At 40.1% G+C, this 72,089-nt stretch overlaps 2 protein-coding genes across 2 annotated transcripts; one reads left to right on the top strand and one right to left on the bottom strand.

Moving 5' to 3' along the window:
* Window positions 1-27,708: 27,708 nt before the first annotated feature.
* Window positions 27,709-39,631, top strand: LOC123746271 (Vesicle-associated membrane protein 7). Its single transcript, XM_045727618.2, has 7 exons — window positions 27,709-27,864; window positions 29,638-29,846; window positions 31,144-31,263; window positions 31,437-31,545; window positions 33,474-33,541; window positions 34,026-34,118; window positions 37,042-39,631. The coding sequence occupies exons 2-7, from the start codon at window positions 29,640-29,642 to the stop codon at window positions 37,102-37,104; spliced, it is 660 nt and encodes a 219-aa protein (XP_045583574.1). The 5' UTR covers window positions 27,709-27,864; window positions 29,638-29,639; the 3' UTR covers window positions 37,105-39,631.
* Window positions 39,632-50,784: 11,153 nt separating this feature from the next.
* Window positions 50,785-61,036, bottom strand: PolD2 (DNA polymerase delta subunit 2). The gene is made up of 10 exons (XM_069314896.1): window positions 60,711-61,036; window positions 58,971-59,092; window positions 57,909-58,032; window positions 56,689-56,803; window positions 56,063-56,211; window positions 55,124-55,215; window positions 54,722-54,814; window positions 54,048-54,240; window positions 53,397-53,498; window positions 50,785-51,712 (listed from the first exon to the last, which is right to left on the bottom strand). Exons 1-10 carry the CDS (start codon window positions 60,934-60,936, stop codon window positions 51,552-51,554), a joined length of 1,377 nt encoding a protein of 458 aa, XP_069170997.1. The 5' UTR covers window positions 60,937-61,036; the 3' UTR covers window positions 50,785-51,551.
* Between the last annotated feature and the right edge of the window lie 11,053 nt (window positions 61,037-72,089).

The following is a 72,089-nucleotide window of genomic DNA, read 5'->3' as shown; positions in this document are numbered from 1 at the left end:
CATTAATGCTCAGTTGAGTTCCTTAATTGGGTCATTAACGCTCAGTTGAGTTCCTTAATTGGGTCATTAATGCTCAGTTGAGTTCCTTAATTGGGTCATTAATGCTCAGTTGAGTTCCTTAATTGGGTCATTAATGCTCAGTTTAAACCTTTGGGTGTCAAATCAAGAATTTTCCATTCAAATGAAAAATGTTAAAAGTGTTTAAAACCGTTTGACTTATTCCTTCAACTCTCAATAATGTTTCAATATCCCCCAAAAAGAGTTCGAATCTCCGAATTTAAAAAAAAAAGAAAATCATAATTCAAACCAATAAGTTATAGTGACAAGAAAGTTTTCTTGTGTTAATTAGTTTTAAGGTGAAAATTGGTAAGTATTTTCTTGTCCGGAAATATATTAAGATTTAAACTTAATATATTAAACGTAAACTCCCTTTACGTTTTCGTGTGTATGTGTGTGTATATATATATGCGAATGCCTGTCTGTCTGCTATCTGAAGTTAGAGGCCAGACGTTCATGGCAAGCATCACTCAATTTACATGAACCATGGGGAAAAGGGCGGAGGAGCGTGAGTGTCAAAGGCCATTTGGGGGTCGGCCCTAGTGCCCCACTTTAAGAAATATTTAACCGTGATCACACCCCCACCTCCCTGCGGTTTTCATGCAGTCAATTCTGAAATAGAGGGTGTGTTTACCGTAGAGTTATTTGACAGTTTGAAAAGATAGCGCTAGGTAGGGAAAAATAGAGAGGGGAAGAAAGAGGGGAAAGAGGGGGAAAAAAGGAGAAAAAGAGGGTAGAGAAAGGGGTAGAATGGGGAAGAAAGTGGTTTAACTGGGTGATACTGTGCTTTAATTTCCCCCTTAGACCCCCCTCCTTTCACCTCCTGATCTTCCTCCTCCTCCTAATCCTAATCCTAATCCTCTTCCTGATCTCCACTCCTCCCTCCCGTCTCTATCCCATCCCCTACTCATCTTACCTAGCCCTCGAGCCATCGCTGCATCATCCTGCTTTTACTATCCCTTCGTAAGTGGTCTGGCCCCTTACGACTTTGGCCTTCCCTCTTACGACTCTGGTTCTCTCTCTTACGATTCTGGGTCTCTCTCTTACGACTCTGCTTCTCCATCTTACGACTCTTAAACCTTGTGTCTGTCTTAAACACCTGTCGTCTGTCTTAAACACCTGAGGATTCCCAGAACGATGGATTTAACATTGATTAACACGCCTACGACAGTTTCGATCTTTGAATTGTGTCAAATACAAACTCCAGTCAAGAGTTGAAAGATTTCAACGACTTTTCAACATTGATTAACAAGCTTAAGACAGTTTCAAACTCTATCAATGACAAACTCCAGTCAAGAGTTGAAAGATTTCAACGACTTTTCAGCATTGATTAACAAGCTTAAGACAGTTTCAAACTCTATCAATGACAAACCTTCGAAATGGAACTATAATTTGAATGTTATTTTCAAAATTCACATAAATTATATAAAAAGATCATTAATTCAATCAAATACTTTCTGTCAAGAGTAACAAAAAATTCGGCCTTAATGTTAAATATATTTCATCTATTCTCCTCGGTTTTTTGTTTTTTGTTTTTTCTGATATTGAAATTGAAAAAAATTATATGATAATTGATTGTAAAATTATGAACAGAAAATTCGAGATCTTAAATGACGACAATATAATTTTGGCCAATGGAAAATATCTGGGGAAAATACCTGAGAAAATACCTGGGAAATAAACCTGGGAAAATACCTGAGAAAATAAATCTGGGAAAAATACCTGGGAAATAAACCTAGGAAAAAATACCTAGGAAAATAAACCTAGGACAATAAACCTGGGGAAAATACCTAGGAAAATATACCTAGGGAAAATACCTAGGAAAATAAACTAGGGAAAATACCTGGGAAAATAAACTAGGGAAAATACCTAGCAAATTTGCATTAAACAACAACAGTTATAAAAGTCTTGCCTTAGCCCTGTCAAGTCTGACACCTGGCGTGACAGGTGTGTGTGTGTGTGTGTGTACTCACCTAGTTGTACTCACCTAGTTGTGTTTGCGGGGGTTGAGCTCTGGCTCTTTGGTCCCGCCTCTCAACCGTCAATCAACAGGTGTACAGATTCCTGAGCCTATCGGGCTCTGTCATATCTACACTTGAAACTGTGTATGGAGTCAGCCTCCACCACATCACTGCCTAATGCATTCCATTTGTCAACCACTCTGACACTAAAAAAGTTCTTTCTAATATCTCTGTGGCTCATTTGGGCACTCAGTTTCCACCTGTGTCCCCTTGTGCGTGTTCCCCTTGTGTTAAATAGACTGTCTTTATCTACCCTATCAATCCCCTTCAGAATCTTGAATGTGGTGATCATGTCCCCCCTAACTCTTCTGTCTTCCAGCGAAGTGAGGTTTAATTCCCGTAGTCTCTCCTCGTAGCTCATACCTCTCAGCTCGGGTACTAGTCTGGTGGCAAACCTTTGAGCCTTTTCCAGTTTAGTCTTATCCTTGACTAGATATGGACTCCATGCTGGGGCTGCATACTCCAGGATTGGCCTGACATATGTGGTATACAAAGTTCTGAATGATTCTTTACACAAGTTTCTGAATGCCGTTCGTATGTTGGCCAGCCTGGCATATGCCGCTGATGTTATCCGCTTGATATGTGCTGCAGGAGACAGGTCTGGCGTGATATCAACCCCCAAGTCTTTTTCCTTCTCTGACTCCTGAAGAATTTCCTCTCCCAGATGATACCTTGTATCTGGCCTCCTGCTCCCTACACCTATCTTCATTACATTACATTTGGTTGGGTTAAACTCTAACAACCATTTGTTCGACCATTCCTTCAGCTTGTCTAGGTCTTCTTGAAGCCTCAAACAGTCCTCTTCTGTTTTAATCCTTCTCATAATTTTAGCATCGTCCGCAAACATTGAGAGACGTGTGTGTATGTGTGTGTGTGTGTGTGTGTGTGTGTGTGTGTGTGTGTGTGTGTGTGTGTGTGTGTGTGTGTGTGTGTGTGTGTGTGTGTGTGTGTGTGTGTGTGTGTGTGTGTGTGTGTGTGTGTATGTGTGTGTGTGTGTGTGTGTGTGTGTGTGTGTGTGCGCGCGCGCGCAGATATAGAGACCATTCCCCGGGTGTGGACAGGTTTGCCTATTTCACGATCTGCTCACCTGTCTAAGCTCATCAGGGCGTGGGGGGTCGGAAGCTGGAATGGATGAGGAGTGGAAGAAGGGAAAGGGTGAGAGAGAGAGAGAGAGAGAGAGAGAGAGAGAGAGAGAGAGAGAGAGAGAGAGAGAGAGAGAGAGAGAGAGAGAGAGAGAGAGAGAGAGAGAGAGAGAGGAAGTGAACGAGCGAGTGAGAGTGAGAGACATGATCAGATATCAGGTAGAAGTATTCATGGATCATGCAGAAGGGAACAGAAGCATCAGGGGGAAAGCGCCATGCCATTACGACTATATAGCACTGGGAAGGAGTCAGGATAAGGATTAGGGATGGGACGCCGAAAAGGAATAGTGCCCCAACCACTTCTGGCCGTCGGGGATTGAACACCGACCTGCATGAAGCGAGACCGTCGCTCTACCGTCCAACCCAAATAGTTGGACAAGGCTCAGGTAATATAACCCATCATCAAGTAAGACTAGAACACACATCAGGTACATATAGATAGACATCAGGTACATATGACTCCAATTTCTATCTACATATTCCATATCACACAAACCTTTTATGGGGGGAGGAAGGGAGAGAATGAAGGAGTTTTCGGAATTTTAAAACTCCCTCCAAAACTAAAAAACAAGATGGCGGCCCTAACACTCCTCCCCCCCCCCTCCACCCACAACAAACCATATAAACGAAGCTAAAACAATTGAGACAGAACCATAGATATTAGAAAATATTTTAGCTTCGTCACCCGATACTAAGGTTATGGTGGGGATTAGCTTAGTTTGTGGTGTAGAGGCAGGCACAGAGGAGGGCCAGTGCCAACCTCCCCCCCCCCCAGTGCCACCCCTAGAGAAAAACACATGACACCGTCCCCCAGATACTGCCAGTAATCCTCCTCATTCTACCATTCTTTTTTGCATTAAAATCCTTCAAACTATATTCTTAACTTATCCGAATCCATAATGAATGGATTAACAGGTGTAAAGTATAAAAAATTACAAACAGCGGTTAAATTCAGACATTTTGGGGGATAAATTGAGTAGAATTTAGCTGCTATACATCGGGATTGATTGAGTGTTCAGAAACTTCACAAGACATGATAAATTATTGAGTCACTATACTGGGATTGAACCTGCGGCCCTCGACTCCTCAGGTGCACATTGGCAGGTAGGTGTATTGAGGCCTATCAACTACTGGAGGGTTATTAAGGCCTATCAACCAGTGGAGGGTTATTAAGGCCTATCAACCAGTGGAGGGTTATTAAGGCCTATCAACCTCTGGAGGGTTATTAAGGCCTATCAACCTTTGGAGGGTTATTAAGGCTTATCAACCACTGGAGGGTTATTAAGGCCTATCAACCAGTGGAGGGTTATTAAGGCCTATTATCAATCATTGGAAGGTTATTAAGACCTATCAACCTCTGAAGGGTTTATTAAGGCCTATTAACCACTGGAGGGGTTATTAAAGCCTATTATCAACCATTGGAGGGTTATTAAGGACTATCAACCATCCTATTGAGAGTAATTAAGACCACCACAACAGCTTACTGACCAATCAGCAAGTATACTTCAGCCCATAACTTAGCCCAGGTTAATAACTTAGGTTAATTATCACCAATCAGCATGTGCAAGGCATTTCAATAGAGGTTCAATGTTAGTTTTATATTAAATAATTGAAATCTGATAGTTATATTTATAAGTTATGTATTAATGAGGAGCTCAGAACGGCGACGAGACACTTACGGGTTATTCATGCCCGTGCCACCTCTTGGGTGGCTTAATCTTTATCAATCAATCAATCAATTGGTGATGGGAGGGTAGTTGTTGTGGAACAGGAGACCTTCTTATATGCTATGGTTGCAACCTGCTCTCGCACAAGTCAGTACATATATGACTTGTTCCTTAGTCACTATTTGGCTGATTAATAAGTACATATGTGGAATATGCCAAGTACATATATAGGAATATGCTGTTGCCAACAACAGGCGACCTACGTCCAGGTGTGTATGTATGTGTGTGTGTGGGGGGGGGCGGGGTTACATTTGGCCCAGCATGAACCGGTTCCATTACATCAACCATCAGTGAACTCTGGTTCATCCGCCATCAATGAACCTTACAACACAAGGAACCGCGTGAAGGATTGCAGGAATTAGAGAGAGGAGAGGGGGAAGGAATTTAGCGATGCGCTTAACAGTGAGAAGAGCATTTACACTAACTTCTCTCTCGAGAGAGAGAAGGGCTCTCACACTAACTCCCCTTCAGAATAACTTCCCAGCCACGACTTCCTAGAAGCGACGTCCGCTACAAGAAGCAGTAGAAGACATCATGTAGGTGGGACTTAAGAATGTCTTAGAGGTGAGATTATCCTAATTATTATTATTGTTAGAAATTACTCGATTGATTGATTGATGAAGATTAAGCCACCCAAAAGGTGGCACGGGGATGAATAGCCCGTAAGTGGTGGCCCTTTTGAGCCATTACCAGTATCAAGAGCTGATACTGGAGATCTGTGGAGGTGCGACTGCACCCTGCGTGACGGGAGATGTCTCCCGTGGGATCCTCTCAGACGTAGGTTCGAATCCTCGTCACGGTCCTGGTGGATTTGTTCATATCAACCACGTATCACCTCACCTTCCCCTTCCGGGTTCTGAGAAAGAGGGTTTAAGAAGGCAGAAGAGGGCACAAACGCCTCTGTTCAAGATAGACCCTCGTATCGTTATACCAAATTGATAATAACTATACCCACCCCTCCTTCCTTTCTCCTTTGTCTTTACTTCCCTATTTTGTTCTTTATGTCTCTCTCTCTCTCTCTCTCTCTCTCTCTCTCTCTCTCTCTCTCTCTCTCTCTCTCTCTCTCTCTCTCTCCCTCTCTCGTGTCTCTACCAACCCGACCTTGCTGCTTCACTACCCCTCACTACACACACACACACACACACGTGGGACCAAAGAGCCAGAGCTCAACCCCCTGCAAGCACAACTAGGTGAGTACACACACACTATTCACCCATAATATAACCAGGTGAACTATTAACCTATTATAGCCACTCAAACCATTATTATCTACGATAAAATCCACAAGATCAAAATATTTCGTATTTTTACACCCACTCTTTATATTTTAGAAAACTTTTACACTTAAATACACAGATATACATAAAAATACGACGTGGAAATACAGTTGAGTTTATTAACACAATGTACACGATAACACTGTGTTTTAAGAGCTCCCTGGTCGATAACAGGTCGAAGGATAGCGCTGGTGTTACACCTGATCGGTCTCTGTATGTAAACATTAAACACGTGTATCAGCTGATCGGTCTCTGTATGTAAACATTAAACACGTGTATCAGCTGATCGGTCTCTGTATGTAAACATTAAACACGTGTATCAGCTGATCGGTCTCTGTATGTAAACATTACACACGTGTATCAGCTGATCGGTCTCTGTATGTAAACATTACACACGTGTATCAGCTGATCGGTCTCTTTATGTAAACATTAAACACGTGTATCAGCTGATCGGTCTCTGTATGTAAACATTACACACGTGTATCAGCTGATCGGTCTCTGTATGTAAACATTAAACACGTGTATCAGCTGATCGGTCTCTGTATGTAAACATTAAACACGTGTATCAGCTGATCGGTCTCTGTATGTAAACATTAAACACGTGTATCAGCTGATCGGTCTCTGTATGTAAACATTAAACACGTGTATCAGCTGATCGGTCTCTGTATGTAAACATTACACACGTGTATCAGCTGATCGGTCTCTGTATGTAAACATTACACACGTGTATCAGCTGATCGGTCTCTGTATGTAAACATTACACACGTGTATCAGCTGATCGGTCTCTGTATGTAAACATTAAACACGTGTATCAATCAGCTGATCGGTCTCTGTATGTAAACATTACACAGGTGTATCAGCTGATCGGTCTCTGCATGTAGACACTGCCTGATTGGCTCAAGGAGGAAAATTGCCAGTTGGTTCGAGGTTCTCCTCCGTCTCAGCTGGTTCCAGGCCCCCAGGGGGTATTCTTACGGCCAGCTGGTGCAAGATCGAGGCTCTTGGCCCAACTGGTTTGGTCCTGATGGAGTGTCCCGTCTACTCGGTACAATTGACGACAGATAACACACCAACTCTGGAATCTCGACGTCTGTGGAGAAGGCGTCAGTGGTGCTACTTTATGCAGCTCTTTAATAACTAAACCTCTTATCCACTATCTATGACAATCATCACTTCAATGATCAAAATTGCAGATATTTTACAGCACATGATGTAAACAATGTATTAACAGATAATCACAATATCTCTGTAATCAACTTGAACGTTAGATCCCTAGGTAAACACTTTGATGATGTTAGTGCCTTGATTGAAACTATTGACAACAAATTCTCTTTTATTATACTTACTGAAACGTGGTTGAAAGAGGATACTACTCAACTCTTTAACATGCCTAACTACTCGGCAATTCACAACTGTCGTCAAATGCAGAGAGGTGGTGGTACTGCTCTTTACTACCACCAAGAACTAACATGCTTAAAAATAATTAGAACTAGAGACTGCTGTGGGGAGTATATCTTCGCCAGTTTCAGAGTCAAGGGTGCCGAGTCTGTCCTGTCTGTGGGTGCAGTCTATAGAATTCCTAACACTGATGTGTCTGAATTCAATTCAAACCTTAGAAATCTAATACTAGATAACAGACTGAACAAAAACCATCTAATTATCGCAGGGGACTTTAATATTGACCTCTGCGAGCCTGAACACCCTAATGCTGTTAGCTTCCTCAACTGTATGAATTCCTGCTTCCTCATACCCTTAATCAATAGACCAACTAGAATCACTGATAGTACTGCCACGACTCTAGATCACATCTGGACCAACATAACCTCTCCGCTTACTTCAGGTATAATCACCGATAGCACTACAGACCACTACCCCACATTTCTCTTAACTAACATTATCAAACCACCTCTTGAGTCAAGGGAGTTAAGCTTTAGGCTGCACAATGAAACTGCTATAAACAATTTTATAACTGCTGCTAATAATGTCAACTGGGAGTCCGAGTTAGGTAACATAGGGGACATCAACCTAGCAGTGCAATCTTTTCTACAAACAACTCTTAGCCTTTATAACACCCACTGTCCTATGCTTACAAAACAAGTCACAAACAAAAGGCTTAACAATCCCTGGCTTACAAAGGGAATACTTAAATCCATTAACAAAAAACACGACCTTGAGAAGAAGTATAGGTTAGGAACCGTCTCCAAAGAATTCTCAAAGAATTACTCGTTATTGCTATCTAAAATAATTAGACGAGCCAAAACTAAATACTACGAAGATAAATTTACCCAAATAAAGAGCAACATTAAAAAAACTTGGAGCACAATTTCACTAATATTGGGATCAAAGAAGATTTTAAATAACAAACCAACACTCCTGTCCTACGTTGGTCAGCTTTCAGCCTCTGATTCTGCTATTGAGTTCAATAGGTTCTTCTCTTCCATTGGGTCATCCCTTGCAAATGATATTCCATCTTCCAGTACTGATGTTAAGGACTATGTTACAGGTAACTATCCACAGTCTCTGTACCTAAAGCCTACTAATTCCACTGATGTCAATGAGATAATCCTTTCCCTTAAAACCAAGTCTAGTGCCCTTGAGGAGATACCAACTTTAATTTACAAAAAAGCCTCCAGATCTTTAGCCCCTGCTATTGCTTTGCTCTTCAACAAGTCACTTGAACTCCAAACCTTTCCAGACATTCTAAAAAAAGCGAGAGTAACCCCTGTCCACAAATGTGGTGATCTCACTGATGTTAACAACTATAGACCTATATCAATCCTGCCTAACTTGTCAAAAATATTCGAAAAACTAATCTACAAGCAGCTTTACTCTTTTCTAGCCAAACACAATATACTTAGCTCTTGTCAATATGGCTTCAGACCCAAAAAAAGCACTAACGATGCACTTATTAGTATGATTAACTTGATTCACGCAGCTCTTGATAAAAAGGAGTTCCCTGTTGGGTTATTTGTGGACCTGCGTAAGGCTTTTGACACTGTCAACCACCAAAACCTTCTTCTTAAATTACATCATTATGGAGTCAGAGGACACTCCCTACAATACCTCAAATCTTATCTTACTGACAGGCTCCAGTATGTTTCTGTGAATAATACAATTTCTCCCACCCTACCCATCAACATTGGTGTTCCTCAGGGCAGCATACTTGGCCCTCTCCTCTTTCTCATCTACATTAATGACCTTCCAAATGCCTCCCAACACCTCAAACCAATTCTATTTGCTGACGACACAACCTTCATTTACTCCAGTCCTGACCCCCTTGCTCTAAATGTCACAGTAAATACTGAGCTAGAGAAAGTCCATCTTTGGCTAACTGCCAACAAACTCACCCTTAACATTGACAAAACGTTCTATATTCTGTTTGGCAATAAATCCTCCAATCAAATAAATCTCAAAATAAACAATACCCAAATTTGTAACAAATTAGATGGCAAATTCCTTGGCGTTCTCATCGACCACAAGCTGAATTTCCAGGGACACATTCTAAATATATAAAAAAAAAATTCAAAAACTGTTGGCATTCTTTCTAAGATCAGATATTATGTACCCCGCCCTGCCCTGGTGACTCTCTATTACTCCCTCATCTATCCATATCTCAACTATGGTATTTGTGCTTGGGGTTCTACTACCCAAAATCATTTACGTCCTCTAATTACTCAACACAAAGCTGCTATTAGGACAATATCCAACTCTAGCCCCAGACATCACTCGGTACCCCTACTCAAATCTCTGAATATGTTAGATATTAAGTCACTGCACATTCTCTCATGTGTATTATACATATATAAAACGCTGAACTGTAATGCCAATCCTGACCTCAAAAGATTTATTGAAGGTTGTAACAGAACCCATGAGCACCACACCAGAAATAAATACAGTTTTGATATTCCTAGAGTACGACTTAATCAAACTAGAAATGCTCTTCAAATCAAGGGACCCAGAATGTGGAATGATCTTCCCAACCATGTTAAAGACTGTACCTGTCTCAACCAGTTTAAGATAAAAACGAAGCACTACCTAATAAATTCCCTGTAACCTACCTTACCCCTCTATTGTCAACCCATGTATGTTTTTTTTTTCCAAAACAACGCTGTTTGAATGTAATTGTCTGTAATAATTTGTAATTGTATATGTGCTGCTTTTTCAGCCATGTTACCCCCTCTTTTACCTCTATTTTTATTTGTTCTCAACACATTTTATTCTTTTTACCCATTAGTATTAAGCTTTAGTCATTAATGTTTTTCCTGCCCGAAACGCTTTGCGTAATAGTGGCTTTAGGCATTGTATGTACTAGCTCTATCTATTAATCCAACAAACTTTGTAAAATCTCTTTATGTACCTTACCTAAATAAACATTTATTTATTTATTTATTTATAACTGCGGGCTCACCATAGCCCGTGCTACTTGGAACATTTTTGTTCCAGGTAGTGAATCTTAAACAACAACAACATCTTAACAGCTTTATATAACTCACACAGCATTATACACCTTTATAAAGCGCCATACAGCTTTAGATAAATGTATATATCATTACATGGTTATACACACATTTAAACAGTTCTATACATCTTTAAGCATTTATATATATCTCATATAGCATCATACGCTTTTTAGACAAGACTTATTCACTTTGATATAGCTTTATGCCCGAAACGCTTTGCGTAATAGTGGCTTTAGGCATTGTATGTACTAGCCCTATCTATAAATCCATCACTCTTTATAAAATCTCTTGTATGTATGTACCTTACCTAAATAAACATTTGATTTGATTTGATTTAAACACATTTTGACAGCTTTATTCATCCTTAACCTATAGGATTCGGTGGATGGGTTAATGAGTATTTGACCACTGTTGATGAGGCCAGGCTGTGTACGAGACGGAAGCTCTCGTACAGCGCTTGAGTCTATTCGTATCCCAGCCCGTCCTCCAAACAAAGACTCAAAAGTGATTCCATGCACCCGCCAAACCCCTTGTTTATAAATGAGAAACTGTTTACACACGACTCACAACTGATTTCGTTCGAACACTTCCGGAACAAGTGCTTCACTGACGAATTGTGTTCGAACCACAACGCTGTAAATGCACCCGCCAAACCCCTTGTTTATAAATGAGAAACTGTTTACACACGACTCACAACTGATTTCGTTCGAACACTTCCGGAACAAGTGCTTCACTGACGAATTGTGTTCGAACCACAACGCTGTAAATGCTTCACCCACGTACTACAAATACAAATAATCTCCAACAGATACTAAACACCTAACCTAACCTATGCCTATAAATGCCCAATATGCTAATATATTATACTATTAATTTATATTTACCATTTCTGTTTTGAATGAACAGCATGTTAAAATTGATGAATGCGTCTGTGGGGTCGACCGCTGGATGTATTGGACTTGAGTCGAGGACGGGTTGCGTATCCCGCCTTCTTAGCTCGTCTCTTCTCTAATTGGCTGCCGAAATTCCCGCGCTAACTGCTGATTCGTCGACGCTCTGTGCGCTGCATAATGATGATTGGCTGCTATGTTATGTTATGTTTGGTTCAGAACTCAATTAAATGGCGAAAGGAAACGCGGTAACTGTAGTTATTATATTTGGGAATTAATAGTGGGGTAATTAATGAGTGAATTGTTGTGAGGAATTAATAAGGAGACTGGTGGTGTGGAATTGTGTTCTCCGGCACGTCTCCCATTTCCCCTACAAGAACCGTTGCTTGTCGGGGGGGGGGGGGGACTCATGGGAGACATCTCCCGTCACGCAGGGTGCAGTCGCACCTCCACAGATCTCCAGTATCAGCTCTTGATACTGGTAATGGCTCAAAAGGGCCACCACTTACGGGCTATTCATGCCCGTGCCACCTTTCGGGTGGCTTAATCTTCATCAATCAATCAATCGGGCGGGGGGGACTGAAGTGCACTATACCTACCCCTGAGGACACTTGGCTGTGACTTTGGTTAGAAAAGTTCCTGCAGCAGGCGCCGGATCAACCCCCAGCGGAAGTGGAGCAAGTCCAGTCCAGGGAACGCGTGTTCGATCCCATTGAACTGCTTCGGCATTTTGCTTGTTGCTTTCTGCCATGTTCCAGTTATGATGCACTTGAAGTGAACCCGAGACTATATGCATGGGAATGTTTATATGCATAAGCCTCTGAATGTATACCCACCCATACGTACTCACACTCACCCAAACATACCAAAACAATGACCTCCAAAACACACTTAAAAGGACACATAACAGGAGTCACAAAAGCTAATCTGTGTAAACAAAGCTACGGAATAATGTCTTCCTTACCAGCGCCATCTGGTGGGCGGAGGCGGACCACCGCCGCCAGTCACAGTAATTACTGACGAAAAAAATTGGAATTGACTCTCCTGCCTTGTTAATATTAATAGTTGTGAGACCTAGATCAAAGTTCACACACACACACACACACACACACACGCACACGCACACGCACACACACACACACACACACACACACACACACACACACATACACACACACAGCCCAGTAGGCTCAGGAATCTGTACACCTGTTGATTGACGGTTAAGAGGCGGGACCAAAGAGCCAAAGCTCAACCCTCGCAAGCACAAATAGGTGAGTACACACACACACGCGCGTACTAAGTACGTACTCTAGAGGTGGTCAGACAAAAATGGATGCTCGAACTTAACTCCACCTAAATGCAAAGTTATGAGAAAACGCAGAATGAGAAGACCAGTACAGTAATATAGCATGAAGTGAAAATAAGAGTAATGCAACAAGAAACGAGATATAGCTGGAAATGCAACAAACTCCAAATCTGCCGCCAGAAAACACATTATCAGAACATCAGTAACATACACACGGGCTATGGTGAGCCCGTAACTTACCTGGCATAGGAGCGGGGCAAGTAGCACGGGCTATGGTGAGCCCGTATTGGACTTACCTGGCACAGGAGCGGGGCACCCAGCAACGGAGCCTTCCGGGGCCCCTATTTATGACATGTGAAATACTCCGGATGATATGGGGTGGAGTGGGTGAGTATGAGTGAATATGGGGTGGAGTGGGTGAGTATGAGTGAATATGGGGTGGAGTGGGCGAGTATGAGTGAATATGGGGTGGAGTGGGTGAGTATGAGTGAATATGGGGTGAGTATGAGTGAATATGGGGTGGAGTGGGTGAGTATGAGTGAATATGGGGTGAGTATGAGTGAATATGGGGTGGAGTGGGTGAGTATGAGTGAAAATGGGGTGAGTATGAGTGAATATGGGGTGGAGTGGGTGAGTATGAGTGAATATGGGGTGGAGTGGGTGAGTGTGAGTGAATATGCAGGTGGAATGGGCGGGTATGTACACTCAAAGACTGGTATCTTGAAGAACATTATGCAGTCTTGCTCCCTGAGTGAACCGTAGACTGTTTCTAAATGATTCTCGGCACACAGCAGAGGCGGGACCAAAGAACCAAAGCTCAACCCCCGCAAGCACAACTAGGTGAGTACAGAAGGACATCTTAAACCCTCCCCCCCCAGTTACCCCCTCTGTAAACAATAAAAATGAACTCTTTGCCTAGCTAGGAACATTCGAATCTAAGCAACCTTCCTATAGCCTATGGAGCCAGGTGTTAGAATAATGTTGATATTCGGGGTTTCTATTTAGGGTTTTCTCGAATGCGTTAAAAATACGATGCACCAGGTAATTCTAACGTTAAACAACGTTATAAGCAAATTCAAATTCAAAATTCAAATTTTTGAATTTGAATTCGAGCGCCAAACAACGTTACAAGCAAATTCAAATTCAAAATTCAAATTATTATTCGGGTAAAAGTACGGTACATAGAAGATAAGTTACAAACATAAAATAGTAAGCGTAGACTGATCTATTATTATATAATGTTCACAAAATACCTTCATCAATCAAAATAAACTGAAACTAAATTTTAGCCTCGTACAACTTGAAACAAAACATATAGTGAATATAAAAGAAATATTTACCTTTTCATTTCTCTTTCGCTATGATAGATAAATGTATTTTTATTTTTTTTTAGATTGGAACCGTTCGCATAGGTAGGATGAGCTGCTAATCCGTCTCATTGCATTCACCTCAGCCTGTCGTATGTGAACAACGAAGCGCATATAAAAACGATTTTGGTCAGAAACCAACCCCCAAAAAATTGTATGTAGGGTTAAACATATCGCAATTTTTCCTTCGTTTTAAAACGAAATAACTCGCTGTTGATAAATGAATGCATTTGCAATACGTTCGTCAATAAATGAAATACAAATAATGGGATACATGAGCAATAAAGGGATGAAGGTATGATACAAATAATGGGGGCAGTGATGTGGGATCGAACTTGCGTTCAGGGACACAATAGATAGATATGTATCTCGGTGAACCACAAATGTTTTGGACAAGTTCTCACGCAAGACGCAATGACAGACAAACTGCTTCAATTATCGCGTCAAATTTACAAAAATCCTGATTAGGCTTTAGTGTCAGCCTCAGGGACCTCCCCTAGTGGCTTCAGCTGAATCCCAGGTTACAATGCTTTTGACCATGATATGGTGAAGTGGTCTAGGGCATGTGCTTGGGAATACCAAATGTCCCGGTTCGAATCCTCATTATTCCTACTGATTTTCTCATTGATACACTACGTTATTGTGATATTATTCTGCATGATAATTATTATTATGCGTCAAGGTGGCAGTAGGAGGCAAGGGAGAGAGAGACATGCGCAGTTCTGCGGGCTCACCATAGCCCGTGCTGCTTGGAACTTTTTGTTCCAAGTAGCAAATCTTAAACAACAACAACAGCAGCTTGGTGTAAGTTTAGATGCGTTGTTACAGTGGATGTGACGCCGTGATGGACCTTCGACAAAGTTTGGGGGAAAAAGAGCAAATTCGTCAACATACAAAAAAGTGTACGATACGTCACCTGTGGTTTCCCAAGGAGCGTTGTACGAAGCGTTTATGGACGCTGCTTCTAGCTGGGTTGGTGGGGTTAAGCTCAAGCTCCTGGGTCCGCCTCTGAAGCTTCTGAATAGTTGTTATAGGGGGTCTTTCTTCCGTATCACTTCTCCATTTCTCCTCCTCAAAGATACTGAGAAAGTTCTTTTTTATGTATCTCTAACTCATCTATGTATCACCCTCCAGGAGATACTATGTGTTGGAGATGATATTCACTATCTTCTTGCTGTCTGTTCATTGTTCTCTCTCTAATGACTTATACTTTATTCGGACAAGTGGCTTGCTTTGTTCTTCAGTTCACTTCTTCAACACCTAGGGTGATATCCTGCCATATCTCATTCTTTGATATGTCCAGCTTTATCAGTAACCTTATTATCCCCTTCTTTCTTATTTAAATATGTGCTATCACTCCCTGATTTGAACTTCTTTCCATCTTGGTTCTGGAGACTTCCTTGAAATGTTGGCAAAGTTTCTTGAAAATTTTCTTGTCATGTGCGTATATGTGTGAATTCTTCTATATGTGAGCGACTAATGTTCCACAGTCACATCCATATCGATTTGATCTGCAATTTTCTCTTCAGATTGTCTGATAAAAAATGAATTCTATATGTAAGCACATAGGAATGCGCGCGCGTGTGTGTGTACTCACCTATTTGTGCTTGCGGGGGTTGAGCTTTGGCTCTTTGGTCCCGCCTCTCAACTGTCAATCAACTGGTGTACAGGTTCCTGAGCCTATTGGGTTCTATCATATCTACATTTAAAACTGTGTATGGAGTCAGCCTCCACCACGTCACTGCCTAATGCATTCCACCTGTTAACTACTCTGACACTGAAAAAGTTCCTTCTAACGTCTCTGTGGCTCATGTGGGTACTCAGTTTCCACCTGTGTCCCCTTGTTCGTGTGTGTGTGTGTGTACTCACCTAATTGTACTCACCTAATTGTGCTTGCGGGGGTTGAGCTCTGGCTCTTTGGTCCCGCCTCTCAACCGTCAATCAACTGGTGTACAGATTCCTGAGCCTATTGGGCTCTATCATATCTACATTTGAAACTGTGAATGGAGTCAGCCTCCACCACATCACTTCCTAATGCATTCCATTTGCTAACTACTCTGACACTGAAAAAGTTCTTTCTAACGTCTCTGTGGCTCATTTGGGTACTCAGCTTCCACCTGTGTCCCCTTGTTCGCGTCCCACCAGTGTTGAAAAGTTCATCCTTGTTTACCCGGTCGATTCCCCTGAGGATTTTGTAGGTTGTGATCATGTCCCCCCTTACTCTTCTGTCTTCCAGTGTCGTGAGGTGCATTTCCCTCAGCCTTTCCTCATAACTCATGCCTCTTAGTTCTGGGACTAGTCTAGTAGCATACCTTTGGACTTTTTCCAGCTTCGTCTTGTGCTTGACAAGGTACGGGCTCCATGCTGGGGCCGCATACTCCAGGATTGGTCTTACATATGTGGTGTACAAGATTCTGAATGATTCCTTACACAGGTTCCTGAACGCCGTTCTGATGTTAGCCAGCCTCGCATATGCCGCAGACGTTATTCTCTTTATGTGGGCTTCAGGAGACAGGTTTGGTGTGATATCAACTCCTAGATCTTTCTCTCTGTCTGTTTCATTAAGTACTTCATCTCCTATTCTGTATCCTGTGCCTGGCCTCCTGTTTCCACTGCCTAGTTTCATTACTTTGCATTTACTCGGGTTGAACTTCAACAGCCATTTGTTGGACCATTCACTCAGTCTATCCAGGTCATCTTGTAGCCTCCTACTATCATCCTCTGTTTCAATCCTCCTCATAATTTTTGCATCGTCGGCAAACATTGAGAGGAACGAATCTATACCCTCTGGGAGATCATTTACATATACCAGAAACAGTATAGGATCCAAGGACTGACCCCTGCGGGACTCCACTTGTGACGTCTCGCCAATCTGAGACCTCACCCCTCACACAGACTCGTTGTCTCCTGTTGCTTAGGTATTCCTCTATCCACCGGAGTACCTTCCCTCTCACTCCAGCCTGCATCTCCAACTTTCGCACTAGCCTCTTGTGTGGCACTGTATCAAAGGCTTTCTGACAATCCAAAAATATGCAGTCTGCCCACCCTTCTCTTTCTTGCCTTATTTTTGTTGCCTGGTCGTAGAATTCAAGTAACCCTGTGAGGCAGGACCTGCCATCCCTGAACCCATGTTGATGCTGTGTTACAAAGTTCCTTCGCTCCAGATGCTCCACTAGTTTTTTTCGCACAATCTTCTCCATCAGCTTGCATGGTATGCAGGTTAGGGACACTGGCCTGTAGTTCAGTGCCTCCTGTCTATCCCCTTTCTTGTATATCGGGACTACGTTAGCTGCTTTCCAAGTATCTGGCAGTTCCCCTGTTGCCAGTGATTTGTTATACACTATGGAGAGTGGTAGGCTCAGTTCTCTTGCTCCTTCCTTTAGAACCCAAGGGGAGATTCCAGATTGTGTGTGTGTGTGTGTGTGTGTGTGTGTGTGTGTGTGTGTGTGTGTGTGTGTGTGTGTGTGTGTGTGTGTGTGTGTGTGTGTGTGTGTGTGTGTGTGTGTGTGTACTTATCTAGTTGTACTTACTCGTTTTAACTTATGTATATTTAAAACTGCGTTGCATTGTCTTCGACAACTTCCTCATATAGTCCCATTTCTCTTATTAACAACTCAGACTGAAACAGTTATTTTTAATCTATCTGTGACTCGTCTGTATTTCCAGTTTCCAACTATGTTCTTCTGTTCTACTGTTCTTAAATTTGAACATCGTTTTATATCTACTTTGTCAATCAATTTTTCCCATTATGGCTAAAGTATAATAGGTAGAATTATTTTGGCGTGATCAGTGCCAAAAAATGTTTTACGATATGGCAAATTAAATAATAATTCAGAGGCGAGTCATAATGGTACCACGAGATATATCGTGGAAGGTGAGTTTAGTCCTCTATCATGCCACACTCTTTTCTCTAATGTCAATCGCGACCCAAACATGCTGGGCACGTACCCAACAGCAGTTACTGAGAAAAACGCAGCGTGTTATAGATGATGACATCAAGTGTCTTTGAGACCCGGAGTCGAGCTATACAAGAGGTTCCAGTTGTCACAGGTCACACACACACACCGCCTCCTTAGGCACTTACCGGGGGTGAGGGGCAGTACCAGAGTGGCACAGTGCCACTGACGCCTCCAGGAGATTGGCCCTTAGTGTGCCATTCATGAGCCGGACAGTCGACCTTCTCTACACGGTGAATTGGCGCCAAATGAAGTCGTTGTCACGGTTTGTCAAAACTTTATTTTTTACAGTTTTATCCTCCTGTGGAAGAGGATAAGGAAGGATAGGATAGGGGATAAGGATTGAGGAAGAGGATTTACCCTTATCCTCCCATAGCCCGTGCTACATGGACACTTCGTTCTGAGTAGATAAATCTAAAACAACAACGTTTCGATCTTGAGTTGGGGTGTGGTGGGGGGGGGGGGTGAGGAGACTCTTGGAGAGGAAGAGTACCTTATCTTGAGATGGTTATCTTGAGATGATTTCGGGGCTTTTAGTGTCCCCGCGGCCCGGTCCTCGACCAGGCCTCCACCCCCAGGAAGCAGCCCGTGACAGCTGACTAACACCCAGGTACCTATTTTACTGCTAGGTAACAGGGGCATAGGGTGAAAGAAACTCTGCCCATTGTTTCTCGCCGGCGCCCGGGATCGAAGCCGGGACCACAGGATCACAAGTCCAGTGTGCTGTCCGCTCGGCCGACCGGCTTCCAAATACCTTTAGAAGAGTATTGGTATCTTTCCACCAAATAGTTACTGTAAGTAATTTCATTTAACTATATACAACCATTAATGAATAGTTATTCACTTGCACAAAAAATAAGGTTGTTAATGGACTATCATTGAAATTTGAGATTTTTTTTGAGATCTTAACATGTTCACGTAAGGTATAAAATAAGTTTTATATAAAATAAGATGTATAAATATAATATATAATATATATTTATATAAATATAAAATAAGAGGTATAAATATAATATATATTTATATTATAAAATATAATATAATTATAATATATATTTATATAAATATAAATATATAATAAGAGGTATAAAATATTTAAGTTTGCCCTGAACATCAAAGTCCTCTTAACTAATTCCAAAGTTCTATACAAATTTTGCCCATGGAAATATAAACTAATATTGTGTGAACTTTTTAACAGTTGAGAATACACTTGACGGGTTAAGTTATATGGTAAAGGGCCCACCTGGAGGCTTTTTTAATTAGCCTGGCGTCTTGTAAATCAGTTTGGGCAGGTGGGAGGAGTAGGGGGGGGGGGGAGAGCTTGGAAGAAAGGTGTGGTGTGTGGTGAAAGTGTAGTGTGGTGTATGGTGTATGATGGTGTTCGATTCCCGATGGTTCAAGTGGTTCGGTACCAACATATCTCAGTATTAAGTCTGTCCTCGTATCCCAGCTCTTATAGTCTCTCTCATATCCCTAAATGTTCAATAAAGTAACCCATTATACTTGTAAACAGATAAATAAAAGTCCAACACAGGGGTCACAAATACAGGTAAATAAAAGTCCAACACAGGGGTCACAAATACAGGTAAATAAAAGTCCAACACAGGGGTCACAAATACAGGTAAATAAAAGTCCAACACAGGGGTCACAAATACAGGGATCTGACGTAACAAAAACAAGTGATAAAGCAAGCAAACAAAAGCAATAATCAACAAGAATAGGAGTGGAGGATAACCAGTAAGAATAGGGACGATAAGACTAGCGGAGACAGGAAGGTGAAAACTCCATTCTTCAAATCACAACTAAGAACATCCACTTCATCCCCCGCCACCACAACCAATCTCCCCCAACACCCCCCAATCTCCCCCAACACCCCCAATCTCCCCCCCCCCCCATTCACCTATTCATTATTTCCCCGCCAATCCTCTCACTCCATCCTTTTCCCCCGCCATCCCAGCATGGACAAATCCACTGGCGGAATAACCGAATCAAGGTGAGTAGAGGAATTGATTGGCAATATCAGGAGTAAGATTGGTTTAATCAAGACGGGTGTTTTCAGGTGAGGAATATTCCCATTTCTTCCCTGCCAGCGCCCTTGACCGTCTATGTCAACCTTATGCTGTAACTATGTTCAGAGAGGCGAGGAGGGGCTAAGATACAGCAATGGAGCCTAACTGTACCGGGGTTACAGATAGGATTCAAGCATTAGAACAGAAGGAATGCGAAAGGATGAGGAGGAGGCTATGCAAATTTAGGGTTACAGAATCAGGTGCTGTTTCATATTTAGGTAGACGAGGAGTCACAATAACGTGGCTGAAATATGTTGACCAGACCACATACTAGAAAGTGAAAGGACGACGACGTTTCGGTCCGTCCTGGACCATTCTCAAGTCGGAAGTGAAGGGACGACGAAATGTCGTCGTCCCTTCACTTTCTAGTGTATGGTTTGGTCAACTTATTTAGGGTTTTGTGATATTGTAACCGTCGAAAATTTTGGATTAGAGAAAGAGAAGTTTTTAAAATTTTCGGTTTTAGGAAAAGTCAGTTTGCGGTTTAAGAAAGACGTCCCCTCCCTATAGTGTTAAATTTTGTTCTCTACCGTCAAGCCTCTCTCTCTATCCTTCCATTTCCAAAAAAAAAACCTTTCTCATTCGCCCTCCCGCCCCTACTACCTCTATCCCACCACCACCACCCTCCCCCCCACCACCACTACCACAGTCCCCACCACCACCACCTTCCCCACTACCACAGTCCCCACCACCACCTCCACCACCACCACCCCCACCACCACCCCTACCACCCCCACCCCCACCACCCCCACCACCCCCACCACCCACACCACCCACACCACCCCCACCCCCACCACCACCACCACCACCACCCCCACCACCACCACCACCACCACCCCCACCACCACCACCACCACCACCCCCACCACCACCACCCCCACCACCACCACCCCCACCACCACCACCACCACCACCACCACCACCACCCCCACCACCACCACCCCCACCACCACCACCACCCCCACCACCACCACCCCCACCACCACCACCACCCCCACCACCACCACCCCCACCACCCCCACCACCACCACCCCCACCACCACCACCCCCACCACCACCACCACCACCACCACCCCCACCACCACCACCACCACCACCACCTTGCATCACCCCAGCACGTGTTCCCGCGCCATCACATACCAGCGCCTCAAAGCACCACTTATCAGGATTACCATATACGGCTCGTCTAACCCCACACTCCCCCCTCCTCCTTCCCCCCCTTCTACCATCTATACAGCCTCCTCCACTACCACCTCCTTGGCTGTAGTGGTGGTGGTGGTGGTGGTAGTACTAATAGCGGTGATATTAGTAGTGGTACCCCTAGTGACACTGGTGGTGATTGTGGTTGTGACAATAGTGGTGGCCTTATTATATGTTATATACTTATTATGCCCAGACCTACTGAACTTTGTAAATAATTTATTTATGTATTGCATAATTTTTTAAGCGACGTAAATACACAATCCTCTTCGTATAAGCACAGAATTCATCGTGACCTCCTCCGGGTTCGATCCCCGGCGGAGGCGGAAACATATGGGGCATAGTTTCTTTCGCCCTGATCCCCCTGTTCACCTAGCAGTAAATAGGTACCTGGGAGTTAAACAGCTGCTACGGGCTGCAGCTTCCTGGGGGTGTGTAAAAAAAAAAAGAGACCTGGTCGAGGACCGGGCCGCGGGGACGCTAAGCCTCGAAATCATCTCAAGATAACCTACAACTCTCCCCCCCCCCCTCCTCACGTCAAGAACAGCCTCCCCCCCCCCCCTCCTCCTCACCCTTCACGAGATAGCCAAAGAATCCTCTGCGTAGGCTGGACAAAAAAAGATATTTTTTTCTGGGAAAGCACACAGCCGGTGTGACTATCCAGGGCTTAGAAGAGTGCGAAAAGTATCTCTTGTCTTAAGATAACGTCTTTCACTGCTCTGGTAAATCTCTCATCTTGATATCGTAAATGCACCTTGATATCTTGCCCCTTTGTTGATATCTGTGTCACAGATGTCGCTATATTACAATAATAATAATTTGTATTTGAATACATTTATACATTGGATATATGATACAGTGTATTTACCTAGTTGTATTCACTTAGTTGTGCTTGCGGGGGCTGAGCTCTGGCTCTTTCGGCCCGCCTCTCAACTGTCAATCAACTTGTTTTTCACACACACACACACACACACACACACACACACACACACACACACACACACACACACACACACACACACACACACACAGGAAGCAGCCCGTAGCAGCTGTCTGACTCCCAGGTACCTATTTATTGCTAGGTAACAAATAGGTCCATAACAACTAACTAGGTGCATCAGGGTGAAAGAAACTCTGCCCATTTGTTTCCGCCATCGCCGAGATCGATCCCCGGGCCATAGGACTACGAATCCAGAGCGCTGACTACTCAGCCGCCGGCCTCGTGTATATATTATATCAAAGCAACAGCTGGCCTGTATAATGTACAATGCTGGCTAGCTAGCAAGCATTGTACATCATATATAACGAGAGATTTCTCCGAGGGGCCAATCACTTGGGCTGGACGGTAGAGCGACGGTCTCGCTTCATGCAGGTCGGCGTTCAATCCCCCAACCGTCCTCAAAGTGGTTGGGGGGCACCATTCCTTTCCTCTCGTCCCATCCCAAATCCTTATCCTGATGTTGTTGTTGTTATAGATTCAGCTGCTGGGAACAAAAAGTTCCAAGTAGCACGGGCTATGGTGATCCCGTGAGCCCTTTACAAGTTACCCGTCTTGGCGGTGTGGTTCCTTGAGTGGCTGTTCAACTATTTGCCAAGCTCCAGGGGCCAGATTCACGAAAGCACTTACGCAAGCACTTACGAACGTGTACATCTTTCCTCAATCTTTGACGGCTTTGGTTACATTTATTAAACAGTTTACAAACATGAAAACTTGCCAATCAACTGTTGTTATTGTTACAAACAGCCTCCTGGTGCTTCGGAGCTCATTAACTGTTTAATAATTGTAAACAAAGCCGCCAAAGATTGAGAAAAGATGTACAGGTTCGTAAGTGCTTGCGTAACTGCTTCGTGAATCTGGCCCCAGGTTCGTAAGTGCTTTCGTGAATCTGGCTCCTGGTTTAAATCAATCCAGTAGTATCTGATTCGTAATTATGTTCAGCAACATTCATGGATATCTTTGTTTCTCAATGATAAATCAAGATTATTCTTTAGTTATAATTGATATCTTAGTCTACAATATTTAATATTTGTTTACACTGTGTGTGTGTGTGTGTGTGTGTGTGTGTGTGTGTCTGTCTGTCTGTCTGTCTGTCTGTCTGTCTGTCTGTCTGTCTGTCTGTCTGTCTGTCTGTCTGTCTGTCTGTCTGTCTGTCTGTCTCTCCATTCCTCAGATACAAGATCCTGGAAGTGGCTTTGTTGGGTCGACATTACCCCTGACACCCGATGCTGTGTGTGTGTGTGTGTGTGTGTGTGTGTGTGTGTGTGTGTGTGTGTGTGTGTGTGTGTGTGTGTGTGTGTGTGTGTGTGTGTGTGTGTGTGTGTGTGTGTGTGTGTGTGTGTGTGTGTGTGTGTGTGTGTGTGTGTGTGTGTGTGAAAACATGCACACCCATCAGCCATTTGTCTGTATCCCCCCATTTCATTCTCAGCCCATTCCACTTGTTACCAGCCCCACCCATTAAGCATGTATAGGCCCTTAGGTCATTTGACTTCCTAATTTCTAATTACCTTTCCACTTGGTTAAAAGAAAACATTCTGTGCCTCGAACGAGCATTATGACAGTCCATTGTGTACTGTATGTGGTAGGGAGGGGTGAGGGTGGCGGTACCAGTATAGTGACCATGACTATAATGATTATATAAGAGTTGACATTATATAATCAAATATATGAACGTATATAGACAACCGGGGGAGTGTGGCCATCAGTCTAACTTAACCAAGGAAGAGCAGAGTGGTATATGATATATATTATATAGGTTCTAAATTCCATATGTGACCAGTTTAATGTTACGTCTATCTCAGTGTCTGTCTCTCTGTCTCTGTCTCTGTCTCTCTCTCTCTCTCTCTCTGTCTGTCTCTCTCTCTCTCTTTGTCTCTGTCTCTCTGTCCCTGTCTCTCTCTCTCTGTCTTTCTCTGTCTCTGTCTCTGTCTCTCTCTCTCTCTCTCTCTCTCTCTCTCTCTCTCTCTCTCTCTCTCTCTCTCTCTCTCTCTCTCTCTCTCTCTCTCTCTCTCTCTCTCTCTCTCTCTCTCTCTCTCTCTCACCTCACCTCAGGTCCTCACTCCCCGTATCTCCAACATACAGCCCACAGGGACCTGACCAAAGCTCTGGAGGAGAACACCATGAATGGTTAAGCAGCAGCAGCAGGGAGGAGGAGGAGGTAGCGAGCCAGCCCGTCAATGAGACTGGGAAGGTGAGAGAGAAAAAAATTATACGAATTTTGGAAACTGTAGAAAGTCCCTTACCCCCACACGAGACAGCTCCTATACCTATAGCTACCTCAAACTCACACACACACACACACACACACACAGTATAGCCCACGCTTGAGAGGCGGGACCAAAGAGCCAGAGTTCAACCCCCTCAAACACAACTAGGTGAGTACACACACACCCGCCTCTCAACTGATTAACAGTTGAGAGGCGGGACCAAAGAGCCAGAGTTCAACCCCCTCAAACACAACTAGGTTAGTACACACACACCCGCCTCTCAACTGATTAACAGTTGAGAGGCGGGACCAAAGAGCCAGAGCTCAACCCCCGCAAGCACAACTAGATAATTACACACACACACACACACACACACACATAAGATGGAGCCGAAAATTAAAAAAAAATAATGATCACTGGGGATACCAGCAATTTGCTCGCTTTCCTTTGAATATATATTTTTATGAGGCGACCCAAAGCCTCATAAAGAGTCTTCGTGGTGTAAGTTGTGGAGTGACGATGAGTCTCTGGCTTGGTGACGAGGCTGCTGGTGGTCTGGCTTGGGGACGAGGCTGCTGGTGGTCTGGCTTGGTGACGAGGCTGCTGGTGGTCTGGCTTGGGGACGAGGCTGCTGGTGGTCTGGCTTGGGGACGAGGCTGCTGGTGGTCTGGCTTGGTGACGAGGCTGCTGGTGGTCTGGCTTGGGGACGAGGCTCGGCGATTTAGTTAGCAACTAGGCTAGAATTTGAGTCAAGTTTCAGCAAGTATTTGCCTGAATTTATCTAAGGGGCCGCCATCTCTTTAGTCGCCTTGACGGAGTGGACAGGAAGCCAGCGGTTTGTGGCTTGTCAAAAGTCCCCCTCATTTTTCCTGATGTTCTTTTTTCCAACTATATTTTTTTTTCAACTGTAGCAAATGTCTTGGCATTTACGGCTTCGGCGGGTAGGCAGTTCCATAAATTTATAGCCCTGTGGGTGAAACAGCATTTCCTATTTTCTGTCCTACATTGAGGAGACCGTAGTGGACTTAATGAGGATGGTGTAGGCACCGCCCAAGGTAACGATGGCGGTATTAACCCCTCATAATATTCCTGTAGACTGCATTTTCTCCCTCAACCCCATCCCAAAATCCTTATCCTCGTTCTGTCCAAGTGTTACAAAGTCTTGTAATGGCTTAGCGCGTTCTCCTAATTTCTCCCAAGGATTCTCCTGAAACCCTTACACACCCAAACCCTTAGTGAGCCGCTCGGCCGAGCGGACAGCACACTGGACTTGTGATCCTGTGGTCCTGGGTTCGATCCCAGGCAACGGCAAGAAACAATGGGCAGAGTTTCTTTCACCCTATGCCCCTGTTACCTAGCAGTAAAATAGGTACCTGGGTGTTAGTCACGGGCTGCTTCCTGGGGGTAGAGACCGCGGAGACACTAAAAAAGCCCCGAAATCATCTCAAGATAACCTCAAGATAACCCAGGACTTTTCTCCCCCCTCCTCGTTCTCTCAGTATATCTCTCGCTCCTTCTCTACTTCCCTCACAAACTCCCAAACCTCCTGACCATCAATATCAGGAACCATTAACATTCCTGGGAGTGCCTTTTCGCGCGCCTCTCCTGGGAATCCGAGGCTGGCACTGATCTCAGGTCTAAAAACATGATCTGAAATTGACTACGTGTGACGCCATAACTTCAGATAAACAGAGTTGTCATGTGTATTTCTATTGCATCTTTCCTGTGAGAGAAAACAACCATTTTGATTTAATAGTTGAGTTTAAATATATTTAAACATCATAGCCTCATTCAACATGGGGCCTCGACTAGCTGTAACTATTTCTGTCTAGCCCGGGAATCGAACACGGGAGCTCTTATTGTGAGTCGAGAATAGAGCCAATTGTTCTTATATGAACTAGGAAAACACTTCGACGAAAGGAATTTTCAGTGTCATCATAGAAAACGTCCTCAAGATATCTACATTAATAAAAAGCTGAGGAGTCGGATAGAAGAAGCCTAGCGAATGAGGCTACAGCGATAGTGACAATTTTGGATAAAGCTGGGAGAATAAAAATTAGGACAAAATTAGGAAAAAAACAATAGAAATTAATAGGCCTCAGGGAAACTTAGTGCCTGTGGTGAACGCCAGTGGACCATAGTGCTGAAGAAGATAAAGCTTCCCAGTTATCAGTTCTATTGTGGCATCACAATCAACAACAAGATAAATTGATATCATTTTTTAATTAGATGTTGGAAGCTTTATATGTGATGGCGTAGCTGTTACTGTTTTTATGTTTGATATGTGCATTTTGAGGAAGGTCTAGTTCATGATGGAGATTGAGGTAGGTCTATAGCTCATGGTGCAGGTTGAGGTAGGCCTATAGTTCATGGTGGAATTCCATGTATTATAGAAATCCTAAAGTAAAATTCCCTAGAAGGCGTACGGCGTAGGATGACAAAGTTAATCCCGCAAATTAGAAACCTGTCATATGAAGAGAGAGATTAACATAGCTTAATGAACTGGTATGGTTTATGGCACGAATGAACCGCATTAACTAAAATATCCCGCCATTAAATTGTGTTGCATTTGCATCCATGACTTCAGCATGTGCGTGTCAAGGTCGCCATGCAGATACATTTACCTAACTGTTGCGGCAACAGGCGCATTAACCACGCGGTTGCTTTACCGTCTATCTCTTTATTACACAAAACTGAGGTATTTCATTATTGACATGAGGATTGGATTACACGTGTGATAATATTAAGTGAATCATGACAGGCTAATAATGCAGCTGCATTGCCCAGTTATGATTGGTGGATGCCGCCCTCCACTGACCAATCACTGACTCTTCATGTGACGTTGAGGAAGCCTCACTGCATTTCAATATGTTGATTAATTGCACGTAATTTCTAATCAAAATTATTGTCGTAGTAATATATTGCATAATACGCATTACCCGACGGTAATAGTTAGTGATCATTTAATTCTATTGTATTAGAATTCATAGCAGATACAGTGCTGGCATCGACCCATGAACAGAGAAGCTAGGCCGAAGCCGCAGCCACTTGGTTCTTTCGAAGGCGGGAACATATGATTCAGGCCTGCCAGTAAACAAAGTCGGGCGTGAGAGAGACTGCGACTTCTCTACTTCGCCTTACTTTACATTTCTCGGATCGGATACTTGCATTAATCAACGGCATTGCAGGTAATTCCTCGGCCCGTTGCCTTGGGAGGTGTCTCATGCTCTTGTAGCCCTGAGGAAATGTAAATAAGTTTGTTCCTTCAAGCATGACAAGCAAGGATTTTGATATGCTTGCGTTCCTCCATATTTACTTAGGCATTCTAATTCTTTCCCCCCTCATTATAATTCGGTTGTTAAAGGTCTGAGGGTCATATGTGCAAATTTAGCTTCTAATGGTAATGTTAATATCCCCAATGTGGAAGTGAGATGCTGAAATGAAAGTTAACTTATAAAAACATTATGACCAAGGTCTAATGTTTTCAGAGGATACAAGTAGTCGCCCAATCTCTGGCACCTGACCAACCCCCCAAACCAATTTGGCCTAAACTATCATAATATGGACTATACCTTTTAATAAATTTGGAAATGAACTGTGAGTGAAGGTCATGTGTATTTTGACCAGACCACACACTAGAAGGTGAAGGGACGATGACGTTTCGGTCCGTCCTGGACCACAATCTATTTGAGAATGGTCCAGGACGGACCGAAACGTCGTCGTCCCTTCACCTTCTAGTGTGTGGTCTGGTCAACATACTTTAGCCACGTTATTGTGACTCTTCGCCTGCATAAGGTCATGTGTGCAATTGGGAGGTTCTTGCCTCTGTAACCCTTTCCACTACTGCCCACAGATTAGGTATGGAATTGAAATTGAAATAAGTTTATTGAGGTAAAATACACACAAAGGGATGAGGTAACTCAAGCTATTTTCACCCCTTTCAGTACATCGTGTTAATACATACATAGACACACACACATCACAAGCAATAAACATATTACCGAACATTCTGAGAGATAAACATACATTTCCTCCTTTACACAAGATATTAAGTATGGGGTGCACAATCAACGAACTAAACTAAATTATCTTATTTTTAGCATAAATGTTATTGTAGGGTTCTGTATATTTTTAAATAAAAATTATGACAGTGTTATCAGATGCTGCACTATGGTAGTATTGCCAAATCTCAATGCAAAATACAGTAACATGTCATAATATATAATAGATAACAAAATCATTGTATAAATGTTTAAAATAAGGCAAATAGCATGCTGGGATTTGTAACAAGAAGTGTTAGGAATAAGTAATTATCAAAGATACTGTTAATTCTAAGAGGCTTTATAGCAATGTCTGTCATAAAATATTAAGAAGTTTCTACACTGCATTCAGGATGCTAATACAAGAGCAGAAAGACATGAGATGAAGGTTAAATAAATCTGGTTTCACCAAAGATTTTATCAGGGGGTCATGTGACTCAAAAAAGTGGTGGGAAAGCATAATTTCCAATCATGAAAATCAAGATTTGTTATTAATGTCAAATTGGGTCCCGATAGTACAGATGAACACGTTCTCGACTCGCAAATGGGAATTCCGGGTAGGACAGAAATGATTGGGCGCTTTTCCTATCACCTAATGCAGCTGTTCACCTAGCAATAAATAGGCACCCAGGGGTCAGCTTATTGTGCGTCAGTAGTTCGACCTGGGAGGAACCTTAATATAAGCCAAACATGTATACTCTATATACATTGGCTGTATTTCCTGACACAAAGAATTTTTTTTTGTCTCCACTAATTTTTGCACCCACTCTCCACATTTATTTTATATATGAATGACTTTGGGTGGGTATAAATAGGATTAGCCTCATATAGGCCAATAGACCCTCTGCAGCTTCCTTTATTATTATGCTCTTCGTGATGTTATCTGATAATTTGTAAAACTTAAATCCTTATGTATTCCAGAAATGCCTCTTCTGTATGGTGTGATTGCCAGGGGCACAACGGTCCTTGCACGATATGCAACGTGTGCCGGAAATTTTGCAGAGGTAACAGAGCAGATTTTGGCAAAGATCACTCCAGGAGAATCTGGACGCCTTACATATTCTCACGGGTCATATCTGTTCCACTATGTTGCTGAGGATGGCGTGGTGTTTTTGTGCATCACTGATGACGTAAGTTGGTGTTGTGGAGTAATTTTACTTGCATATCACGGATGATGTTATTCAGTATTGTGGAGTAATTTTGCTTGCATATCATGGATGATGTTATTCAGTATTGTGGAGTAGTTTTTAGTGTATTGGAGTATTTTTTAGTGTAGTGTACATTAGTGTACACTACACTACCTCTTTATCACAGATTGGGTTGTGTTAGTTGGTGTCAAGGTGCAAAAGAGGATGTAGTGTATCTGTGTATCACAAGTGGCGGGTGTAATTACCTAAGTGTAATTACCTAAGTGTAGTTACAGGATGAGAGCTACGCTCGTGGTGTCCCGTCTTCCCAGCACTCTTTGTCATATAACGCTTTGAAACTACTGACGGTCTTGGCCTCCACCACCTTCTCACTTAACTTGTTCCAACCGTCTACCACTCTATTTGCGAAGGTGAATTTTCTTATATTTCTTCGGCATCTGTGTTTAGCTAGTTTAAATCTATGACCTCTTGTTCTTGAAATTCCAGGTCTCAGGAAGTCTTCCCTGTCGATTTTATCAATTCCTGTAACTATTTTGTATGTAGTGATCATATCACCTCTTTTTCTTCTGTCTTCTAGTTTTGGCATATTTAATGCTTCTAACCTCTCCTCGTAGCTCTTGCCCTTCAGTTCTGGGAGCCACTTAGTAGCATGTCTTTGCACCTTTTCCAGTTTGTTGATGTGCTTCTTAAGATATGGGCACCACACAACAGCTGCATATTCTAGCTTTGGCCTAACAAAAGTCATGAACAATTTCTTTAGTATATCGCCATCCATGTATTTAAATGCAATTCTGAAGTTAGAAAGCATAGCATAGGCTCCTTGCACAATATTCTTTATGTGGTCCTCAGGTGATAGTTTTCTATCTAGAACCACTCCTAGATCTCTTTCTTTATCAGAATTCTTTAAAGATTTCTCACATAATATATAGGTTGTGTGGGGTCTATGTTCTCCTATTCCACATTCCATAACATGACATTTATTAACATTAAATTCCATTTGCCAAGTGGTGCTCCATATACATGTGTTGAGGTGGTGTAGTGTGTGTGGGCATCACATATAACAAAGGTGCATACAGCAGCTATATTTACATTGTACTGTAGTACAAAAATTCCCATAAGCCTTAACAAAAATGTATACATTATAAGCCTACACTGGGCGTGGGTGTTCATATGTCCACATAAGTCCAGGAACAGAGCATACAGAGTTTAAAAATTAAATTCTGTGCGTGTACAGTGTCTTTCTTGTATCCAAATAGTATCAATAATTTCTTTTCAACAGGAGTTTGAGAGGCAAAGGGCGTTTTTGTTCCTGGAAGATGTGAAGCAGAGGTTCCAGGTCACATATGGAGCTCGTATCCACAATGCACTACCGTATGCTATGAACAGCGAGTTTGCTCAGGTAACTAAAAGAACCTAATTAGTGATGCTGATTTATGTTGGTGGTAAACTCGATTATTTTACTCATTATTTGATTGCCAGTGCTTTCTTACGGTGCTCAGTTAGGCCTACCCATTGCATTCACCTGCCCTTTGTTTATCCATCTCTCAGCCCTCGTTCACCTGTGTCTTTCAGGTTCTTGCAAGTCAGATGAAACACTACACTGAGTCACGAGACATTGACAAGATCTCTCGTCTACAAGGTGAAGTGAGTGACGTGAAGGACATCCTTGTTAAGAACATTGGTAAGACCTGTTCTGGGTTGAATTTTGGATACCGTGACAGTTGGAAACCTTAAATTGCATTTAAGTGTGATGAAATTAAAATTATTCAATAAAATTCACCTTCAGTTGGTGGCTTTAGACTCATCCTTGTTGTATGGGAATCCTGGAAGATGATGTTGGCATGAGTCTTGGTGGTTTATAAAGGCTTTAGCTATAACATCCACAGAGCCATATCTCAAAAACAAAATAATGACTTGTATAACAAATAATTCTCAACTAGATTCTCAACCTGTCTCTTGAATAATACAGTACATCATATATTGACGTAAAAATCCCCAACTTCAAAATATTGATGTACAGTACTTTAAATCATAAAGCTCACAAAATTGATGAGTTATCCCATTTTCTACAAGTGGGTCCTTTGTTAGGTTAGGTCCAGGCAATTTAGTACATCATTTTTTTATGATGTGACGGATCGAGAGCACAAGCTGCACTTGTTTCCATAGCAATGAATATTATCATAATTGCTGAGAAATTAACCATGGATAATGAATTTATAGTATTTTTAAGTAGAAAGATACAAGCAAAAATTCATTACTACTGTATGTTATTTCTGCAACAATGTATACCATCTTCTTGAGGTTATCTTGAGATGATTTCGGGGCTTTAGTGTCCCCGCGGCCCGGTCCTCGACCAGGCCTCCACCCCCAGGAAGCAGCCCGTGACAGCTGACTAACTCCCAGGTACCTATTTACTGCTAGGTAACAGGGGCATTCAGGGTGAAAGAAACTTTGCCCATTTGTTTCTGCCTCGTGCGGGAATCAAACCCGCGCCACAGAATCACGAGTCCTGCGCGCTATCCACCAGGCTACGAGGCCCCCCTCCTCGTAGTTTCAACTTTTATGGTTTACCATAAACAAATGTACAGTGGAACCTTGATTCAACGAACTTCAATTTGGCAAATCTCCAGTTGGAACACACACGCTTTCCATGCCAGATTTACTACTGTAACCCAATTTGACGAACAAGAGTTCACTGAAGCAGGGCATGTGTGGATTTGCTTAGGATATTGGGACTGAGTTCATAGATGGAGGCAACATTTCCCCAAAAATTTAGGGGCCTTGGGAAAGCCACTGACCATCTTTAAAACCAAATTCTGTGGTTCTTTTATACTTCCAGTTGCAGAAGTTTTTGTTCAGTAAAATTTGTGCCCCTTTTTCCTTTCACAATGAGATTTCAAGGCTTTGTGGTGGGGGAAATATGCTTAATGCGGTTAAATCTCTGTACAGACAGGTGCTCTTTGTTGTTGCCCTTCATATGACTTTTGAAATTGAGTTTGCTCAGTGAAATAGCCCCTAAAGGATGGGAAATGCATCCTGGAGGCCTCCCCACTTGCAACGAACTGAGGCTGGTCCCCATATTGTTCGTTGAATCGAGGTTACTGAATGGGCAATACTTTAAACCTCCAAGAAATCTGTAATATGGTTTACATTTTAATAAAAACAAGAATCTACAGCAAGAGGAAGCATCTAATTAGAAGAATCAATAAATAAGCCTATTTATCAAGCATGTAAATTGATTCCAGTATTCTTGTTTAGAATAGATTTCCATGTTACGTTACTGCACTCGATACACCATTACCTACATAATATTCTTTAGATATTTTCTATATATACAGTACAGGGGTACTGTAAAGTAATTCTATCTGCATCTATTCTATCTAATTGTCTGCAGAATAAGAGTTGGTGTCATTACGAGAGGAATAGGGTTTTGAAGTGGTTGTTGCCAAATGGCAGCATGTACTAAATTGTTTATTTTTAATTTTCAATGTCCTGATATAATTGTTAAAGGTTCAGTACACTAAAAGGCATTAGCAAGTATTGTAGGGCAAAGCTGGCAAGTTGATTTTACATCTTTATAAATGCTAACATACACCATTGATATTTCAGAGAACCTAGCATGTAGAGGGGAAAGACTTGAACTCTTGATAAACAAGACGGAGAACCTGAACACCTCGGTAAGAGCATTCAAAGTATGGTACTGTATACAGAGAATAAGGTACAGTAATGAGGCTGAAGTATATAACCCAACCGACACACGTGAAGTGAAATAACACGTGATATATCAATCCATTTTGGACCCGTATCAATTGGTGATAACGAAGAGCAAGTTTACCTTGTCACGACTTGATAAGGGTCTAAGACGAAAACTTTGTCACTCATTTTATTTCATGTGTGGCAGTTTGAGTGATAGGAAAACAAACAATATTATGGGAAGAGAAGGATGACATAAGGGGTGTAGAAGAGGCTAAAGGATCATGCTAAGAGGGCCTGAAAGTTTGTTTGAGCCTCAGCCTTGGAGGTGGATTTCTAGGGTAACAAAGAGTCTAGTGAAGTGCTCTGAATCTATGTTGCCATTATATCTTAAGGTTATAATAGTCACACTGGTTCTGAATCGTTTTGTTAGCCATTTGGGAAAATGTGCATTTTCATTATTTTCAGGCTGTCACGTTCAAGACTACAAGCCGCACATTAGCCAGAAGCCTTTGGTGGAAGAATGTTCGCATCATCATAGTCATTGTCTTGGGAATTGGGGTAAGTGGCATTTAATTAAAGCAGTCTCCTGACCTTGGTATGAAAGACAAGTTTACCTCTAGAATGTTGACAACTTTATAAAAATTAAGTGCATTAGCTTATATATTGGTAAATGAAAATTAATGTAGTGATCTCCCTCATGGGAAAGTATTCCCTTTTCATAAGTTTTTTTCAAAGTTGTGAGTATTTAAATAAATTATTCTGTGAAATAAATTGGAATGGTGAAGTGCTAGAAGTGAAGAAGAAGCTAGAAGATTAGTTTCAAAACCTGTTATGTGTAATTGCTAAAATAAGAAGTTGTGCAAACAAATTTAATATGGCAAGTTAGGGAGGGAAAGTAGCTGGATTGAAAAATCAAGATAGGAAGAGATTTAGCCAGAGGGTTATATGAAGAGGTGCAGTACTAGTACGAGACGACAGTGCAGTATTAAGGTGCAAAAACCAAGTGCAGTACAGCAGCAAATATGAACAATCTAAGAAGCATGTTTGTTGTAAAAAGAGCAGTCAGGAATGAAAGTGTCATGGAGTGATGTTAAGTACAAAAACTGATAACTGCAAGATTGAGGAAAGAATACCAAGTTAGTTTGGGCATGTTGACTTACGACATGAAAAGAAGGTATTCAAATGAAGAGTAGAGGAAGGCTGGGAAGAAGATATAGAAACATGAGGATTGTGTGTGTTTACATGGGGGATTATGTGTATGAGGAAGTGGGGGATGGAGTTCAGACACAAGGGATATAGCCAAGGACATTCAACTTGTCACGTTGTGTGTTAGGGGCAGGGTAGCCTCATCCCTCGGATGATTACTGCCTCAGGTGATTACATGGGTACTGCCTCTGTATAAAGCCACATCCTGGGAGGATGCTTATAACACTGGCTCAAATGCAGAATTGTGTGCTTAGATTTTAGCAATGAAGGCTGCAGTTCTTGGTTGATGCAGGTTGATGAACACGAAGGGTGCTACGTGTAGTGTAGTGTGATGCAGGTTCTTTGCAGGTTTCCACGAGTGTTACAGTGCCAGAATCAGAAGGGTGCTACTTGTTCCCTTTTTTGTGCATTTTGGTTGCTCCCATTACAGCTGGGAGGCACCCTACTCATTAAACTCTTCATGTTTGGTTCATGTGCTTCCAAGCTGTTTAGCAGGCAATCCATTATTTTCTGTGGGTAAACAATAAATGTAATGTAGCTCACCGGTGTTCGACTGGAATGAGGGTTTGCCTATCTTTGATGTGATGTTGAAGATGGGAAAACTTATTTCCTCAATTGGATCCTCTGTATTTGTTATTTTTATCTTGGACCTGTCAGGAAATTCTTCACCATGTCCAGGGTACCTCTGTCGCTATACAGTAATCTGGTAACAATGTGGCAGCCTTCAAGACATAAACTACCTTAACCAAGTTGTGTGTGCTAGAAGAATACAACTACAGTGTGTCGACCAGATACAGTATATAGATTTCAACACAGTTTTGGTAAAAAAAAAAAAGAATTGGCAGTAATTCAACACTTACGAGACATGCATGATAAAGTTCCCAAATCATTTGTAATGGAAATTCTAATAAATATAGGAAACGGGTATTTTACTTACCATACCTTGTAGAAATGAGACGTTACCATGTCACCCTGGAATGACCAAAGGAGGTATTGTCAATGATTTTGTGTACATTACGTACAGACGTAGATAAATTAATCTTCGATAATTTTGTTCTTCTCTCAGGTGGTAAGTAAGTACACAGTTGTGCACTTACCGGTTTTACTAGAGATCTTTTTAGTACAAATGGTATATTTATTCTTAAAGTAATTCAGCCACAGTTACACTTAAATTCCCATGGAACCAGCAAGCAAAATCTAGTCCCTCTTCCAATTGCTACACTCACAAACATTGCAGAATTAACTACTTGAAAACTGCAGCATTCAGATCATTATAACCAGATACCATTATAGACATGGGACTGTTGGATTATTTCTAGCTTAGGTTAGACGTCTATATGAATGATGGTTGGATATAAATAAGAGCTGCCTCACGTGAGCCAATAGGAGCTGCCGTGTGTGGACCAATAGGCCTTTTGCAGTTTCTGTTATTCTCTAGGTTCTTATACATTGCCTCTCTAGTTTTTCTGTAAGAATTACAGTAGACCAAATGTCAAAAGACTTATCCAATTTTTAAAGAAAATAAGTTAATAAAAAATAAAGTACTGTATAAAATGCAATTCAATCAGCATTCCTGCATAGGCAGCCTAGTGCCTTGATACTGAAGAGGGATATACATTACAACAGAGCTGCATATTCAAGGACTAGTCTTACATCAGTAATGTACAGAGATTTAATTTTTTTTGTATACTAAATGTATATTAGAGTATTTGACCCACAATATTAAGATAAAATAAATGCTATACAGCTGGGATGATACTTTTAGCTATAAAACTAAATGTGGTAATGATAACACCCATTTAGTGCTCGCATGCCAGAATGATTAGCAAGGCTTTCCTATACACGATATTATGTATGTGCTCAGTGCACCAGCCTGTGCTAATTATGCCAGTACAGGGTACGCATTACACTCCTCGAACTCATTATATTTAGCACAACACCTCATAATCATTGAATGCAGCTGAAGCATTCTGGTTTCATATAACAATATCTTAAACTTGTAAATATGCTGTTCAGTACTGTACATAGTTTTTATACATGTGTTCATTTTAAACCATGCCCATTGTTATTAATGTGCTTTTCCCTAAATTATTATATTTAATATTTACTATGCACTGTACATCTTCATTAGTTTCTTCAAGATTTTCTGTTGTATCAATTATCTTTTAATGCCTAGTCCTCAATGGTGACCTTGTCTCTTGAGGGTGTGGCTTCATTTAGAATAATTCACACACACATATTGTCAGCTAATACTGTATAATTGTTTATTTTTCAGGCGAGCATTTATATAATAGGTGCGATGGTGTGTGGCCTTGCATGGCAGCAGTGTACGAAGTAGGAGTTGTGCCTTTGACAAGTGATCATACTGCAGACAGATGCTTATACACATTTTATGTTCATGTTAGAGAGTTGGATGTTGACTACGATCTTCACTCTTCATGTTGGCGTTGTGAGGAATTACTTTATATTGGGTGCATGCTGTCACGCAAAATCATGTCACTTGTAATCATTCGGTAAGTGTTTAATGATTGATTAAGATCTGGTTGTTGAATTGTCTGATAAAACTATCCCCATTTTCTGTATTTAAGTTGAATTGTTAATCATAGCAATTATTAATATTTTCTGCTTTTTGAATCATTGAGTTTTGTCTTTTAAGTTCAATATCTTGTACGACCAAGTTATATTTTTAATTAAGTGACAAATGTAAATCTCAAATGACATGTTTCATAAAATTATTGTTTTAATTGTTATTGTAACATAAAACCATATTTAATAACAAATGTTTAATACATTTGATAATATCTAGTTACTGAAAGTTAAAAAAAAATATTAATATGGAAATAATGACATTTATAAGGTTAATTTTGTGATGGATAAAACTTGGTGCATAAAGGTAAATGATTGTGTTTGTAGTTTCTATATATAATCTCGTATTGAGATGTACTTATTTTCATTATTATTGTGATTATATCAAAAGATTACCAAATGGATGTTGTTGTAGTTTTCTGAATCATAGCAAGTAAATCTCTTGCCTACTCATAATAGACTGGCCAGTTACATAGGATTACATAATAATGTGTCACTGTACAGTTCTTTGCTGTACTTGCCTAATAGCCCCTAGAGATTTATTGCATGCTTCCTCTGTATGGGGAGACCATCTTTTACATACATATATATTTATGACAGTATCAGACCACGGAGGAAGAATTGAAACAGGAATTTCCTTAAGTACTTTCGTATATTATCCTTCCTTCTGAAGATGTATTAATATATGAAAGTACTTAAGGAAATTCCTGTTTCAATTCTTCCTCCGTGGTCTGACACTGTCACATTTTTCATCACGTGTTAATTTTTGTGATTTACACACATATATATATTTATATATAAATATTGTACACACACTCAAAAGTGGTTCAGTTATGCGTAATAAACTATAATACACTCGCAACGAAAACCCAATTGCTTGCATTCATATATAAAAATATTGAACTGTTGTATTTAAGATTTTTGTAAATTGTGATTAATAAATATAATTCAATAATCTTAAAGCTTTTACAAGACATACACACACATGCTGTATTTTAATTTTAGCACATACTGTATTGTTTTTTGGGTTATAAAACTGGGCTGAATACTCAAAGGAAAATAAATGTTTTTAAAGTAATTATTAATAACATCTGGCATCACACTTACTGTGATGCCAGATAGTGTCATCAAAAATATCATACAAGTACAGTACAAGGCTTTACGGCTGACGATGCCTTATTCTGGATGAGCTCATCCCAAGGGAACTGCCTACAGTATACTCTTGTATACTGTGCCTACAGTATACTCTTGTATACTGTGTATACAGTATACTCTTGTATACTGTGTGGTGTTTATCTGTATGTCAGCAGCTCTTATGTCAGGTCTTGCAAAGATCAGTGCAGGCGGTCTCATTGTATTGTTGATTTGTACAGTATTGGAAGAAATCTTAGGATGGTTAAATTGATGATGGACCTGAGACCCTGTGGGTATGATGTTCAAGTGTGGTGTTGGTTCAACATAAATTCAACGTTGAATCTGTGTTGAATTGACATTGCTTTTGGATCTTGGGCTCACTGGGAAGCTGCGTGTGTGAAGGAATATCATTATGTATACTTACTAGTCGTTTTCTAATACCCACTTAGTTATTGGCTGTAAAAAAAATTATTTATTTTGGAGTCGCTGGTTTTTTATTTTTATTTTTGCTTTGGTTATATAGGGAAAAGATGTTTTTGAATTCTTATATACTATTATCATTACCTGTTAGCGAGATGAAGAGTCCAGTTCTGGTATGAGTTAATTACTGTACTGGAATGATTATAATGAGTCCTTGTACATAGCTGTATTAAAAAAATAAATTTTTAGTTAGAAGCGTTAGATATGGACATGACGAAATCAGGTGAATGGTTTTAAGTGGTAAATACCTAGTCGGCACCCTCGGTGGAATACAACCGACCTGACATAAACGGTGCATCAACTCGGTCGCTTTAAACGAGCAGTGACCACTGGGTAGGTTTGTATATAATATACTGTACTGTGATAGTACCCTTTATTTAGTTCACCATAAATCTCTGTGCTTAGTATAGACAAGATGGGAACTTGCTGAGGAAGAGTTTAGGACAGCTGTATCTGCAGAGTATTTTCTTCCTTAATGAGTTCTTCATTAATTAGACTAATCTTGAAAGAAATTATTCTTTTAGGATAATAAAGATGCAGTGATATAGTTTAGTTAATAGTCAATATGTAACTAGTGTGTCAGGTTTGTGGCAGTTTAAGATTTTTTATTGCATGTAATATTTGAAATCATGAGAGATACTTTGAATAAAGTTTCTGAAGCAAAATTGGATTTTAATTTTTTCCCCCAGTTAATGTTGTCAAGGCATAAAAATATCATCAGCCAGAAACCTGTTGGCCACACGATAAAAAAAAAGTTTGCTCTGAAATTTGTGTCTTACAGTATCTTTGGTAGTCTTATCTCGATCTGTTTAAAAGTTCTGGGGCAAAATTGGAATACTTGGCACTGCCCAATAAACTCGCCCTTCGGGGCAAAATTGCAAAAAATATATAGTGAACAAAGTGGATATTATTCATATTCCTGATTTTGTATTACACACTGATTAGTGACTATTGCATTGCATAGTTTTTTTGTTCAATAGTTGGCATGGAAAGCTAAGTACAGTACATAACAATTCTATTAAATATGATTTAAGTTTTATACTCTTGATACCCAAACCTAAAGGAGTTGTGATATTACCAATAAAGTGATGGATCATGTTTTTCATTCATTAGTCCATCCTCCTGAAATGACTACATTTTGTAATTATTGGGTCGAAATGAAGTACTGTACAGGAACTCCAGTAAACCTCTTTGTACTACAGGTATTATTTTTAGTCTGGAAAATAAAGCTAAAAAGCAAACTTAAATATTCCTAGGGCTCGTATACCCTGTAGCACATATGTACTCTTATGAGACATAAGATAGCATGTATTAGGCATAGGATTGCTAGGAGAGGTTAGGTCTTATTTACATTGGTAATAAAAAAAAATGGGTTTCTCCAAATTTAATACTTCAAAAGTTGACTTTTCTATCCGTCCATCATGACATATTGATAATTTCAACCACATAGTTGCTGTAAGTACTGTGTAGTAGTCTGCTGTACCTGGGTGTCTTTCCCCCCCTACCCCACCTCCTCCTCTCTCATCTCTTCCTGTATCCCCACTCCTCTCCCTTCTCCCCCCCATCCTTTCCTGTCCATCCTCTCTCCTCCCCCTCATCCCCTTCTCATTCTCTCAGAAAATGCATCACTACGAAAAACTGAAAAACTACAGAAAACATTTGTGATTTCAGACTTAAGGAAATTGCCAGGGAGGGGGGGTCATTATAGATGCCATCATTTCTTAAAGTATGGCACTGGGACCCACATTGACAGGCCTATGGCACAAAAATACCCCTTCCCCCCTCTGCCTGCTTTAGACACTCACATTCACCTTTAGACGAATATAGATACATAAAGCTGACATATTATGATTGAATTATACCATCTTTATTAGAACTGGAAAATGCAGTTTACTTTTTTATTTATTTCGAAGCTTAGCCAAAATGCTTTAGGCTACGCTTAAAACCTGTCTAAAAAGGCGTAACAAGAAAAATAAAAGCTTACATGGAATTAAATCTCTTCAGGAACACTTGGGTTTGGGAATGGCCTTTTGACAAGCTGCCGGCTTTCTGTACCCGACGAGGCCAATGGAGATGGTGGTCCTCGGGTCAATTCACCCCAGAATTAATAAGAAAGGTAAAGTAATTGAGAAAGTGCCGAGTCAATATGACTTTTGGAGCATTTGGAAGGGTTACGAGGCCAGGACAAGCTGGAATATGAGGACAGGACGGAACAGGAACTGGGATATGAGGACAGGACGGGACAGGAGCTGGGATATGAGGACAGGACGGGACAGGAGCTGGGATATGAGGACAGGACGGGACAGGAGCTGGGATATGAGGACAGGACGGGACAGGAGCTGGGATATGAGGACAGGACGGGACAGGAACTGGGATATGAGGACAGGACGGGACAGGAACTGGGATATGAGGACAGGACGGGACAGGAGCTGGGATATGAGGACAGGACGGGACAGGAGCTGGGATATGAGGACAGGACGGGACAGGAACTGGGATATGAGGACAGGACGGGACAGGAACTGGGATATGAGGACAGGACGGGACAGGAGCTGGAATATGAGGACAGGACGGAACAGGAGCTGGGATATGAGGACAGGACGGGACAGAAACTGGGATATGAGGACAGGACGGGACAGGAGCTGGGATATGAGGACAGGAAGGAACAGGAATATGAGGACAGGACGGGACAGGAACTGGGATATGAGGACAGGAGCTGGGATATGAGGACAGGACGGGACAGGAACTGGGATATGAGGACAGGACGGGACAGGAACTGGGATATGAGGACAGGACGGGACAGGAGCTGGGATATGAGCGTGTAACTTAACCCATCGGAACTTGAATAAGGTCAAGGACGGAGCCTCAAGCAACAACATCCTCCCTCGTCGCCGGCTGGGTCACTACTGACAGGAGTCTTAGACACGGTTGCCAGATCTAAATTGCTGAAAGTAGCGAACTGACGACCTAAAAGTAGCGAATTTGTAATAAGAGTAGCCCAATCTTTTTTAGTGAATGATATGGGTTTCAAAGTAATATATTTTGATATATAGAGTACACTACACGATGTTAATTGTTTTATTAATATTATTTCTCCGATACACACACATATTATATATATATATATATATATATATATATATATATATATATATATATATATATATATATATATATATATATATATATATATATATATATATATATATATATATATATATATATATATCGCACTTGTTCCCTTGTAACTTGTAACTCACTTGAAACACTTATATGCTGTGCTTCCTATTTTAACCCACTATGTTAAATGGGATTCTTGTATTGTGATTTGTGTATTTGTACTCACTGAATTTGTGCGCCCCTTGAGGGACTTGAAGTAGAGGGGGGGGGGGTAGAAATAGCCTAAGCTACTCTATCCCTTTGAGATGTATTTTTTTATTGTCTCAATAAACATACCTGTACTGTACTTGAACATGAAGTGGACGTTAATGTTTTTTTCGGCAGCTTTATTTCCTTAGTTTCCGAGCTATTTTCTTTACCTTGTATGTTGTAATAAACTATGCCTCTGTATGCCCGCTTAACCACTTGGGCTGGACGGTAGAGCGACGCTCTTGTTTCCTACAGGTCCGCGTTCAATCCCCGACCGCCGAAGAGGTTGAGCACCATTCCTGTGGAACACCATCCCCCGTTCCATCCCAAATCCATATCCTGATCCCTTCCGAGTGCTATATAATCGTAATGGCTTGGCGCTTTCACTTGATAGTTCCCCCATCCCCCTGAATAATATTACGAGAGCAGTATTTACGGGCTATTCATGCCCGTGCCACCTCTTGGGTTGCTTAATCTTCATCAATCGAGAGCAGTACGTCCTAACCAGACATTATATGATGATATCTTCAACAGTTAATAAATAAAAGTAATTGCGGAACTCCAGTTATCTAATACTTATCATAAATGGTATAAAACCTTATCATAAGCCAAGGGATTTGTAGATCTGTGTTTAATGGGAATTCGGAAGTAATAATGATACAGCTGATGCCATCTGTTGGCAGAAGAGAACACTATCAACTGGCTGGTTAATAGTGGCCATAAGATACAGCTTACGCCATCTGTTGACATCAAATTACACTTATAACAAATTACCCCACAAAATACAACTAGCGCCATCTCTTTTTTTTCCAACGCACTATAAATAGCCAAACAGCAACCCATAAGGCGGGTTGTTGTGCTCGGGTAGGAGGTTCCAAGCTCTGCCCACAGATGGTATGGGGTGCATAATAAATGGCATATCATTGGTAGAAACTCTTTGTTGACATTCACACAACAGTTAATCACAGGAAGGAATCAGCTATAGGTGCCATCCACTTAGTAAATCATCTTAGTTCAGCCCACCAGTCCTGCTTATGGAATTCTGCTTTAACTTTAATTTACCAAAAAAAAGGCGAAGTGTTAATTATTTAAAGTGTTAATAAAGTGATAATTAAATATTGCAGGATATAACAGATGTTATATAAAAATGGGCTGGCTACCTAACTTGTGACGTTATTATTGGGGGTTGCCTCACACAAATAATGATACGCTGCTCGGCCCTCTTATTCGAGTAAATTATTCAGTTAGATGGAGATTTCTGTCAAGTGCAAAACAGAAATTGTTGTTCTTTTTCACAACAACCTTGTTGTTGTGCACAAGGACCTATTTCTTAGTTAAAATTTTAATCATAAAAGAGTGTTGGTATTCCCCGCAACAGCCAATCACAGGAAGGTATTTCTGGAAGCTCGGCCTCCTTATTGACTCAGCACATCGCTCTAGCTCATGGCTCTCTGTTTCATCTCTTGTATATACAAACTATGACTTTTTTCGATTACTGTTATAATTAATAATATGAAATATAAAAGTTTTTACACAAAATCTCTAAATTCTGCCATTAAATGGACTTTGTCTGGTATACATACAAACATACACCAATTTATTACCATTCATCCATTATTAATTTAAAATGTAATGTATACTGTCTAGTTTTTTCCTCTCGCCATTACTTGGTGCAATATTTGAAAGTTGTCTATTTATTTATCGATCTATCTATTATCTTGTATTTATATTTACAAGTTTCTGTGCTTGGAAGAAAACTTTGCATTGAATTGAGACTAATTTATTAAATAATACAATTTAGTATTAATTAATATTTGCAATTATTATTAATTACAATTATTTATAGCTTAGTTACTTTCATATAACTCGCAATCGTACATTCTTAACATTAATAGCCCAAATTAGCACATCTTGCTTTTAAATTAGCCCAAAAAGTAGCAAGTAGCAAAATTAAAAATTTGGGAGTGCGGGGCTCTCAAAAGTAGCCCAATTCGCTATTTGTAGCCCAAGCTGGCAACACTGCTCAGACTCCAGCCTTAACATGCACTGATGCATCTGAATTATTTTCACTCATGCATCTGAATACTTCCTCTATTGCCATGTGTTTTGCGTCAATAGAAACAATATTTAAAACTTCCTTTTCTGCCCCGAAAATAGTTCTCATACATGCCTAAAGGGGAATTTCAAACTGCACAGTGTCGAGGGACCTCTTTGCATGGCGGAGGTATCGTTCCTGTATTGTAATACGCCACACTGGCGTAATAATAATAACATAATTTGTGTTATTTATTTATATATAGAAGAGTTTTTACACTTTTGTACAGCCACTATAGCACGCATAGCGTTTCGGGCAAGTCCTTAATCCTAATTTTCCTCCGGAATACGACATAAGAACAAAGGTAACTGCAGAAGGCCTATTGGCCCATACGAGGCAGCTCCTATCTATCTGAATTATTATAACGACCCGCCAAATCGTTTAACAACCAGGTACCTATTTTACTGTTGGGTAAACAGACGCATTAGGTGAAAACACACTTGGCCAGCTATTTGTCCCGCCCGGGAATGGAACCCGGGGCCCCTGACTGTGTGTCAAAAAGAAACCTAGGCTGCTACAAGACCTTGTAAGCGGAATGGGGGATGCGACTCATAATAGTCTTCATGGCAGGGTGGTAAAACACTCGCTCAGCTCTTCGCGAGCGCTTTGGCCTGGGTTCGTATCCGGGGAGGATTGACTGGGCGCCAATCCTTAACTGTAGCCTCTGTTCACCCAACAGTGAATGGGTACTTGGTTGTTAAACGATTTGGCGGGTCGTATTCCAGGGAACACAGGATTAAGGACCTGCCCGAAACGCAATGTGTGCTGGTGGCTATACAAGAGTGTAAGAACTCTTGTATACATTACTAAAAAAATAAGTTAATTAATCTATTTACTGCTATGTGTAAAGGGTGATGTCAGGAAATAGGTAATTTGCCCAAACGTCTCTGTCCTGTGAACATCTTCAACTGTCTGACCCCAGACATATAATATCTTCACATATATACATTATTATTATTAATTATGAATTACTATTATTAAATAATTATTATTAAATATTTGCGAGTGCATTGTATAAAATAATAGTTCACCCATTAAAATATTCCATTTTCTATCATTCACGTGGCAAAGAAATATTGCTGGTAAACTAATCAAAATCTTAAAAAAAATGAATTGGAATTACTTGAGTTTACCTTATAGACATTATATCTGTTGAGTTTAAGTTCAGGATCAATTATATTATACCTGTATGAAATTAAATATAAGTTCAACGAATTCGTTTTTACCTGCTTATTGGGGGGGAGGAGAGGGAGGAGGAATGAAGACAGTATTCTTACAAATTACTAAATATTTAGTATAAAAAATTTAAATCTAAAAAGTGAAGTATTTTATAAAAATTATTATTTTTTTTTAAAGTTCTATCAACATTAAATTAAAACTGTTTAAAGAATTTGAATATAATTTTAAAAGTTAACATAAAATCTTTATATCACGTAGAATTTTATGTTTTATTTTATAAAATCACTAAACACGAGGCGAACTTTGCTTTAAGTTTATGAAAAGTTCTTATATTTTTGTCGGATTATTATCCCTAATAATGTATATATATTCCATACGTTAGATATATATACATTAAGTTAGATATATATACACACACATACCAAAAGAATAGGGGTGATAGGAGAAGAAAATATCAAATTTTTCAATGAGAATCCACAAGGTCTTCTCTAAGTACTCTTTATTTTCTTCTCCGAGGCTATGGGTTAGGTTATCTTGAGATGATTTCGGGGCTTTAGTATCCCCGCGGCTCGGTCCTCGACCAGGCCTCCACCCCCAGGAAGCAGCCCGTGACAGCTGACTAACACCCAGGTACCTATTTTACTGCTAGGTAACAGGGACATAGGGTGAAAGAAACTTTGCCCATTGTTTCTCGCCGGCGCCTGGGATCGAACCCGGGACCACAGGATCACAAGTCTAGTGTGCTGTCCGCTCGGCCGACCGACTCCCTTTCTCCCTTGGGTCCCTACACTTGCACCAGAGGTGGTACCCCTTCTAGGTTCCATACTAGGTTGACTCCTTCTGAAGATGTATTGATGCTCCCAGACGCAGGTTCGAATCTTCGTCACGGCCCTTGTGGATTTGTTCATGTATTAATATACGAAAGTACTTAAGGAAATTCCTGTTTCAATTTTCCTCCGTGGTCTGACACTTATATATATTCCATATATAAATGTAAATAGTATAAAATAAGTTTCTTCAAATTATTTAGTTATGATCTTAATTAAATTTGAAATTCTCCAACTCACCAAGACGTATTACTAGTGACCACAACGGGGACAGAAAGCACGTGGCTTGTCAAAGATGATTTCGAACTACAATAACGCAGTAGGCAGCGTCGTCTAGTAGGCAGTAGTGGAAATAGGTTTATAAGGTGTCCGTTTTGCTTTTTTTTCCAGGACACGTTATGGGCCGAGTGTTTTTCATTACCCCGGTGAAGCTCTGCTGATTAAGGCAGCGTCTGGGATCCTCTCGGACGTAGGTTCGAGCCCTCGTCACGGCCCTTGTGGATTTGTTAACTACAGTAATGTCCTGACATTTACAGCTTTGGCGGGTAAGCGGTTCCATGGGTTTATAAGCCTTGAGGATGAGGTACCTGGAAGGTGTATAAAACATAGTGTTCAATGATCTCTGAGCGCATGAGTCACTACCACTTACCTGAAGATAGTACCCATATTTAATATAATGATTTATATAAACATTTTAAATGTAAATAATGTACATTTAAAATGTGCCAAAAATAAAAGGTAATAGTAAACATTAAAACGTCTTCAGTAGCACATATACTTATTTGTTAACATATCCATTAAAATTTCACACGATATAAATCTTTTATGTAATATTTTAAATTTATAGATATACTTAATACTTTTAATTATCCAGTACAAAATGTAAATTTGTTTTAATATAAAACAAATTAAATTTTAATTTATTACAGAACTATATACATAATAATAATACTGATAGTATTAATATATATTGGTCATCCGAGTGATAAAAAACGGTAAATAATAATGGATAAACTATTGTTTTGCACAATATGCTGCAGTAATTATAACACGTATATATTTTAGGGATACCACCTCTGGTGCAATAGTGGGGACCCATAGCCTCGGAGAAGAGAATAAAGGGTATTCAGACAAGACTTTGTGGGTTCTCACTGAACACTTAAATATTTTTTTCGTACCACCCCTACATGTTTTCATGTATACGTGTATATAAGATTTTGAGTCGGGGACGTAGACCTCACAGCTAATGACGTTCGATTGCGTACAGTTAAGGATTAGCGCCTAGGTTATCCTCCCCACCTGGGATACGAACCCAGGCCAAATCGCTAGAGAAAGGCAGGGCGAGTGATTTATCACTGCTCCACGGAGACTGCGCATTCTTTATATATGTGAGGCTTCTGATCACCTAGTTTAGCTATACCCCATCCTATGGGGGGTAGTGGACCCCATACCCATCCTGTGGGTGGTAGTGGGCTCCATACCCATCCTGTGGGTGGTAGTGGACCCCATGCCCATCCTGTGGGTGGTAGTGGGCTCCATACCCATCCTGTGAGTGGTAGTGGTCCCCATACCCATCCTGTGGATGGGAGTGACAAACTGTATAAAGGTATGTGGGGATACACCCAGAAGTCCGTCAACTTCTTGTGGTTGGCATCTTGGAGGTGGGCCTAGGAACGACCTGGAAAAGCCTAGTAGGCTTCTTATCTCCTATAAAGGGAAGCCAAATTAAATTAGTTAAATAATGATTTTCAACCATTTAAAAAAAAGCATTTAAGCTACTGTAGTTAGTCCTGTTTTAGGTTTTCTTATTTTCTTCTTTGTTATTACTAAGCATGTCTTAACCTTGACATTTATTATTTGTTATTATCTCTTTAAATATATTATTTTTGATCGAGAATTATTTTACCTAAAATTATATTATTTATTAAAAGTTATCGTAAATGTAATTATTAATCACATAAAATCTTTTCAGAGTAATAACTGAAAATATATATTTTAGTAAAGGGATTTATTTATTTGTTTCTTTTATTCACAATCTTATATATACTTATTAATGTACATAAAGATTTATTTTGCAATTAATTTAACTATATATAAGTATGTACAGCATATATTTCTTCTTTTTTAAATATATATATAAGTATTTAACAAACATTGTGTTGCATTCTCGTATTAACATGGCACAGACATACTTTGCTAGTTCATGTAAAGGGCATTTAATTGAGGAAGGGAGGGAACAACACTAATTAAGATCAATTAATTCTAATTCGTTTGAGATTAGAAAACACTTAATGCCATCTCCAATGGTAAAGACCGCTGATGCGTCACGTTAAAACTACAATAGTCTATCCAATACTTTCATTCGTTTTCTAATTTTTGAGAAACTGCAAAAATTTATGATTTAAAATATAATTGTAACTTGATTTAATACTTTTTTCAGAGCGTGAAATTTCCGTATTTTAATTTGCTTATTTCCCATCCTAAATATTAGTTATATAAAACCATTATTTTTATTTTAATAATCGCATAAAAATTTTGCAAAGTCATGGTTAAAAAGTTATTTTTCATAAATGGCTAAAGCAATTTAAAAGTATTTACAGTATATGACGTTAAAATTACTCTAACGCATTTTTTTGGGGAGACCCGGAAGGGTTTTGTGCGAGCATAATTATCAGAACCTCCTAACACCACTATTGGAAGTTCTTTTATTATAATTATTAACAAGCTCAGGTATACGTGAAGACTTGTACTGAATTTTGTAACTAGCTCATCAAGATTGTAACTTGCTTAGCTAAATGAATTGTGGGGTTCAGTCCCTGAGCCCATATGTGCCTCTGTAACCCTTTCCGGGGTACATAATAAATGAACTACACTAACTCAGGTATACACAGCAATGTGCTGCTATGCTATTCTGTATTTTTTTTATTTATATATACAAGAGTTCTTACATTCTTGTACAGCCACTAGCACGCATAGCGTTTCTGGCAAGCCCTTAATCCTAATTTTCCTTGGAATACGACCCCGCCAAATCGTTTAACAACCAGGTACCCATTTTACTGTTGGGTAAACTGAGGCTAGTTAAGGATTGGCGCCCAGTCAATTCTACCTGGCCAGGATCCGAACCCAGAGCAAAGAGTTCGCGAAACGCCAGGCGAGTGTACTACCACTACACCGCAGTAACTGTGCAGGGTACACACCTCTGAATATATCCTAATCATCCTAGTTAGTCGACTTCTACCTTTTATCAGTGGAGTCAAGCAATTACGGTTTGTTGCCACAAGCATCCAGTAGTTTAATGGTACCCTATACTATACTCTTCCCCATGTTCAACAGCTTCCTCAGTGATAAAATCCTCCATAGATGTTTCCTATCACCCTGGTGGCCTCGATTGGAACAGTAAGCCAGCAGTTTGTCAAAAGTCCACCCTGTTATTCCAGAGGTTTTTCCTATATGCTTATTGAATTGAAGTACAGTAATTTATGTGCACATAATGCTTCGGCAGGTAAGTGGTTCCAAGAGTTTATAATCCAATGGGTGAAAAAGCATCTGCCGTTTTTACTCATACATTGTAGCATTGGTGAACTTTCTCCAAAGCAGACATGTCTTTTTAATCACCTCTTCCACTGTTAAATAACTTTCCTTCCCTGTATTTAACATTCCCATTTTTTCCTTCACCAGTCTCTTTGCTGGATTTAATCCTTTCCAAACGAACCTACCATTTTCCGAATCATTTTTCTATCACCTCAGTCGCCGTTCTTTCTGCTCGACAACTAAATATCAAAAGATACAAGCTTAAAAAGCTATGGCACAGTATGCTAAAGCATTTCTAGTTATCACTCAGAATGTCAATACATGAGCAGTGACAAGACAGATTATGTCAGAGGAGTCACGTTCACCGAGGATTTTATCAAGGGATTTATGGCTTAAGGAACAGTGGGAAAGCAAAACTTACAATTCTGAAAATTAGGACATTCTATGAGGTGTGAATCTTAGCTAAATTTTTACAAACCATTTTTTTTTTATTTGTCATACGCCTCATGCGGCTTTTTTTGTCTTTGGTGGGAAGAAAGTTTGAGAAATATGCACTATTGAATGGTAACATCTAAGATATAAGCATGATTAAATATCTTAATGCATTAAAAATAAATGTAAAAACTTGGTATAGACCGAGGATTCATTTTATAAACCGAGCTCCAAATATTTCAAAATTCCATTAAACCTTTTAATTGATTTTCAAAAAATACAGTCCCCTCCAATTCTTCCATAGCATATAAAAAAAAATTCAACATTAATATAAAATTTTATAATCCAGACAGACTGACAAATAACAAGAAACAATAAAATTACCAGAATTCGATCACAATATATTTTCGATGGAAAAAAAAACAAAATTACACTTTAATTGAATATTCATATTTAAATAGTTTCATTTGTTTATATATAAAAAAAAAAACTACCACAAAGTCTGGAAACATTCTAGCAAATCCAAGAATTACAAACTTGAAGTAAAATGACAATACATATAAAATAAAAGTAGACAAACATTGCATCTTCACGACAAAAAGAAGTGAAAGATGACCATGTTTGAATGATCACAACACTATGACAAAGTGAGGTAGGGCCGCCATGCTCAAAGGAACAACATCAGACACACAAGCTGATGTAATATACAAGCACAGTACAGGGAGAGACAAGGTAAGGTAATTATCAGGAGAGAGCACAAAGTCAGCAAGACTTGGAAGGAAGGAAGGAAGGAAGACTTGCACTTGGAAGGACTATGAGCACAAGGTGCTGGGATAGAACAGGGGGGAGGAATGGTACCCAGCCACGCTGACGGTCAGGGATTGACCATCAATCTGCAAGAGAGAGAGAGACCACAATACAAGTTACTGCTTCGTCGTTGGAAATAATGCCCAACATGTGACAAAAGTTTCACTTTATAAGCTCATTCTTCTGCCATCAATAAAATCTGATGTACTCACCTTTGTAACTAGTATTACATCAGTAACAATTTTCTATAATTCCATAAAATTTCAAAACCATTTTAAGTCGCTAGTACTAGGACTGTACAAATTTTCTTCTTTGTAAGAAAGGTTTTCTAATACCATCAAGAATGGCTCATTTCTCTGCTTCTTGTTTGCATGAATCAATCAAATCTAAAGAGTCAGCAGAGAAGCACATTGGTTGGCACTGAAGTGTTCGGAGATTCACCAAGACGCAGGTGCTTGTACTACTGAACCGAGGAACGCTCACCAACGTAACTTTATGGCCACCTTCACCTAGGGACAAAGACATTTAATTAAATGGACAACATCAGAAGTTAAAGACAAATACAGAGCACAGCGTCACTCATGACAAGCACTACCCAACTCACCATTAGTTTACCAATGGCCTTGGAAAACATATCTGATTTATTGGAACAATGTTTAGTATAAGCCTCTTTACTGATAATGGTAAAAATATATACAAAATTAATATGGTGTTGATTTCAATTTAAGAGGAAATACAAATACTTGACAGAATAACAATACAGGGGGCCACAAAATAATGCAAGTGGCAATAATGGTCACATGAAGAAAATTTATGCCAAACACACACACATACACATTAAGAAATATAAGAAAATTCACTTTCACAGAGTGGTAGACGGTTGGAACAAGTTAGGTGAGAAGGTGGAGGAGGCCAAGACTGTTAGTAGTTTCAAAGTGCTATATGACAAAGAGTGTTGGGAAGATGGGACACCACGAGCGTAGCTCTCATCCTGTAACTACACTTAGGTAATTACATACATCTACCACATTCTTGTGAGAATCAGTTTAGAATACCAGACAAAAATAAAGTGATTATCAATGGAAGGCAACAAGACTGGGAGGCTATAATATAGTCGAGAGAAAGGTAATACAACCACCACAGACAAACACTTATTCAGCAAATGAGCGATTTGCTTTACAAATATTTGCCATTTTATTTTCAGGGCTGATGCACCATATCAGGCACAGGCCAGCCTAGAATAGGTTTGTTAGATAATGGTTAGTTCAGCAGAGCACGGGCAGTTGCTGCACATTTTATAAACATGTTCTATCCAAGTAACTCAAATGGCAATGGATGAGACTTATACCACCATTATTACGACCTAGGTACATTTTATGTGGGGCCGGTCGGCCGAGCGGACAGCACACTGGACTTGTGATCCTGTGGTCCCGGGTTCAATCCCAGGCGCCGGCAAGAAACAATGGGCAGAGTTTCTTTCACCCTATGCCCGTTACCTAGCAGTAAAATAGGTATCTGGGTGTTAATCAGCTGTCACGGGCTGCTTCCTGGGGGTGGAGGCCTGGTCGAGGACCGGGCCGCGGGGACACTAAAGCCCCGAAATCATCTCAAGATACCCTCAAGATACCCTTAAGATAGGTAGCGGTGCCTTCAACTATGCTAAAAATGTGCCAGCCATCCTTTTATATAAAACCATTTCAGAGAAGCGGTAGAGGCCTAAAGAATAAGAGTTGAGGAAAATTTATGTATTGGGACATATTTGAATTGCAAATAATGTACATGGAAAGTTAACAGATGACCATAAGAATAAAGGAAAGACTAGGAAAATAAGATTGCATAAATGTAAAGGGGTGAGAAAATCATTGGAGGAGGATGGAGATCAAACCAGCATTCTGGTTAACACCAGATGCACACCATAACCCCCATTCCCAAGACCACCACATGCTAACCAAGACACTGGTTCAATCGCCCTCGTCCGGCTCCAACAATTTCCTCATAGACATCACATCATTGTAATTTCCTGATATATTTCCTGAGATATATTTCCTGAGATAGATAGATATATATATAATATATATATATATATATATATATATATATATATATATATTTATGTATTCAAATGACTGACCAACAGCAGAGGCAAATGTCTGAAGACAAAAACAGAATAAAAACACAACACTTTCTCCCTACCTTTCATAATGCGACTGCCGAAAGATTCTTGATTCCCAGCAAACATAACGTCAGGACACAAATCCATCACAAATGGCTCTTCCTTGTAGTAGGGATATGCCGCTGGAGAAGAAAATAGACAATACAGTACAAGAGCGGTCACTGTTGAATTCAGTAATAAATTAATGAAAACTACCATCTTATCTTGGTATCAACCTGAGATTGTCCTGCCACTGAGTTTTGTATAACCCAAGCACAGTCCTAGGAATAAAACAGTACAGTACTGTATATAATATTCTGGATTACAGGTACTTGAAGCCAAACCATTTTTGAAACCATAACATCAGTTACCTTTAACATACTGCAATGCTTTACCATGTAAGCACAGTATAAGGTGTAATAAAACCAGCCTTTTTTATATATATATATATAAACATTGCTATTACAGAACTAAAGTATTATATTTTGTTTAAAATTTGATGTAGCTATTACAGAGGAATATTAACAGCCTTGACAAATTTATATTCCAAGAAATTGTAATTATATTAAACAATGCAAGCTGTATTAACCATTTTTACTAGCAAAACAATGCAGATTGAAATCTAGGCCAGGAAATAGGCTGGCACACTATTCCAGATAAGCAATTTCAATATAACTTACAACATAACTTACTAAGCGTGTCTGGTGCCGTGGGCGCCAGATGACCCCACTCACACAACCGCTCCAGTACGTCAAGAGGATCCTCAACTGTTGAACACTGGCTAATATTTTTCACATTCTGTCCCGACATTCCAATAAATGCTCGACCACCAATCTCACATTCGTATGGATTTGTTACACTCTTCATTGATGAATATACACTAGCCTGAAAAATTACATTTGCATAATATGGATTATTAGTCAAAATCCTAATGTCAGATAAGGTCATAGGTAACAGCTGTTGTTATTATGTTGCGGCACAATATAAACATTATTGGTGCCGTTTAAGGATTGAGGAGTGAGAATGTTTAAAAAGAAATTATCCTTAAGCAAAGCAAGCTTACTAGTATTCTTCCGCTGCACTAAACGTAGGACAACTGCATTTAACATCCTTGACCTACACTAAAGTAGACCTACCAGATATCCTCAAGCTGTACTAAAAGTAGTTTATTAAATACTGTGTCACACACACTACAGAAGGCTTACTACACAAGTTTAAGCAACACAAAACAGGCTTACTAGATATACCTGTCATGTGTTACTTGATATGCCTATACTCAAATGTAACTACTAGATATTAACATACAGTACATACACACACAAAAATTAATTAAAACTGCATGTAAATCACCATCACCAGGTCTCACCTTAGGAAACATACAACGATGAAGCGGTTGTTGTGGCATCACATTATTGGCCGGGTCAAATTCCCCAGGCATGATGTCCACCGGGCAAACACTCTACATCAGGAATTGACAAAAATATATCACCAAAAGTTGATTGTTTGTTTCTGCCAATGAACAACACTTGAACAAATGTTACGAGTGTCTTTTCATTATGTTTAAGAAATGACATCCATTATAAAATCTAAACTACTCAACTACAAACAAGTTATAAAATCAAACCAATGATATTTAAAGCCAATTCAAATACCAAATAATTCAAGAACAAAACATTTTAGAATTTATCCCACTTAATACACAAAAATATTGAGTGTCATTCGGATTAACAAACACCATCGCCCCCCCTCACTGAAAAAAAAAACCTACCGCAATCTGCGTGAGGATGTCGTCCAGCTCCTTCATCAGCTTTACCTTGTCTGGCTTCTCCTTTTCGCCCTTGGCACTACTTACTGAATTGCCTGAAACATCACCATCATTTATTCCGCACATCCCAAAAATTACATATTTAAAAACAAAACTAGGGAGCTAGCAATAAATATAAGCTCGAGTTGGTTTTAACATTATTGTTCATAATAAAAGGCTTTTCATTATTATGCAATACATGAACCCCTGAAGCGTATTATAATGTTATGGGTATTATTCATTTACCGAGCAGCAAAAGTTCGTGTATTATCTAGGGCAAACCACACGAAAAATTTAAGGAAGCCGAACATCAGGACTGGACATACTAAAACAATTCTTAATGATATTCCTAAATGAGCACAATCTAAGAAAGAGAGAGGGAGAGGAAGGGGGGGTTGGTGTCATGAAAGAGCCATTGGAAACAGTCAAAACAAAATTGGTTGGATTTTGGTTTAAAGTTTCATGTAATTTCGTTCACCTGGAATCAAAGTGCTACCTTTGAAAAATAATGTTCAGGGACTTTAGCACAGCAAGTATTGGACATGCCAGTGAAAAATCTGTAGTCATGTTCTCCTGCTAGATATTCATATGATATTTAAATTAATATTTTGTTTAGACCAGTCTAGCATGGGGGAAAAAAAATGATGTAAATGGTATCTAATGTTGCTCTGATGAAGTTTTTATCAATTACTGTATATTCGATGGATGTACCATTAGAGGCAGTTGGTTTCTTCGGAAAACCACTGAGCATAATTAAGACAAAATTACATGGTTAGTTTTCATTTTAAGTTTGACAAGTTTTTGTTCACTGGGGAATTAAATACTAATAATCCTTGCTTCAAAATCTTCCTATCATCAGTACTATATAATAAAATTGAGTTGATAATCAGTATTATACATTACCAGCAATAATTATCCTGGAGACCTGAGCGACTGCTGCCTGCTCTTGAGAATGTCCCAGGTGGCCCGACACGTAGTCAACCAACAACTCCAGCGGTAAGAGACTGTCAACCGATGCACTCAGCTCCAACCCCGACACTAACAAAACAAACCTACCCACAAGCAATGCTAAACAATTACCACGAGTCCAAAGTCTATGCATATGATAACCCAACCCACGCACATAGAAGTACAAATGAAACTGATGACATTTGAGTCCATCCTGGACCTTTATCAACGTGCAAGTTGGGTTATTAATTTCAGCCATATTACTGCAAATTATAGTTTAATCAAAACATAACATGTTATTATATATAATAATTTTGTCTTAAAATTGCCCATTTATTAGAAGAAAAAAAAACTGCATCTGCTACAAGATATCAAATAACCCTGCAACTATTTGAGTTTAAAAGCCATTGATAAAATACAAACATTATTTATTACAATAAATTGTATACAGATTAACAATGCAGGAAGATTTACCTCAAAAATTATTTAGCAAAATATTGAATAGTAACTGAAAGCAACTGTGATCAGCTGGTTTAGTACACAAAGTAATCGCCACCCAAAAGGTGCGGACATTAACGTACCTGTCTTCCTCAATTACTTCACGGGGAACGGGAGTGGGAAGGCCAGCAAAACACACATCCTCAACGATAAATTTGCCCCCGTCGCCTTCTTTGCCGAGCACAGCAGAAACCAAACCTGAAATGTCACAAGCCACACATGACACCATCACGCTGTCACATCTCAAGCCACACCACAAGCATCAAGCTGTCACACATCACAAGCCACACCAGGGGCATCAAGCTGTCGCATCACAAGCCACACCACGAGCATCAAGCTGTCACACATCACAAGCCACACCAGGGGCATCAAGCTGTCGCATCACAAGCCACACCACGAGCATCAAGCTGTCACACATCACAAGCCACACCAGGGGCATCAAGCTGTCGCATCACAAGCCACACCACGAGCATCAAACACATGTTAATCAACATGCATTTGTCAGAACATGTGTCACAATTTACACATACTGTACTGTAATTCAAAATTATGATAAAATTACCCAAAATACAAATATAAATGGGAAAAAGACAATACAGTATGTAACAAAATGTAAATACTGTATCAGCAAAAGAAATTTTAAAATGGGATATAAAGGGAGCCCCCTTTTAACTCAACTTTATGCTCTCAAGACAATGCACTTTTTGTTAATTTATGCTTATACAAGTGTGTCCTACACTCACTTCATTCAATTCCTACACCAGTTGACCAATCCATACACTAGAAAATGAAGGGACGACGACGTTTCGGTCCGTCCTGGAGCATTCACAAGTCGATTGAGAATCAACTTGAGAATGGTCCAGGACGGACCGAAACATCGTCATCCCTTCATTTTCTAGTGTGCGAATTGGTCAACATACTTCAGCCACGTTATTGTGACTCGTCACCTCCTACACCAGTTGCCGAACTCTTGGATAACTATATACTACTAGGTGAACAACAGCATCAGGTGAAAAGAAACATGCCCAACCATTTCTGTCTTGGCTCAGAATAGTACTTGGGATCCTCAATTGCTAGATGAGGATATAGACATCTGTACTACAGAACCAATGTTCAGTAATGTACGGTACATCTACCTCACAGAATTATCTAAGCACCACATAACAAACGTGTAATGATCATACTGTACTGAAGTGTAGATCCACTCTTCAGTATAACAGCCGGAGCCGAGTCTATTGTCCCATCTAGGAATAAGTGTGGAACTAATGGCTCGTCTAAATTAATAAACATTTCGCAGGATTACCGGTTATAAGTTTTGGCACATCTATATTGCCCACAAGCTGTATTCTCTGCACTTCGTCCTCAAGAATAATATCGTCCTCAGCGCTCACATACTTCTCGACAACCGGTTGTGGCATCAGGTGGTGCTGAAAACAATATATATGAAGTTATTATCCAATAAATATTTACTACACAATGATCTAAAAAACAGGTAAACGGGTAAACTAACGCTTGTGTACAAATACAGTAATGGTATGGTAGTTTGAATGTAAGATATTTACAGTATTGTTCCACAAGTTTCCCAATTCCACATGGTACTACATAACTAATACATCACATCTATAACAGAACTCTCTTCTTTCATATGCACAACCTCAAAAAATCGATCACTATCTCACCAGCTCAGCCTTATCACACCACTAAACATTCATCTACTGTACTTTAATCAGGCCATTTCTCCATTTGCCACATTAAAAAATGCAACTCACCTAACGTATTTAGGCTGATGGACAGATAACATCAATATTAAAAAACTTTACTAATACTGTACTGCACATCACATTTTAAACAGATTGGTCAATTCTGTAAACAAAATTAATCTTATTAGGTGGGAGAACAGATTGCTTTATTAAGTTTGCAAACTATTAAAGCCAAAAAATTTGTGTACAGTTATGTAGTCATAAGGCTTTTGTTTGGTATGTTATGTTAGGCATTTTGTTTACAGTATAATTTTTATATTCTCCCAAGGGCATAATGAAAACAGGGTAAGGGAACATAAACATAAGGGAAAACAGGGCATAATGTTTGATATTAAATCCTAAAACCACAATTACATGCCTGAAATCTGAACTTGAATCTTATTTAGTCTGCAAAAAGGTTTCAGGTCAAAACATAAAATTGTGTAAAAAACTGTAAACTTTGACTCGCGTTTGACATTAGAGTACATAGGAAAACTTACATGTGTAGTTCTTATAAAAGACAACAAAACAAAATATTGTGGATGGATAAATGTTCATGTATGCATGAGAAATTCAGAGGATTAAAAATTTATATTCTACCAACATTTGAGAAGTCAAAAACTCACTTCTTCTGATATCTCCTTGAGTATGGATGGCTTGAGTTCTTGGCGTTTAAAAAACGTACCAACAATATAGCATCTTCCGCAATCTTCACTCAGCTCCTGGAGTCGCTTTAAGCTGGCATTACCTGAAAAGAAAAATAATTCCAGTCTCAGATTGCATTCACCACAATTATAGTAACAACAATAACAATAATAACTATTATTATAATAATTTATTGTGTTGAGGGACAGGTAGCCAGTGTAAAATTGTGTTTTTAGTAGAAGTGTATTTTCACAGCAAAACTTAAGTGGGAGTATTTTTTGGCATGATACAATATTAAATATGCATTATAAATTTTATCAAGATCAGAACAGTCGCCGTGGCGAAGTGGTAAGACTTAAATCATAGACATAAATATAGCACAAAAGTATCCAATAATATTCTATTTAAAGGCCTCCTTAAATAGAATATTAAAAATTCTAGGCCAGGCGAGTGCCTGATGTTTCGCGAGCACTTTGGCATAGGTTTGTATCCTGGCTGGGGAGGATTTACTTGTCGCTAATCCTTAAATGTAGTCTCTATTTACCCAGCAGTGAACAGGTATCTGGTTGTTAAATGATTTGGCGGGTCGTATTTTGGGGAAAATTAGAATTAAGGACCTGCCCGAAAAGCTATGCATGCTAGTGGCTTTACAAGAATGTAAGAACTCTTGTATATATAAATAAAACAAAAACCAATCTACTAAGGGCTTAGTAGATTGTAAATGTATCTATGTAAATTTCATAAGCAGGAATTAAGAAAAAAAGCATTTTCTTTAATTCTATTTATTAATATTCTATTTAAGGCCTTTAAATAGAATATTATTAGACACATTTGTGCTACATTTATGTCTATGATTTATCTTTCTTGAGCAATATGCAGGTCTAGCTACTACTATGAATGTCCTTGAAGGTGTTAACACCGGGACATAGTGGATATGCACTATGCACCTCTCTAGGTGTTTACCAGTGTCGTCCTATATTATAAGGACAGTAATTCTGCTCGAATTACGGGCTCACCATAGCCTGTGCTACATGGACATTTCGTTCCGAGTAGCTAAATCTAAAACAACAACATTCTGCTTGAAAACAAGACATTCAATTAAATATAAACTATTAAATTGGACAATTAAATTATGGTTTACATATAAACCATGCACAGAAGTGTGGATAACAGGATAAATTAATGTTTATTCTAACAATATTGTGTATGTTAAATGTTTCAATATGTTATTGGGATTTATTCAAAGTTCATGGTATTTTTACAATGGATTTTTAATGAGGCAAACAAAAATTTAGACTCCGGAGTCCTGTCACCACTAATTCTCTGCAGGTGAATGACCTTTGGTTTACTCTATCATATTTGTCACCTTCACAGATATGGTAAGCTTGGATAAATAATGATTTTGCCATCAAATACAAAAAGGTTATAATAGGCGAACAAATCCACAAAGGCCGTGATGAGGATTCGAACCTGCCTCCGAGAGCATCCCAGACGCTGCCATAATCGACTGAGCTACGACATGGTCAAAAGGAGTTGAAACCGAAGTTCTACTGAACTTACTGGATCCTGCAGCCTCTGTTAGGTTGTAATAGGTATTTCTGGTTAGGGAAGTAAGAAATGGGGTGATGGCCTGAAGCCCTATACTCAGGCCAAGATAGAGGAAGAGGATTTTTGTTTTTCCTTTATGATGACTGTAAAGGCAATGGTGCGAGTGCACTCACCCCACTTGATGGCAGCCTTGGCCTCCACCTTGGGCCGCATCTTGTGCAGCCTGGCGGCATACATCTTGTAGTACTGGCGAGTGACATCCTTGCTCCCCCACAGTGTGTACTTGCCGGACAGGTCTTCGTATCTCACGCCTCGCCGCTCATACACCTCACCTGCCTCACCTGGCACACTCAGCAGCTCCTCACTCTTCACAATACGTTCAAACCCTTCCAAAATCATGGCTGGGGTTGCTATACCAATCTCTGGAGATAACAATTGGTCTGCAGATAGCGGGAGCAGCTGGGATTTTGGCGGGGAATTCGAGGAGTAACAACAACACCTCCCCGGGCTTCACGGGGTCACATATACACATTCTGAAGATTGAATTCAAAATTCTAATTTCTAAATTTTATTCAAAAGAAAATGTGTACAAAGAACATAACAGTAATGAGGAAATGTGGGGACAGGAGATACACAAACTAATGAAGCCACTATTATAGTTGAGGCAGTCATAGTTGAGGCAGTTGATAGTGGTAAGGTTTGTGATGTTGTGTACCTTGACTTCAGCAAAGCTTTTGATACAGTGCCACATGAAAGACTGATTAAAAAAATAGAGGCTCATGGTATTGGAGGTGCTATATTAAGTTGGATTAGGGCATGGCTATTCCAAAGGAAACAGTTAGTATAAATGGGGTTAAGTCAGAGTGGGAAAATGTTGCAAGTGGAGTGCCTCAAGGCTCTGTCCTGGGACCTCTGTTGTTTATAATATATATAAATGATTTTGATTCAGGTTTGAGTAGCAACATTTGCAAATTTGCCGATGATACAAAAATCGGTAGAGAAATTAACACGGAAGAAGACTCACTATCACTTCAAGTTGATCTAAATAGGGTTTTGAAATGGTCAAAAGATTGGCAGATGCAGTTTAATGGTGATAAATGTAAAGTTTTGAGGCTAGATAATGATGATAGAGTTACAAGATACGAGCTGGATGGTGTTGAGATTGCGAAGTCGGATTGCGAAAGGGATCTGGGAGTTATGATTAGTAAGAATTTAAAACACTTTATAGAAGTGCGTTCTGGCTACTAGGTACGACATATATATATGTATATATATATATATATATATATATATATATATATATATATATATATATATATATATATATATATATATATATATATATATATATATATGTATATATATATATATATATATATATATATATATATATATATATATATATATATATATATATACATATATATATGTCGTACCTAGTAGCCAGAACGCACTTCTCGGCCTACTATGCAAGGCCCGATTTGCCTAATAAGCCAAGTTTTCCTGAATTAATATATTTTCTCTAATTTTTTTCTTATGAAATTATAAAGCTACCCATTTCATTATGTACGAGGTCAATTTTTTTTTATTGGAGTTAAAATTAACGTAGATATATGACCGAACCTAACCAACCCTACCTAACCTAACCTATCTTAATAGGTTAGGTTAGGTTAGGTGCCCGAAAAAGATAGGTTAGGTTAGGTAGTCGAAAAACAATTAATTCATGAAAACTTGGCTTATTAGGCAAATCGGGCCTTGAATAGTAGGCTGAGAAGTGCGTTCTGGCTACTAGGTACGACATATATATATATATATATATATATATATATATATATATATATATATATATATATATATATATATATAAATATATATATATATATATATATATATATATATATATATATATATATATATATATATATATATATATATATATATATATATATATATATATATATATATATATATATATATATACATAATGTGTGTGTGTGTGTATGTGCAGAAATAATATTAATAAAACAATTAACTTCGTGTAGTGTACTCTATATATTAAAATATATTACTTTGAAACCCATATCATTCAATAAAAAAAGATTGGGCTACTCTTATTACAAATTTGCTACTTTTAGAGCGTCAGCTCGCTACTTTCCGCAATTTAAATCTGGCAACCGTGCTTGGGCTGGACTGTAGAACAACGGTCTCGCTTCATGCAGGTCGGCGTTCAATCCCCCGACCGTCCAAGTGGTTGGGCACCATTCCTTCCCACCGCCCCTTCCCAAATCCTTATCCTGATCCCTTCCAAGTGCTATATAGTCGTACTGGCTTGGCGCTTTCCCCTGATAATTCCTTCCTTCATAAGATGAAGTAATACCTCCATAGCTAAAACAGATAAGTATTAGCGAAAATACTTACCATTAATGTATAATGTTCAATTGTCAATGCATAACTATTGAAATGGAATAATCTCTGTAACTAGTTGACATTATAATTATAAGGTGCGCAACATAGATGTAATTGTGAATGTAATAATCTTTTCTGAGGTCTAATAAAGACCTTTTGTGCCTTCTGGAATCATTTTTGCGCTACTGCTCACAGGATGAGTGCCCAGTCTTTTTATTTTTTTTATTTATATATACAAGAGTTCTTATATTTTTGACAACCAGGTACCCATTATACTGTTGGGTAAACAGAGGCTACAGTTAAGGATTGACACCCAGTAAATCCTCCCCGGGCAGGATACGAACCCAGGACAAAGTGCTCTCGAAATGCCAGGCGAGTGTCTTTCCACTTCGCCACAGGAAATGATTATGATTAGGCTACAAATAGCGAATTGGGATACTTCTGAGAGCCCCGCGCTCCCAAATTTTTAATTTCGCTACTTGCTACTTTTTGGGCTAATTTAAAAGTAAGATTGGCTAATTTGGGCTATTAAAGTTAAGAATGTACGATTGCGAGTTACATGAAAGTAACTAAGCTATAAATAATTGTAATTAATAATAATTGTAAATATTAATTAATACTAAATAATATTATTTAATAAATTAGTCCCAATTCGCAGGCGATGAGTCACAATAACGTGGCTGAAGTATGATGACCAGACCACACACTAGAAATTGAAGAGACGACGACGTTTCGGTCCGTCCTGGACCATTCTCAAGTCGATTGTGATGAGGACAGGTAGGGACAGGAATTAAATAGGCAAGAGAGAGCTGAGGAGGAAAGTCAGGTATAGGGGATAGTAGTAATGAGAACTGCAGCAGGCCTATTGGCCCATACGAGGCAGCTCCTATTATAACCACCGAAGGAGATGGTAATAGGAATAAGAAGAGGATAGCAAGGGAGCGTAGAAGACAATGAACAGAAAAAGGGAGAAGAGAGAAAGAAAGGGAAAGAGAAAGAAAGGGAAAGAGAAAGAAAGAAATGGAAGGGGGAAAGCTTATGTTAAGTCACGTTTGTTAGAAAGATTAGAGCATTTGAGTATATACTGTGAAAGGGAAGAGTCCACAGCAACAAAGCCAGGACTCAAGTTCATGTTGGGTACATTGTTAATAAGAGCCGATTCTACAAGACGGCGTCTGTGTAGAGTAGAGGCAGGAAAGATTATTTTGGAGGAAGACCAATCAATGGGATGATTAGAATCCCTCACATGGCAGAAGAGAGCATTGTTAGTGTCTGCAGACATAACACTTCTCTTGTGTTCTTTAAGTCTGTCATTCAGTGTACGGCCAGTTTCGCCAAAGTATTGGAGAGGACAAGATGAACAGGAAATAGAGTAGACACCAGCAGCATTAGAAGCAAGAGGAGCAGTGTGAACTAGATTGCTACGAAGTGTGTTAGTTTGTCGAAAGGCGAGTTTAATGTCAAGAGGACGAAAGGTATTGGTAAAAGTTTTGAGTTCAGATATGAAGGGAAGGCATAGTACAGTGCTACTAGTGTTGGAAGCAGGTTTAGGATGAAAGAAATTTCGTTTAGCTTGAGAGTGGGCACAGTTGATGAAATGCAAAGGATAACCAAGGCGAGAGAATGATTTGTAGATAAAGGCAATTTCAGAATCAAGAAACTGAGGGTCGCTGATGCGTAGAGCGCGGAGGAAGAGAGAGACGAGGACACTTTTCTTAACAGAAGGAGGATGGTAGGAAAAGAAGTGAATGTACATGCCACTATGCATGGGTTTACGGTAGACAGAGAAAGAGAACCCAGACACAGAGCTGTGAACATGAATATCAAGAAAAGGAAGGAGGGAATTAGATTCCCACTCAACTTTGAAATGGATAGAAGGAGCCAGATTGTTAAGAGAGGCGAGGAAAGGCTGGAAAAGATTAAGGTCATGAGGCCATAAAGCAAAAATGTCATCAACATAGCGAAGCCAGAGAGAGGGACGAGTATCAATAGAAGGAAGAAGAACAGTTTCGAAGTATTCCATGTAGAAATTAGCAAGAACAGGGGAGAGAGGGGAACCCATAGCGACACCGAAAGTTTGAGTGTAATATTTACCGTTGAAAGAGAAAGAGTTAGATTCAACACAGAGTCTAATGAGATCGAGGAAAACGTCAGTGGGAAGTGGGAGAGGAAGGAGGCCCTCTGACGCCTTCTGTCTGAGGAAAGAGAGAACGTCATCGAGCGGAACATTAGTGAACAGAGAGTCGACATCAAGACTAAGCATTTTACAAGAGGGTTGCAGGCGCAGTCTTTCTATGAAGTCCTGAGAGTGACGAAGGTGGGCAGGGGAAAAAGTGCCAAGGTAAGGTGTCAGGGTTTTAGCGAGCCAGGAGGCAAGAGGATAGCTGACAGAGCCCCGTGAAGAAATGATAGGACGAAGAGGAACACCAGGTTTATGAGTCTTAGGAAGACCATAGAAATAAGGAAGAGAAGGGCAGATGACACGGAAACGTTTAATGAGATCAAAGTCAGGAGGGCAAAGACTAGAGAGCTGTCTTAGTTTGCGGTTAAAGGAAGTTTTGAGGCGATCCAAAGGGTTAGAAGTCAGAGGAGCATAAGTGCGAGAGTCAGAGAGCCAGACATCTGCTTTTCGGAGGTAGTCCTCACGGTCAAGGACAACCACTGAATTGCTTTTGTCTGAAGGAAGGATAAGAATAGAGTTGTTAGATTTCAGGGAGGCAAGGGCAAGCTGGAAGCGACGAGGAAGGTGGTTATTTTTAGAAAACAGGCTGTCAAGAACGGGGATAAGGGCCCCTCTAAAGGCAGACAGGTCCGAAAGAGTACTAGAGTTAGAATTGACAAACCTGTCAAAGGAACTAATGAGATCAATGCCACAGCGTGGGCCAGGGGAAGTAGCAAAAGACAGACCAAGACCAAGAAGTTCTTGCTGGTGCTTAGAAAGAGAGTAGGACGAAAGGTTGGTAACACAGTCAGAGAGAGAGTATTTGGCCCAAGGACTGTTGGAGATCAGGCGTTGAAGTTTGTTGTGTAGTGTGGAGGAGTGGTGGGAAGAGGAGACGTGAGCAGTGTCAAATGCAATTGGAAAAATGATATTGCATAGATCACTGGGAAGAGAAGAGGACAGAAAGCGTTGCTGTTGACGAACAGCAAGAAAAGCCTCGTCAACTTGCAAGGAGGTGGCATGAATAAGTTCTTGAAGAAGAAGGCGGGCATGTTCAGGGAAAGGAGATCCCGAAGTGTTGAACTGGAGAAAGTGAGATAAAGAATGAGGGAGAACTTGCTCAGCAAGACAGTCTTTAAGAAACCTGAGCTGGTTCTTTCGACGCTTGGCGGCAAGAAGGGAAGATTCAAAGGCGCGAAAAGGCCGTTTGAAGGAAGGTAGAGCATCAAAGAAATTAAACAGAGTAAGACGCGTACGTGTGGTATCCATATGCAGGCGATGAGTCACAATAACGTGGCTGAAGTATGATGACCAGACCACACACTAGAAATTGAAGAGACGACGACGTTTCGGTCCTAGGAGCTGCCTCGTATGGGCCAATAGGCCTGCTGCAGTTCTCATTACTACTATCCCCTACACCTGACTTTCCTCCTCAGCTCTCTCTTGCCTATTTAATTCCTGTCCCTACCTGTCCTCATCACAATCGACTTGAGAATGGTCCAGGACGGACCGAAACGTCGTCGTCTCTTCAATTTCTAGTGTGTGGTCTGGTCAACAACTCTTGTATATATCTCAAAAAAAAAAAAAACAGTAATCGAAAAAAAATCATAGTTTGTATATACAAGAGATGAAACAGCGAGCCATGAGCTAGAGCGATGTGCTGAGTCAATAAGGAGGCCGAGCTTCCAGAAATACCTTCCTGTGATTGGCTGTTGCCGGGAATACCAACACTCTTTTATGAATAAAATTTTAACTTTTTTTTTTTTTTTTGTTTGAGATATATACAAGAGTTGTTACATTCTTGTACAGCCACTAGTACGCGTAGCGTTTCGGGCAGGTCCCTGGAATACGATCCCCGCCGCGAAGAATCGTTTTTTCATCCAAGTACACATTTTACTGTTGCGTTAAACAGAGGCTACAGTTAAGGAATTGCGCCCAGTAAATCCTCCCCGGCCAGGATACGAACCCATGACATAGCGCTCGCGGAACGCTAGGCGAGTGTCTTACCACTACACCACGGAGACTGTAGGTCTCTACGAAATAGGTCCTTGTGCACAACAACAAGGTTGTTGTGAAAAAGAACAACCATTTCTGTTTTGCACCTGACAGAAATCTCCATCTAACTGAATAATTTACTCGAATAAGAGGGCAGAGCAGCGTATCATTATTTGTGTGAGGCAACTTCCACTATGACGTCACAACAACCCGCCTTATGGGTTGCTGTTTGGCTATTTATAGTGCGTTGGAAAAAAAAGAGATGGCGCTAGTTGTATTTTGTGGGGTAATTTGTTATAAGTGTAATTTGATGTCAACAGATGGCGTAAGCTGTATCTTATGGCCACTATTAACCAGCCAGTTGATAGTGTTCTCTTCTGCCGACAGATGGCATCAGCTGTGTTATTATTACTTCCGAATTCCCTTTAAACACTGATCTACAAATCCCTTGGCTTTTGATAAGGTTTTATACCATTTATGATAAGTATTAGATAACTGGAGTTCTGCAATTACTTTTATTTATCAACTGTTGAGGATATCATCATATAACGTCTGGTTAGGACGTACTGCTCTCGATTGATGAAGAAGATTAAGCCACACAAGAGGTGGCACGGGCATGAATAGCCCCTAAATACTGCTCTCGTAATATTATTCAGGGGGGTGGGGGAACTATCAAGTGAAAGCGCCAAGCCATTACAACTATATAGCACTCGGAAGGGATCAGGATACGGATTTGGGATGGAACGGTGGAAAGGAATGGTGCTCAACCTCTTGGGCGGTCGGGGATTGAACGCGGACCTGTAGGAAACAAGACCGTTGCTCTACCGTCCAGCCAAGTCCATAAGTCCATGGAGGACAGAAGAAAATGTATATATGCTGGTTAGCATTGTAAATGTGTGGCCACGTCTGTGGTAGAAAATAATAATAAAAAAAAAAAAAAAGCCCAAGTGGTTAAGCGTAATATTATTAAACAACAATTTATGCATATAATAACAGCATTTCACTCTAAAAATACTTGGATATATTGAAATTTGGTAGTGAATTCCAATCTAGGAATCTCCTATGACTAAACTGTACTTTTTAATAATTTTTATGTACCTACTACTTATTATTAAATTATTAAGTACTTACTATAATAATTAAATAATTTTAATTAATATTTAAATTAAATGATAAAATAATAGGTAATAATAAATCATTGTGTAGGGAGACAGGCAGCCAGTGTATATATACATGTTAGGCTTATACCAAGGTGCCACAAAGGTGCCACAAAGGTGCCAAATTAAAGACTGGGAGCTGCCGGGGCGGGCCCAAGGGCTGCTGGCGGCCCTGATGGCCAGGCTGAACTTCCTCGCCCTTATAATCACCATTGTTTAATAATCTTCACAGGCAGAAACAACTGTAAATATAGGAATAGTTTATTACAACATACTCGGTAAAGAAAATAGCTCGGAAACTAAGGAAATAAAGCTGCCGAAAAAACATTAACGTCCACTTCAAGTTCAAGTATGTTTATAGAGACAATAAAAAAATACATCTCAAAGGAATAGAGTAGCTTAGGCTATTTCTACGTTTTCTTGGTTTTATAGTAAATCGTCAATTGTATCTTCTGATTTTTTATATTTTTTATTATATATATATATATATATATATATATATATATATATATATATATATATATATATATATATATATATATATATATATACATAATGTGTGTGTGTGTGTATGTGCAGAAATAATATTAATAAAACAATTAACTTCGTGTAGTGTTCTCTATATATCAAAATATATTACTTTGAAACCCATATCATTCACTAAAAAAGATTGGGCTACTCTTATTACAAATTTGCTACTTTTAGAGCGTCAGCTCGCTACTTTCCGCAATTTAAATCTGGCAACCGTGCTTGGGCTGGACTGTAGAACGACGGTCTCGCTTCATGCAGGTCGGCGTTCAATCCCCCGACTGTCCAAGTGGTTGGGCACCATTCCTTCCCTCCGTCCCTTCCCAAATCCTTATCCTGATCCCTTCCAAGTGCTATATAGTCTACTGGCTTGGCGCTTTCCCCTGATAATTCCTTCCTTCACAAGATGAGCTTGGAGTGAACAATAAACTAGTCAACTCCGACGGCAACAATCAATAAGAAACTCCTAGGTACCGTTTTTACTGCTATATAAACAGTCATCAGTTGAAACGTTTCTGTCCATCCCGGGGGGTTGAACCCCAGTTCCTAAGTGGTGAGCCGATGATGCAGACTATATATTGTGCCACAGAAAGTTAAATACAACTAGGATTAGGAATAAGAAATAACTAGAAGTAATATGTAGCGGATGTAAATGCTGAGAGGAGGGAAACAGAAGTTTGGCTGTTCCAGTAGCTACTCGAGGGAAGGTAAAGGCGTGGGCATGCAGGAAGCTTATAGGGTAGATGGCAAGACATACACAGTGGAAACTCTGTGGGCAGTGGTTTGGAGGGCAAGAGGCTGGGCCTCATATGACCAGCCAAGTCCCAACACCCCGCGTCTGAAACCTAGCGCGTTAATGCAGCAGCATTTCCATATAATTCTAATAAAACATCGGATTCATTTAATAACAATAACTTCATGAATGCATATGCAGCGTTTATAGCTCCTCAGGTATGCTACAAAGTTTCTTCTTATCCATGCAAATTAAAGCACAAACATCAATGATAGTATCAAATAGAGGCTGTGACGTAAAGGTGTTCTGTTCGTACGTCGAGATGCAAGCCCTGGCTTTCATCACTGTGGCTGCCGGATAAAAAGTGCCTTGTTTTTGTTAGCAAGGTTCAAAATGGATCGCCTTTCAGGCACTTCTCGGAACTCACGCCACTGCCCCGAGAAAAAGTAGGCCACTGTGAATCTAAGTAAGCCACTTGGGATGTTTATTTCTACAGGTCTATATGAGGTGGTCCACGTGTTTGAGCTGGGTAGCCTAAGCCCCATTAAGGAGTGTATCTAAATGACGACTCAAGGTACTTTAGGAGCATCTTACCCTAAAGACTGAGAGAAACGAAAGGGGTTTGTGCCAAGGCTTGGGGTAACAATTTGCAACTGAGCAGGAGAAAGCCGAAACAATTAATTAAGCCATATGGCTAGGATTGGATACTAGTAATAAAAATACTAAATTTAACTATATATCTTCATACAATCATATTCATGCATACACAAGTCTACAACTGTCAGCGAATACAATCAAAGCTCAAGCTTTTTTTAATATAGACCAAAAGTACGGCAAAACAATTTGTCTTATTTTCTAATTTATATGTAGATTTTATTTGTTTAATGGTATATCCTCGCTTGGTAATACAAATCATCTGCTTTGTCGGCTAAACTTGTTACGCTTAAACGCCATTAAAAATATATTATTTGCACTTGTACAGCTAATCTTATCTTGAGTGAGAGTAATTTCTAAGATACAAGACACGAGGGAGTCAGACTGACAGGAGTGACAGGAGAGATAAAACAGGGTTGACTGTTTAGTTTAATGTCTTTATGGGCAATCACTCATGCCTTATATCACACTTGTCTATATATATGTTAAGTTTAGTGCAGTTTGCGCAGTTTAAGGGTTAAGAGGATAGGCAAATACGGTAGCACATACAACTCATCCCAACCCACACTCCCGGTGGGTACCAGAACCAAGAGTAACTTTAATTTAATGCTGATAACGATAAGTCAACGTTACCCTTAATATTGTGCCAACTGCGACAGATTAACTGAAAGTCATGTCAGGTGATAGAGACGTCATATCTATAGGGCGGCTTGCTTTTCTCAATCCCGATATTGTGGCTCGTTCACTCCAGATATATGTCTCATTTCTTGCCGTAATATATTCGATCTTTTCGTTATCATCTCGTTTATTTTCGTCATGATTCATTCTCCCAAGGAAGGTGACATGCCTACAACTGTAATGAGTTGTATTAAAACACTTAGAAATATGTGTAAAATAATAAACCCCACATTGTTTGAGTTAGGAAAACACTATTTGTCAAATATTGATACTGTTCTTAAAAGATTCCTCCATTTTGCACCCACAAGATAACGTAAGATTTTAAGGGTTGACCGACGTTAATCTTCTTGTTTGAGGAGCTGTTCACTTGAGACAGTTAAGCAAGTCCCAGCTGTGTCTGGGTACAAGTGACAGGATGAACAACCCAGCGGGTTTTCTTCCTATTGGGGAGTGTTGTACATGCTGCTATGGCGGTGTGACCATTCACAGGATGAGTGGCGCTGCCCAATACTGTCACTATGGCGGTGTGACCATTCACAGGATGAGTGGCGCTGCCCAATACTGTCACTATGGCGGTGTGTCCACTCACAGGATGAGTGACGCTGCCCAATACTGTCACTATGGCGGTGTGACCATTCACAGGATGAGTGGCGCTGCCCAATACTGTCACTATGGCGGTGTGTCCACTCACAGGATGAGTGACGCTGCCCAATACTGTCACTATGGCGGTGTGACCACTCACAGGATGAGTGGCGCTGCCCAATACTGTCACTATGGCGGTGTGACCATTCACAGGATGAGTGGCGCTGCCCAATACTGTCACTATGGCGGTGTGTCCACTCACAGGATGAGTGACGCTGCCCAATACTGTCACTATGGCGGTGTGACCACTCACAGGATGAGTGGCGCTGCCCAATACTGTCACTATGGCGGTGTGTCCACTCACAGGATGAGTGACGCTGCCCAATACTGTCACTATGGCGGTGTGACCACTCACAGGATGAGTGGCGCTGCCCAATACTGTCACTATGGCGGTGTGACCACTCACAGGATGAGTGGTGCTACTCAATAAACTCGCCCCTAGGGGGAAACTTAAAAAAAAAGTTAAAGCTTTCAAATACAGCTTCTAAATCTGAAATCTAACTTTAAACCTGCCAGTAAGTTTCACGAAACAGGAACAGTCAGCCATGAGTGGAAACTAGTCATGTCATTTTGCTATATAGTCGTAATGTCTTCGCAC

This window comes from Procambarus clarkii, chromosome 80 (genome assembly GCF_040958095.1).
Source record: "Procambarus clarkii isolate CNS0578487 chromosome 80, FALCON_Pclarkii_2.0, whole genome shotgun sequence".
In the NCBI taxonomy this organism is placed as follows: Eukaryota; Metazoa; Arthropoda; class Malacostraca; order Decapoda; family Cambaridae; genus Procambarus; species Procambarus clarkii.
Note: the sequence above shows the minus strand (reverse complement) of the source record. Positions and strands in the feature narration are given on the sequence as shown.

Coding starts and splice junctions, on each gene's coding strand:
- PolD2 (XM_069314896.1), bottom strand. CDS start 60,936: ATGATTTTGGAAGGGTTTGAACGTATTGTGAAGAGTGAGGAGCTGCTG. Junction 58,033..58,970: donor TCAAGGAGATATCAGAAGAA/GTGAGTTTTTGA, acceptor TATTGTTTTCAG/CACCACCTGATGCCACAACC. Junction 56,212..56,688: donor GAAGTAATTGAGGAAGACAG/GTACGTTAATGT, acceptor GCTTGTGGGTAG/GTTTGTTTTGTTAGTGTCGG.
- LOC123746271 (XM_045727618.2), top strand. CDS start 29,640: ATGCCTCTTCTGTATGGTGTGATTGCCAGGGGCACAACGGTCCTTGCA. Junction 29,847..31,143: donor TTTTGTGCATCACTGATGAC/GTAAGTTGGTGT, acceptor TCTTTTCAACAG/GAGTTTGAGAGGCAAAGGGC. Junction 33,542..34,025: donor CGGAGAACCTGAACACCTCG/GTAAGAGCATTC, acceptor CATTATTTTCAG/GCTGTCACGTTCAAGACTAC.